The sequence below is a fragment of the Mirounga angustirostris genome, unplaced genomic scaffold, assembly GCF_029215605.1.
Source record: "Mirounga angustirostris isolate CCGP_5_RB_7025 unplaced genomic scaffold, mMirAng1.0.hap1 SCAF_7, whole genome shotgun sequence".
NCBI lineage: Eukaryota > Metazoa > Chordata > Mammalia > Carnivora > Phocidae > Mirounga > Mirounga angustirostris.
Window position 1 is genome coordinate 112467530 of NW_026991715.1, and position 63152 is coordinate 112530681.

At 53.3% G+C, this 63152-nt stretch overlaps 2 protein-coding genes and 1 pseudogene across 17 annotated transcripts; 2 read left to right on the forward strand and 1 right to left on the reverse strand.

The window, feature by feature from the left end:
- The first annotated feature begins 9290 nt into the window (after nucleotides 1-9290).
- On the forward strand, nucleotides 9291-9406 carry LOC123836126 (U4 spliceosomal RNA; annotated as a pseudogene).
- A 2085-nt stretch (nucleotides 9407-11491) lies between these two features.
- Nucleotides 11492-20152, forward strand: CD74 (CD74 molecule). Of its 2 annotated transcripts, XM_045902792.3 has the most exons (9): nucleotides 11492-11628; nucleotides 15417-15589; nucleotides 15796-15875; nucleotides 16436-16498; nucleotides 17159-17254; nucleotides 17557-17641; nucleotides 18618-18809; nucleotides 19239-19301; nucleotides 19558-20152. In XM_045902792.3, exons 1-9 carry the CDS (start codon nucleotides 11552-11554, stop codon nucleotides 19566-19568), a joined length of 840 nt encoding a protein of 279 aa, XP_045758748.1. In that variant the 5' UTR covers nucleotides 11492-11551; the 3' UTR covers nucleotides 19569-20152. The 2 variants fall into 2 exon arrangements, with proteins under 2 accessions (XP_045758748.1, XP_045758756.1); XM_045902800.3 differs by lacking the exon at nucleotides 18618-18809.
- On the reverse strand, nucleotides 11626-58716 carry TCOF1 (treacle ribosome biogenesis factor 1). 15 transcript variants are annotated; one of them, XR_010413248.1, is made up of 29 exons: nucleotides 58535-58716; nucleotides 55848-55903; nucleotides 52837-52982; nucleotides 50689-50762; nucleotides 49749-49935; nucleotides 49061-49134; nucleotides 47137-47367; nucleotides 45799-46011; nucleotides 45357-45578; nucleotides 45028-45192; nucleotides 44686-44868; nucleotides 44271-44522; nucleotides 43980-44180; nucleotides 39658-39795; nucleotides 39261-39467; nucleotides 38990-39175; nucleotides 38687-38827; nucleotides 36437-36547; nucleotides 31966-32152; nucleotides 30112-30245; nucleotides 28450-28563; nucleotides 27886-28108; nucleotides 27152-27234; nucleotides 26476-26656; nucleotides 24071-24619; nucleotides 23258-23355; nucleotides 22471-22514; nucleotides 18312-18478; nucleotides 11626-12556 (listed from the first exon to the last, which is right to left on the reverse strand). XR_010413248.1 is itself a non-coding variant. In XM_064596661.1 (28 exons), the coding sequence occupies exons 1-27, from the start codon at nucleotides 58640-58642 to the stop codon at nucleotides 22488-22490; spliced, it is 4491 nt and encodes a 1496-aa protein (XP_064452731.1). In that variant the 5' UTR covers nucleotides 58643-58716; the 3' UTR covers nucleotides 11626-12556; nucleotides 22471-22487. The 15 variants fall into 15 exon arrangements, 14 of the variants coding, with proteins under 14 accessions (XP_064452731.1, XP_064452730.1, XP_064452732.1 ...); XM_064596661.1 differs by lacking the exon at nucleotides 18312-18478; XM_064596660.1 differs by lacking the exon at nucleotides 11626-12556 and having other exon boundaries at nucleotides 17666-18478.
- Nucleotides 58717-63152: the final 4436 nt, after the last annotated feature.

A 63152-nucleotide genomic window follows, 5' to 3' on the forward strand; every position in this document is an offset into this window, starting at 1 on the left:
AGCCAAAGTCATGAACATAGCCACACAGTCTGGCTGCATACATCACTGACCTCACGTCCATGCACTCTCTAGCTCAGTGGCTCCACTCCAGCCATACTAGCCTCCTTCCCCTTCCTCAACCATGCCAAGCACATCCCCACCAAGGGACCTTTGCTCTGCCTGCTTCTTCTGCCGAGGACACTTCCTCAGACATGGGCTTGGTAAACCACCTCACCTCCTTCAAGCCTATCCTCAAATCTGGCTTTGCCAGTGAGGCCCATCCCAACACCCTATAAAGTGCTGCAACCTGTTCCCATCCACCTGCCCCAGCAATACCTTCCCGTTTTCCCAGCTTGCTCGTCTCTCTCAAACAGTATAGTTTACTTGTTTGTCTCCCTCTGGAATGTCAGTTCCATAAAGGCAGAGATAGTTCTCTGCTTTGTTCATTGATGTAGCCCAAGTACCCAGGAGAGTGCCTGGCACAAAGTAGATGTGCAATAAATGTTGAATGAATGAATGAATGAATGAAAGAAGTGAAGTAAGTAACTTGCCTGGGGCGGGTATGGCAGATATGAGGCTGGAGACCAGACCTGCTCTTCCCCACAAAGAGCCCCTTTTCTGGCTCTGTGTTCATGGCCCAAGTGTACTAGGATCCATGGAGGCCCCACCTCAGGCCATGTGCGGTGGGGACAGGGCTGGACATGAACAGCCTGCCTGCCACCTGGGGCGGCTCTTCCTCTCAGGGACTTAGGGACTAAGGAGGAGAACAGGATGGGCCTGAGGTCCTGGGAGACTCCACCTCCTGGCTCACCCAAGTGAACTGGCAGGAACTCATGCCTCTGGAGCCTGGAGTATCCAGACCAGGGGAGAGCAGGCCTTTCAACTGACCAGCTCGAAGGCTACAGTATGAGACTCCCAGGAAGGTCCTGGGTGGGAGGATACACATGCTCGAACAAACAGGCTTGCTGCTCCCTTTTGTTGAGCAGCTCCAAAATCTCTACACAGGCAGGGTCCCTGATTCAGATTTAGCAAGTTTGCAGGAAAAATCATACTGAGCTACCAAAATTTTATCGCACAGTCTCTATGTCAGGCATGTGTGTATTAACTCATTCAGTTCTCCCAGCAACCCAGTAAGGTAGGTTCTTTTGTATGCCTATTTTACAGATGAGGAAATGGAGGCAAAAGGGAGTTAAGTAATCTGTTTAAAATCACACATCTAGTAAGTGGTAGAGCCAGAATTTTTTCCTATAAAAAAAAAACACACAAAAAACAAACCAAACACCAACTTCTGGTAGTTACTGAGAAAGTCCGGCAAAGATACAACACACATTATGTGCCTATGGTGTGAAAGGGCCCACTGTCCCACAAGTGTCAATATAACAGTGATGGGAATGGAATGTCTTCTTAGCAGCCAGCTCAGTTTGTGTGTAGGATTTGTATACAATTGCCTTTTTTCCCCAACCATTTATTATGACAAATTGCAAACATGTAGAAAAGTGATCATTCCTATACCCACATCTATAATCAACTATTGTTCATTTTATCTATTATCTATCTGTATCTTTCTTCTGAACATTTGAAAATAAGTTGCAAACATCATGTCATGTCACCTCCAAGTATTTCATTCAGCCTTCAGCCCCTAAAAAGAAATATTCACGGGCGCCTGGGTGGCTTAGATGGTTAAGCGTCTGCCTTTGGCTCAGGTCATGATCCCAGGGTCCTGGGATCGAGTCCCACATCGGGCTCCCTGCTCCTTGGGAGCCTGCTTCTCTCTCTCTCTCTGTCTCTCATGAATAAAGAAATAAAATCTTAAAAAAAAAAAAAAAGAAATATTCACTTAATGGCCGAAAATTCCATTATCACACCTAAAAAAACAATAATTCCCAAATATCCTCTAATAATCTATCCAGATTCACATTTCCTCAGTTTCTCAAAAATACCGTTTGTAGCTTTTTTTTCCCAAACCAGAATCTTGTCAAGATTCACAAATTGCAGGGACGCCTGTGTGGCTCGGTCAGTGAAGTGTCTGCCTTTGGCTCAGGTCATGATCCCAGAGTTCTGGGATCGAATCCCTCATTGGACTCCTTGCTCAGTGGGGAGTCTGCTTCTTCCTCTGCCTCCCGCTCCCTCTGCTTGTGCCCCCTCTCTCTCATTCTCTCTCTCTGATAAATAAAATCTTTTTAAAAAAGATTCACAAATTGGGGCACCTGGGTGGCTCAGTTGGTTAAGCAACTGCCTTCGCCTCAGGTCATGATCCTGGAGTCCCTGGATCGAGTCCCGCATCGGGCTCCCTGCTCGGCAGGCAGTCTGCTTCTCCCTCTGACCCTTCCCCCTCTCATGTGCTTTCTCTCTCTCTCATTCTCTCTCTCTCAAATAAATAAATATTTAAAAAAAAAGATTCACAAATTATATCCGGTTATTACATTTCCTTAATCTTTTTTTAAAGATTTTTTTTTTTTTTTTGTAATTCTACACCCAACTTGGGGCTCGAACTCACAACCCTGAGATCAAGAGTCCTACGTTCCACTGACTGAGCCAGCTGGTTCCCCTGCATGTCTTTCTTTCTTTTAAGATTAGTTAGGGCGCCTGGATGGCTCAGTTGTTAAACATCTGCCTTCGGCTCGGGTCATGGTCCCAGGGTCCTGGGATCGAGCCCCGCATCAGGCTCCCTGCTCATCGGGAAGCCTGCTTCTTCCTCTCCCACTCGCCGTGCTTATGTTCCCTCTCTCACTGTGTCTCTCTCTGTCAAATAAATAAAATCTTAAAAAAAAAAAAAAGATTATTTATTTATTTATTTATTTATTTGAGAGAGAGAGCAGAGCGAGCAAGAACATGAGTATGGGGAGAGAGAGAGAGGGAGCACAATTCCAGGACGCTGAGATCATGACCTAAGCGAAGGCAGACGCTTAACCAACTGAGCCACCTAGGCACCCCACCCCTACATTTCTTTAATCTTTTAAAATATAAAACCCTCTCACACACATATCTTTTTCATGGCATTGACCCTTTGATGGTAACAGTCACTGTCTTGCAGACTGTCCCTGGAATTTTTTATTTCCTCATGGTGTCATTTAACTTGTTCTTCTACCCCTCTAATTACTGTAAACTGGAACTTAGGTCTAAAGGTAGATTCAGATTAATGATTTTTTAGAAAAGATATTTCCTGGATGATGCTGAGTATTACACCCCATTAGGAAACATAATGTCAGGTTGTCCCACTGTTGGTGATACTAAAAGTTTGGTCACTTGGTAGTGACAGCAGTAAAGTGCCGTTCCCTCTTTGCCACCAGCAGGGACCCCTGGGATGATACTGCTGTGTGTGGATATCCTGTCGCCCTGCAACATTTCATCTCATGGTTTTGGCATCCATTGGTGGCCCTTGCCTGAACCAGCTATTACACTGTTATAAAAAGGTGATTTTCTAATTCTATATTTTCTTTTATGTTAGTTTTCTTGCATTCTTATGTAAAGAAGAATTTTTCTTTATCAACTGGGATTGAATTATAGTTTCTTCCAAAGAGGCAAGGTGAATTATTCTAATTGATTCTGGAATTGTCGCATATTTGGCTGGCAGGTGCCCATTCGAGTTGGATCCTGGATCCTTCTTCTTTTTTAAAGGAGTTCCATTTTAAAGATTTTATTTATTTAGAGAGAGAGCATGAGCATCAGGGAGGGGCAGAGAGGGAGGGAGAGAGAGAATCTCAAGCAGATTCTGCATTGAGTGTGGAGCCCGACTCAGGGCTCTCTCTATCTTACGACCCTGAGATCATGACCTGAGCTGAAATCAAGAGTCAGACTGTCAACTGACTGAGCCACCCAGTTGCCCCAGATCCTGGATCCTTCTGACAAATCCCAGTAGTCTGAGCATTTCTTTGTTTTCTGGAAAAAAAGATGTCTCCAACACACCTACCTGTACTTTCTTTTCCTCTACCCTGTGATCCAGCTATTGGAACTTGGGTGTGAATACAGGAAGTCTGCCCCAGAGTTCTTTTGTTTAACTGCAGGGGCTAGTCTCAGCTCTGTGTGACCTTGCTGTGTGACCTTGGGTCAGTTCCTTTCCCCTTCTGAGCCAGACTTTCTCCATCTGAAAAATGGGGAGCTGAATCCTGCCTTAACCCTGTATCCCCCTAAGGATGGGTCACATACCAAGCCTTCCTACTTTCCATCACTTTGTCTCCTTCCCCATGCAAGGAGAGGGGTGGCACAGGACTCCTACACTGGGCAGTGGGGCCTATATGACAACTGACATACTACCCTACAATTAGAAAAGATGGAGGGAGCCCTCTCCCGCCAATCCTGGGGAAAGTCAGTCTTGGGGTATACCCTCCTGGCTGGAATTAGTCTACAGCCTCCTCTGGGCAAGGCCAGGTTGATCTTTGGGGACATCCTCAGCCTTGACCTAAAGTTGCTTCACAAGGGAAAGGGTTTGGGGGCACCTGGGTGGCTCAGTCGGTTAAGCGTCTGCCTTCGGCTCAGGTCGTGATCCCAGGGTCCTGGGATCAAGCCCGGTGATGGGCTCCCTGCTCAGTGGGGAGTCTGCTTCTCCCTCTGCCTGCCGCTCCCCCTGCTTGTGCTCTCTCTCTCTCTGTGTCAAATAAATAAATAAAACCTTTAAAAAAAAAACAAGGGAAAGGGTTTGCGCTGCCATTTTTATTTTCACAATCAGCCTAGAATCAACTGTTGCATTTTTTCTTTATTTTTAAATTTAGTTTTACTTTGTATCCAAGTTACAAATTTACATATTTAAAGAATCAAATACTCTATAAGGCTTGCTGTGAAAAATAGCATTTCCTCACCTTCCTCTTCATACTACTTTAAACTTTTTTAGCCGATTCTTTTGGTATTTAACTCTGTACCTCTGAATAGCTTCTGGTATTACTTCCTGATTTTTCAATTTTAAACATTATCTGGTTGGTTTTTCACAGTGGAAGATGAAGATTTAGCCCTCTTTCCTCCTCTGTCCCTCTCTGTCACTCCTTCTGTCCTTTCATCCTCCCTTATGCCTCTATTGTATGTTTGGTTATGTATGATCAGCATTTAATGTTCACCATATTATGACAGTGTGTACATCATTCAATTTGAGCTACACAGTATACTAGGATTACTAACATTTCCTAAATAACTTTTGTTTTCCCAAGACTTAATAGTTGTCTTGGTTTTTCATTTATTTAATATTCTTTCTTTTTTTTAATTAAATTTTTTATTTTAATTCCAGTAGAGTTAACATACAGTGTTGTATTAGTTCCAGCAGTACAATAGAGTGATTCAACAATTCTGTACATTACTCAGGGCTCATCATGATAAGTGTACTCTTCAGTCTCCATTACCTCTTTCACCCATCCCCTACCCACCTCCTCTCTCATAACCATCAGTTTGTTGTCTATAGGTAAGAGTCTGTTTCTTGGGGCGCCTGGGTGGCTCAGTTGTTAGTGTCTGCCTTTGGCCCAGGTCATGATCCCAGGGTCCTGGGATCGTGCCGCACATCCGGCTCCCTGCCCCACGGGAAGCCTGCTTCTCCCTCTCCTGCTCTCCCTGCTTGTGTTCCCTCTCTCACTGTGTCTCTGTCAAATAAATAAATAAAATCTTAAAAAAAAAAAGTCTGTTTCTTGGTTTGTCTCTCTTTTTTCTTTTCCTTTGCTCATTTTCTTTTGTTTCTTAAATTCTACATAAGAGTGAAATCATATATTTCTCTTTCTCTGACTTAGTTGCTTAGTATACTCTCTAGCTCCCTTCATGTTGTTGCAAATGGCAAGACTTCAATTTTTTATGGCTGAATAATATTCAGTTGTGTTTCATTCCATCTTCTTATCCATCATCTTTTGATGGACACTTGGGCTGCTTCAGTAGTTTGGCTGTTGTAAATAATGGTGCAATAAACATAGGGATGCATGTATCCCTTTGAATTCGTGTTTTTGCATTTTTTGGGTAAATACCTAGTAATGAGATTGCTGGATTGTAGGGTAGTTCTATTTTTAGCTTTTTGAGGAACCTCCATACAGTTTTCCAGGATGGCTGTACCAGTTCACGTTCCCACCAACGGTGCATGAGTGTTCCTCTATTTACTTAATTTTCTATGAAATTATAATTTAATCTCATATACTCCCAAAATTGCATCTCAGTACATCCAGGCATATCAGATATCTATCAAGTTTGTCATGTTGAGGAGATGTCTTTCAGAGCTCTTGGGCCTGATCCAATGTAGATATTTTGTTTTACTCCTAGAATTTCTGTGTGCCACTCTCCTGGACATCCCCATTCCCTCTCACTAATTGAATTTCAGTTTCCTGTGTCCCAGGTCTTCTCTTATTTTTAGTGAACTTCATTTTGGTAGAGCATAACTTCCTGAAGCTTTCTGAGAAAGGAAGATTTTTGAGATATTGAGTGTCTGAGAATATCTTAATGACACCCTCACATATTTGATAATTTGGCTTAGTAGGGTGGAAATCATTTTCCCATAGACTTTTGAGGGCATTGCTCCAATATCTTCTGGTGTCCAGGGTCGCTGTTAAGAAGTCCAAAGTCATTGTGATTCCTGGGTTTTTATATGTGGGTTTTTTTTTTTTTCCTTTTTGGAAATTTGGAATTTGTGGACTCTTCTTTGTCTTTATTTTTCTGAAACCTCCACCATGATGTCCCTTCGTTTGAAACTATTTTATGCCTTTTCCTTGGTACTCACTGGGCCCTTTCAGTTTGGAAATGTATGTCCTTGACTTCTGGAAATGGTACTGAGTTATTTCACTGATGGTTTCTTCCCCCTGATTTTCTCTGTTCTCTATTTCTTAAGCTCTGATATTTGGCTGTTGGGTTTCTCAGATTGGCTTTAATTCTCTTTTCTTTCTGATTTTTCTTTTTATCCTTGTGGGAAATTTATCTTTCTGAAACATTAAAAAAACTTCATCTTCCATCTACCAATTATTTAATATCTGCCCTTGTACTTTTAATCTTCAATAGCTGTATTTTTCTTCTAATAGCACCTATATCTTTATAGCATCCTATTCTTGTTTCATGGGTACAGTATCATCTTTTATGTCCCTAAGGCTATTCATGGCCATTTGTTTTCCTCCATGGTGCTTTTTTGGGGTTTGGTTATTTGTTTAGTTCATTCTCTTTTATGTTGGAGGCTTTCTTCAGATGTTCCATGATCCTTGATTGTCTAAAAAACCAAATGGAAGCCGTGATCCATGAGTAGGGCTTATCTGCTGAGGGCTTCCCTATAGCATTACCTGTTCATTGGGGAACCCCCAATGTTAGAATATTTAGATCATTCCTCCTGGTATGGTCATGTTCCCCAAAGAAGGATCTTTCCAAGTATTACTGAAGGGAGAGGCCTGCCTTCTAGCATTCTGGGAACTGGGAGGGGGAGACGGTTGGGACTCTCAGCTTTAGTACTGGCCCATGCTCTTTACTACGCCTGGGGATAAACTTCCAGTCTTCTCTCAGAGAGGGGGAGGGAGAGGAAGTGGGTATCCAACTGTTTCATAAACAGACTTCCAACCAGTCCTCTTCCTCTTAGCCCCACCTTTACTCCCACCCAGTTGCCTAACATCCCAATTCCTGAGCCTGTTCTGCCATGTAAATAGGTAGCTTCTCAGCTTTTCTAGCTGCAGGTTTAAGATTTAGCTTTCTGGAGTCTGCTACGAGATTTACCACTAGTCTATACGCTCTCCAGCTTCCAAAATTCTGCTGCTGTTTTCTCTTCTGTCCTCTTTGTCCTTAGAGTTTACATTAAAAAAAAAAAAAAAAAAAAGTCATTTGTGAGAGGAAGCAAAGCTATATATGTGTTCTAGCCATCCTTACCAAGAAATCTTTTTTTAAGTTGAGGTATAATTCACATACCACAATATTCAAGCTTTTAAAATTGTACAACTCAGTGGTTTTCCATATATCCATAAAGTTGTGTAACCATCAACACTATCTAATTCCAGAATATTTTCATCACCCCAAAAGGAAACCCTGTACCCGTTAACAATCATCTTCTATACCCCCCTCCTGCCCCCTCCCCACCCAGCCCCTGGCAGCCACTAATCTACCTTCTGTCTCTATGGATTTGCCTATTCTAGACATTTCGCAGAAATAGAATCATACAATATGTAGCCTTTTATGTCTGGTTTATTTCCTTTCGCATAATGTTTTCCAAATTCAAACATTTTGTGGCATGAATCAGTACTTCATTGTTTTTTAAAAACAACAATTCTGTTGAGATTTTAACTCCTCTTTATGGCTAAATAATATTCTATTGTGTGGATATGCCATGTTTTATTCACTCACTCATCAGTTGATGGCTATTTGGGTTGTTTTCACTTTTGGACTACTAGGAATAATGGCGCTATGAATATTGGTGTACAATTTTTTGTGGGGGGGGTATGTTTTCATTTCTCTTGTGTAGAGATCTAGGAGCAGAATTACTGGGTCACATGATAACTCTGTTTAATTTTTTGAGGAATTATCAAATTGTTTTTCAAAGTAGCTGTACCATTTTATTTTATTTTATTTTATTTTTTTAAAGATTTTATTTATTTATTTGACAGAGACAGAGACAGCGAGAGCAGGAACACAAGCAGGGGGAGTGGGAGAGGGAGAAGCAGGCTTCCTGCTGAGCCGGGAGCCCGATGTGGGACTTGATCCCAGGACCCTGGGATCATGACCTGAGCCGAAGGCAGTCGCTTAACCAACTGAGCCACCCAGGCGCCCTCCATTTTATTTTTTTAAAGTAAACTCTGTCCCCAACGTGGTGCTCGAACTCACAACCCTGAGATCAAGAGTCACATGCTCTATGGACTGAGCCAGCCAGGCGCTCCAGCTGCACCATTTTACGTTCCCACCAGCAATAATGACAGTTCCACTTTTTCCACATCTTGACAACACTTGTTATCGTCTGTCTTTTTGTTGGTAGCCGTCAGAGTGGGTGTGAAGTGGCACCTTACGGTGGCTTTGATTTTGCATTTCCCCAATGACTAGTGATGGGGAGCATCTTTTCATGTGCTTATTGACCATTTGCACATCTTTGGAGAAAAATCTACTGAAATCCTTTGCCCAGTTGGAATCAGGTTGTCTTGTGACTATTGAGTTCTAATATCTCTTCATATATTCTGGACATTAGATCCTTATCAGATATATAATATGTAAATATTTTCTCCTATTTTATGGGCTGACTTTTCACTTTCTTAATAGTGACCTTTGAAATACACACACTATTTTTCTTTGTCACTTGTCTTTTAAGAAATGTTTTTCAAAAGTCTTATTTTAAAAATAGCTTTATTGAGATATAATTGACACATAATAAACTTTACGAATTTAAAGGGCACAATTTAAGCTTTGCGCAGTGGCAGTATCGTAGCCAATGAGGTTTATCCGAGGCGTGATTATTGCTAATTGAAAACTTTTCCCTAAAGGGCACAATTTGGCAAGCTTTGACAAATGCATACATCATGAAAATAGCTCTACAATCAAGATAATGCCCCCCACAGTTTCTTTGTATCCCTTTGTCATCCCTCCTTTTTGTCCCTTCTTGTACTGCCCCCCACCCCCATCCTCAGGTAACTACTCATCTCTTCTCTATCACTGTAAATTAGTTTGCATTTCCTAGAATTTTATCTAAATGGAATCATACAGTATATACTCTTTTTTTTTTAAAGATTATTTATTTATTTATTCATGAGAGATAGAGAGAGAGAGAGGCAGAGGCAGAGGGAGAAGCAGGCTCCCCGCGGAGCAGGGAGCCCCATGCGGGACTCGATCCCAGGACCCTTAACCGACTGAGGCAGACGCTTAACCGACTGAGCCACCCAGGCATCCCAGTATATACTCTTTTGTTCTGGCTTCTTTCATATAGCGTAATTATTTTGAGATTCATCCAGGTTGGTGTGAGTATCAACAGTTCATTCCTTTATATTGCTGAGTAGTATTCCATTGTATGAATGAACCACAGTTTGTTTATCTAGTCACCTGTTGATGGACATTTGGGTTGTTTCCAGTTTGGGGCTATTAGGAACATTTGTGCTCAAGTTTGTATGGATACATAATTTCATTTGTCTTGATTATCCAGAAAATATCTGGTAAATATTTGAGTAACAGTTTCATTTCTTGAGCATCTCCTATGGTACCAGGCTCTGTGCTACATGCTTACTTAATCTTACGTCGCTGCAAGTTTAGTGTTATTGTCCTTCCTTTCCAAAGAAGAAAACCAATTCAGAAAGGTCAGGGGGCTGGCTCAGGTCATGGGGCTAGGGTCTTTCTGACTTGGGATTTGAACTCGGGTCTGGTGCATCGAAGGCCATGTCTGCTTTTTCCCCTCCCCTCAAAATACATATACTATCTCCCTTGATTCTTGAAATCGAAGACTCATTGAATCTTCAAACCACAAAGTTTTTATTTTTATTTATTTATTTATTTTTAAAGATTTTATTTACTCATTCATGAGAGACAGAGAGAGAGAGAGGCAGAGGCAGAGGGAGAAGCAGACTCCCCTTGGAGCAGGGAGCCCAATGCGGGACTCAATCCCAGGACCCTGGGATCACCACCCAAACCAAAGGCAGATGCCCAACTGACTGAGCCACCCAGGTGCCGAGACCACAAAGTTTTTAAATTTAAAACTACTAAAATTACCAAAAAAAAATTAATGTAAATTTTGAAATACGCAGAAGACATAAAGATTAATAAAACAAATATGGTAGGTAAGCTACAAAATAGTAAGAAATAAAACCTTGCCAACATAGTTAAATCTCCCTTGGGTACCCTTTCCAGGCCCTCTGCAGAGACCCCCACTGTCCTGAATTTGAACCACATGGTTTGGACATCAGCATAACACAAGAGCAGTGATTAAAACCATGGATTCCCCACTTCTTGGATGCATGATCCTGCGCGAGCACATGGCCTCTCAAAGCCTCAGTGTCCCTACCTATAAAAGGAAATAATAAAATAAAACAGGCCTCAAAGGGTCACTCTAGAGATTCAATGAAACAAAGCATGTAAAACAATTAGCACGGTGCCTGGCACAAAGGAAGGCTTAGTAAGTGGCAGCAAATGTTAGTACCAGAGCCTTAGAACTGTGGACTCAGGCTCATAAAATGTTCAAGTTAGAAGGGAGCATGGGGAACCCTGAGCGGATCATTCCCCACCCCAGCCCCCACCTTCTACACCCACTTTTCAGTGGGGAAGCAGGGGAGACAAAGGTATTTGCTGTTTCAAAGTGATTTTCCATCTAGGGAGTGAATGTTTGCCTGTTTCTTGCAATATCCAAAGTGCCTTATGATTCCAAAGGTCTGCCCAGAAACAAGTGATGACGGCCCTGAGTAGCCAATTGGAAGTATGCTGGCCTTTCTACCTGCCTGGGGAGCCCCCGCCTCCCCATCCTGTCCTGTTAAAGGCAGCTTTGCCCAAGTGGGGTTATTTCCAGCTTTGTGGTTTTCACTTCCACTTTTACCAGGTGGGCGGAGTGGCCTCCGGTGGACAAATCAGATTCCTCCTCAGCTCCAGCTTCAAGAGGTAAGCCAGGGGCTCAGGGTTCCAGACACCCAGGCGGCGGCAGCAGCAGCAGAAGCAGCAAGTGTGGGGAAGACCAGAGGCCAGAACCATGGAAGACCAGCGCGACCTCATCTCCAACCATGAGCAGCTGCCCATGCTCGGCCAGCGCCCCAGCGCCCCAGAGAGGTATGTGTGAGCTGCAGGAGAGAGCACACAAGTCCTGGACCACACAGACGTGCCTGGGTGCCCTGGGAAGAGCACTAGACAGGGAGCCACGGGAGGGATGGCTTCAGGCCCTGCCTCTGGGTGATTTTGAGCAAGTCTCTGGCCTGCTCTGGGCTTCTGTCTTCCCTCCTTTAAAATGAGGGAGCTCCGGGGGCGCCTGGGTGGCTCAGTTGGTTGAGCGACTGCCTTCAGCTCAGGTCATGATCCTGGAGTCCCGGGATCGAGTCCCGCATCGGGCTCCCTGCTCGGCAGGGAGTCTGCTTCTCCCTCTGACCCTCCCCCCTCTCATGTGCTCTCTCTCTCTCAAGTAAATAAATAAAATCTTAAAAAAAACAAAAACAAAAACAAAAAACCTTTAAAATGAGGGAGCTTCTCCAGGGCAGGGGTCTTAAATTTCTTTGCATGATACACTTCCGTCCTCAAAATCATAAGAGAGCCCTGGATTCTCCCCCTAGACTTTCACATAATACCAGGGGATTCCCAGACCCCCTGAAGCTAGACTGTGAATCCTAGGTTAGAAACCTTGGACTAGATTTGGAAAATGTTATGGATCCTAGATGGAGAAACAGAGTTTCTCAGAGAGGATGGTAGAAACTGCTCATCACAGTGGACTTTCTCTCTAATTACCACGGATAGGTGTATGTGTTTGTATTAGGGAAGTGTGAGTAGATGGACGCATCCACCATTACAGGAGGGATTGAGAGATGCCGGGAGGAGTCAGGAAAAGGCAAGGGTGGGGGCTCTGGCTAAATTTTTAGAAGGGATTGAAGGTTGATGTGGCATGCCCTGCCTGTGTCCCTCTCCCTTGCAGCAAGGGGCCAGCACAGCCATCCAGGAGGACCCCAGGACCCCTTTCCCAGGCCCAGGATTGTCTCATCCAGGTGTTTCCCTGGAAAAAAAAGACAAGAAAAGAAACAGGGTTAGAATGCGGCTACCCCATGGCCCCACTCTTCCCAATCTTCAAAAAGTAATTTGCAAATTGGGGCGATTGGCTGGCTCAGTCAGTAGAGCATGAGACTCTTGATCTCAGGGTTGTGGGTTTGAGCCCCATGTTGGTTGTAGAGATGACTTAAAAAAAAAAAAAAAGTAATTTGCAAATTATAGGGACTCAGAGCAGTGATGTCAGCTGTTGCCAGGCAGAAAGAGGTTTGGGAGAGACACTCAGAGATGTCATGAGGAACTGCATTCTGCAGAACCAGATACAGACCATCAGAGCATTCCTGTGAAAACCCTAAGGAATCCCAGGGCTAGGAGGGCTGACTCTCCTGTGAGGGCTAGATTCTGGTCCAGGTTCTGCTGCTGTCACATGTGACTTGGACAAATTGCTACTTCTCTCTGGGTCTCAGTAATAATAAAAACAATGAAGACACTAGTCGTGATAATAGTTCCCATTCACTGACTACCTGTCACCAGTCCTCAGCCAGGGTTAGTAATTCCTATGATTAGTTATGTGCTAAACCCAACCCTAACTCTCACAGTAGCCCTATAAGTCCGGTATTTTTATCATCCCCGTTTTTACATAAGAGAAAATTGAGGCTTTGTTAGTTAGCAGCTTACTGAAGTTATCACAGCTAGTGAGTATTGGAGTGAGCTAGTGAGAATTTGAATCCAGGACTAGCCTGACTTCGAAATATGAGCCCACTCTACCATCTGGCCTCCTTCTAGAGGCAGGATTTGCAGAGAGGGCAGGGAGGGCCACGCAGTGAGTCGCAGACCTAGCGCGAGCTCAGTGTACAGAGAGGGTGCCCCCTCCTCAAATCCTTGCCTGACTCTCCTTTTAGTTCAGGGACTGCTTCTAAAACTGGGCCTGGTCCTGTGTGCTCAGTCCATTCCAGCCTTGAGCCTGTTTCTCAGACCCCTTTGTGAACACTTCTGCTTCACAACATTTGTATCATGGTTCCTGCTAGTTCTGGTTGGCTCTTGACTTCAGCCAATTATTATTATTATTTTTCATTCAAGAAGGAGGCCATGGAAAGGAGGAAATGAAGAGAGAGAGGTGGCAAGAGTTGGCAGTCATCCAGAACCAGGGGACCCGCATTCAAGGGGCAGGAGGAGGAAGGAAACCAGATGCTAAAGTTAACTATTAACTCCCTTGAGAATAGTACTCAGTGCTAACTGTGTACCTAGGTGTGGAGCCAAGAGCTTTACCCTCATGATCTTATTTTATAAAACAACCCTTTGAGTAGCTGTTCCTACTTCAAGTTACTCGGAGGGGTTGACTTACCCCAGCTCCCTGACCTAAGGGGGTGGCAGAGCCAGGATTCCACTCCAGGTCTCATCTCCAATACGACTGTAGATTCTTAGGCCTTATGAGAAACTGAGGTTCAGAGAAGGTATAGTGGAAGGTAGAACTGGGACCTGATTGGGGTTGCAGAGGGGTGAGCATGTAGATAATGAGCTGGAGAGCTTGAACCCAGGCAAGACCCAGGCTTGGGTGGATGTTCACAGAAGCCAGGCCACCCCTGTTCCTGGAGAAGGCCAAGAAGTGGTACTTGTTCTCTCCTCCTGTCTGGTCTCCTTTTCCCCATGTGGGGTTTTTGCTTTCTCCTAACAGAACAACAACCTTTTGACCCGGACCTTGGCCCAGAACATGCAGAGGACTGGCAAGCAGAGAGCCAATGAGAATGAGCTATATGTGTGATGTCATGAGTTACTAGGCAGAAGGGTCTCCTAGAGTTTCCTAAACTGTCCTTGTTTGGTTCCTGGAGTAAGCAGAGTGTAGTCTCATGCTGACAGTTTCTAGTGGGGTTCTGGTAGCCCTACCGCTGGGGTGAGGTGGGAGAAAACAGGCCAGGAACTCTCAGGGTCCTGGGGCAGGATCCTTACCTTCCCTAAGCTGTGACATATTCATGTGCCCCCAAAACCATATCCAAGGCCAACCATTCCAAGAACTACCTGAGGTCTGGCCACCCCTCCCTGTGCAGCCAACTCGTTTAGAGAATGTGAGACATTCTCCCAGTCACACAGGCTCAGGCACCATACTCCTACTGAAATCCCCCCCGGGTGGGTAGTGCCATCTGAAATACTTGCGTGGTCACAGTCAGATCTTGCTTCAAAGAAGAAAACCACCAAATCCTAGAGTTGCTGAGGTGAGAGGCACCCACATGACAGGCCCGGAGAATGGCAGAGACTTGCTCAAAGACACGGAGAGTGTGGGGTGAGGATGTGTCCCCAGAGGGAGTGGTGCCCGACTCTGCTCCAGTCTGACATCATCCACTGCCCCCAGCCTGCTCCTAAAATGTCAAGGCCTCACTTCTCGTTTTCAGGTGGGCCACATGCTCTGCTGTGCAGGGCCCACTTCCTTCCCGTTTCTCTGATTTCACTGCAAGGGTTGGGGAGGTAGGGAGGTGAAACCTGTTCCCCTTGAGGGCAGTCCTGATGCTCAGGAGACCCCGCTGGCAGAAAGAACCCGGGGAGACCCTCCATGTCAAGCCCTTGGAGCAGAGGTGGGACGAGGCCCAGGAAGGACAAGGCACTCGTCTCTGGCTCTTCCCCACTCACCCTAGGTCCAGGGGCAGCGCTAGGATTTCTGCTCAGGAGGACTGTAGGAGAAGCAGTGGTTAGAGTTGTGGGGCTGGGGGAACGTCTTTGAGCTGTGTGTCCATAGGCACTTGTATGTGTGTGTGTTCGGGGTAGCTGAGGGGGTGGAGGAGCTGACGGAAACGGGGGACATCCCCCTGCTCTCAGTCAGCCCTTGGGGCAGCCGCGTCTGTGGACCCTCCTCTGACCTTCCTCCTGCCCCCCAACAGCAAGTGCAGCCGAGGAGCTATGTACACAGGCTTTTCTGTCCTGGTGGCTCTGCTCCTGGCTGGCCAGGCCACCACCGCCTACTTCCTGTACCAGCAGCAGGGCCGGCTGGACAAGCTGACGGTCACCTCCCAGAACCTGCAGCTGGAGAACCTGCGCATGAAGCTCCCCAAGTGTGCGTGCCCCACCTCCATTCCGACCTCCCCCACCCCACCATCCTTCCCTCGAGACCCCATCCCTGCACCCAGCTGGGCCCATTCTCTTCTCCCTCGGGTCTGGGATTCCAGCCCCTCCTCACTGGGTTGATCTTGGTCCCCAGTCCAGATGCTCTCTTCCCTGGGCACTGGGGCCACACTCATACTGTACCTCCTGTTCCCACAGCTCCCAAGCCTTTGAACAAGATGAGGGTTGCCACCCCCATGATGATGCAGGCGCTGCCCATGCCAGGCCTGCTCCAGGGGGTAAGGACAACCCGAGGGTGGTGGAACAGGGAGGTGTCATCTAGCCTGGATGGAGGGCAGGTGCTGAAGGCCAGGGGAGGATGGCTGAGCCAGGAAAAGCCCAGCCGGGGGCGGGGGGGGAGCTGTTGGGGGAGGACAGGGCCTGCCTTAGGAAGAAGAGGGCTCCCAGGGGTGGGGGAGGAAAGAGCCTCTTGGGGCCATCCCTGGGATGTTTACAAAATGCTTCTCGTTTACCAGAGCATCTCACGGCCCCCTCCCTTCTCAAATCCCTTGATGTCCTATATGGGTAATGTTTCTGTCCTGAAACAATCTGCTGTCCACAAAGCCCTGGGCAGGAAAGCTTATGCAGATTTGACCACTAAGGACGTTGACGCAGTAAGGGCAAGTGACTGGCTTGAGCTCTCCTACTTGGGCTCCTACTCCGAGGTGGCGGAGATGGGCCTGTTCCTGTTGAGCAGCTGAACTCCGGACTCCTACCCAGACCCGGAGCTGCTGGCTCTGTTGCAGGGCCCCTCCTCTGTGGGTTGGTACCGGTAACCCCCATTTCTTTCCTTCCACAGCCCATGCAGAACGCCACCAAGTACGGCAACATGACACAGGACCACGTGATGCACATGCTTCTGGTGAGTTGGGACCCCATGGGTGGCCCTGCCTGCCCACCCATGGTTCCCGCGACACCGCACTCCAAGGCCTGCACGATTCCGGCCTCACCAGATTAGCGAAAGAATGCCAACGTGGCCCTTAGCTGTCATATGTCGTCTAGCCCTGCCGTCCGCTTGAGTGTTTGAGATGGAGAACCTGAGGCCCAAAGCCCGGAAGTGGCTTGCTCAAGATGCCCATTTTCCCTTCCCGAGTTTCTGTGCAAGGCTCTGGGCTCACACTGGGAAGCAGTCAGACTCTGCTTCCAACCCCACAGGGGTCCCAGGCTGATGTGGGAGTTAGACAAGTGACCAGGTGATAAGGGACACGCAGAGGAAAGCAGCAGAGGACCCAGCGGGGGGGTGGGGGGTGGTGCAGGGGTGTTGATGAGGGGCGATCTGGAGGATGAGTAGGAGTCTGCAAGGAATAGAAGACTGGGGGTTATGGGTAGAACCGGGCCTGGAACCTGGGTCTCTGAACTCTCAGCCCTAGGATCACATAGCCGTGCAACTGCAAGGCCCTTGCTGCCTCCCCACTCCTTGGCCCCATTATGGCAGAGGTGCAGGGGAACGCAGCTTGCACATTTCACCTTGCCTGCCAGAGAGCTCTTTTTACACCTTCCTTCCTGCCTTGCTACCCCACAGGAGACTGACCCCCTGAAGGTGTACCCGAAGCTCAAGGGGAACTTCCCAGAGAACCTGAAACACCTTAAGACCACCATGGGGCCGCTGGACTGGAAGGTCAGTGGCTTGCCCTGTGCTGCCCCCTCTCATCCCCAACGCCTGGGACCGGCTGGCTCGGGGAAGCTATCCCCAGGGAGCTGGGGGGTGGTGCACCAGCGCCTACAGAGCCACAGACATGAAGGCTCCGAGCTGAGGAACCACCTCGACCAAACCCTATGGGTCTCTAAGAGGGAACTTGGCTGCAGCTGGACTCTGGGGTGTTGGGTCCCTCTTGGACCCTCCATGTCTGTTCCCAGGGGCAAAGTCAGGCAGGGCTGGAGGGGGCTGTGGGGCCTGACCCCTTGCCTCTATCCCATTAGGTCTTCGAGAGCTGGATCTATCAGTGGCTCCTGTTTGAAATGAGCAAGAACTCCCTGGAGAATAAGCCCGAGGTTCCACTAAGAGGTATGGGGAGCAGGAGCCTTGGGATGCCAGGGCTTCTGGAAGCTCCCTCAGGGCTCTCTGGGAGCCGCAGTGGGACTCCCCCAGTCTTTCTCTCACTCCTGTCGCTCCCACCTGTTCCTTCTGGGCTTGGCTGCTCCCCCTCAGCACTCCCTTTAGAGGCTGACCTCCCTCGTGGAGGCTGGCACTGCACACGTGGGACCTGGAGATAAGGACCCGACACATCCCAGGTGTCATCAGTGACCACTCAACCCCACGCAGGTTCTAGTGAGGGGGCTGGGCAGGGCTCATGACTCCACCTGCCGAGGGACCTCCCCGAGCTCACACAGCCAGTACACGCCAGATGAGAGGACCTTGGGGTTTTTCCGTCTTGGGGACAACGTATGATAGGATTTTCAGCCCTAAAGCCTCAAAGAGGGCCATGTCTTCCTCCTGGCACTAATTTGCCACACAACTTTGGGAAGTGTCTTCCCTCTAGGCTTCAGTTTGGGGAGTGGAAGATCAGGGGCCCAGCCCGTCCCACCAGAGGCCTCCAATTTTCCCAACATGGATTCATAGAAGGCACCTTCGATGCCATGGTGACCAACTGTCAGCTGATGTTTGAATCCCTCTACCACATCCTCAAAGCCCCATTTGTACCTGGATAACTCCAGTAACAGAGGCTCAGACTTACCAGGATGCCCATTGCTTTTCCCTAGAAATAAGAATCACAGGTGCAATTCCAAACTTTAATAGGCATTGAGTGTCCGAAGAAACCGAGTTCTGGGATAAGTCAGCCTCGTGGCTATTCACTTCCACTTCGATCTCACACCTTGTTGGTCCAGGCCTTAGTTTCCCCACCTGTGCCGGGGTAGAGCGAGCACAGCCCGGTGGGCAGAAGGCATTAGGCCCACGGCGGCGGCATGCGGACGTCTGGTTCTGCTGCGGTGCCGGCCCAGGGCTTGCTCGCTCACTGTCTCCACCGTGCCTGTCGCTTCAGTACCGACCAAGTGCCAGGAGGAGGTCAGCCGCATCCCCGCCGTCCACCCTGGCACGTTCAGGCCCCAGTGTGATGAGAACGGCCACTATAAGCCGCTCCAGTGCTATGGGAGCACCGGCTATTGCTGGTGCGTCTTCCCCAACGGCACCGAGGTCCCCCACACCAGGAGCCGCGGGCACCGTCACTGCAGTGGTAAGCAGTGCCTACTGGGCCAGGGAGCGTCAAAGCGGCAGCAGGACCCAGAAGGCCCTGGCACACGGGGGGCAGCCCCTCAGCAGCCCCTTCGTCCACCTACGCATGCAGTCGTCTGTCCGCCGGTCCTCTCTCTCCTTACGTCCACTCATCTGCTCACTCATCTGTCCTTCCCTCCTCCATCTGCGGCGCTCACGCCGCTAGGCACCGCCCACGGTGCATCCAGGAGCCCTACAGGCCCACCCATCTCGTGTCATGGCTCCCTCCCTTGGCCTGCCCCGAGCACACCTTAGTGCTGCCATCCAGCCAGTCCTGCCTCCACCAGGCACGAGGCCGGGGCCAGGCTGGGACGAACGACCCCAGCCTCTCGCCAATGGGTGTGGGAGGCTGGACTGCCCAGTGACACATGGCCTTGCTATTCCCTTGCAGAGCCACTGGACATGGAAGACCTGTCATCCGGGCTGGGCCTGACCAAGCAGGACCTGGGCCACGGTAAGGGCCCCTGTAGGGGTCATCTGGGCCCCAGCAGCTTATCCCCTGAGGGGCCAAATCCCTCTCGGGCCCTCCGGTACAGCATGACCCCGGGCCATTCTCCAACCTCCCCGAGACACTCATTTCACAACCGAGGACCGCTACTAGGGGCTGTGGGGGTGGAGAGTCCTCAACTGCCCTGAGATCCCAGGGTGCTGGGAAGGGGCAGGGCCAACAGGTGACCCCCACCCTAACCTGCTGCTTCTCTTCTCCGTAGCGGGCGTATGAGACAAGCAGACGCAGATGCCGGCACGCAGCCTGCCCCGCATGGCCTCTACCTCCTTGCTCCCCTCCACCCTCAGCCCTAGCCCCCCTCCTTCCCTTACACACAGTCTCCCACTGTCTCCCACTCTGCGCCTCCTTCCACAACACCCTGGCACCTGGCTCTCCATCAGCCTTAGACACAAGTCACGTCAGAGAACACAGATGTAACGATGCAGGAGGGTCCTGCTGCCTGACCCCTCATCCATCAGCAGGAACGCATGGCCCAAGGAGGTAGACCAGGAGCTAGGCTGACCCCCATTTCAGCCTCCAACATGGAGCCCCAAGATCCAGGCCCACAGACAAGATGGAAGGTGCAGGGAGAGGGGACAGTGCTCCCCCACACCCAACATGTTAGCTGTTCCTGCCCTTTTGGCCTTGCCTTTCTAGCCTACCTAGCTGCGGGGAGGAGCCACGCTTCCCCTCCCCAGCAGCACTCCCCCAGAAGAACCAGCCTCTCCACAACCCCCTCCCCCTTCCCTCCATGCGGCCAAGCTTGTCACTGGCCCTCAGGGCCGCAGCTCTGTGAAAATAAAAGGTAGTAAGTAGAACGCTTCTGGCTCCTGACTGTTGTTGGGATCTGGCTCGGGGACCCCAAGGAGGTACCTGAGACCTTGAATCCAGTGGCGTGGGTGGAAGGGCACAGCCCAGCGAGCCCAGCCCCAGATGCCCGTGGGGCCCGGCCGGGCTGCGGAAGTGCACTCGTGGGACGCAGGCATGCCAGCTTGCCGTGGGGACACACAGGCGTACTCTACTTCCAGAAAGAAATAGGCTCTTGCCCAGAATCGTTTAAGTACAAGTTCGTCCCGTCCTCATTTCTCTACTAAGAACAGCGTGAGTGTGAGGACGGACAGCAGTGGTGTAGGCCCCGGTGTCGGGACTGCCAGGAAGGGGGCAGCTGTGGGGAGCCAGGGGCTCACGCCCTATGTAGACCCGTTCGAGACCAACACGCTTAGCAGGAGAGAGAAGCTAATACGGGGCAGGGCCCCGAGTGAAGGGTGCAGCGGATGCCAACCCGGGTCTCCGAGACCTCCAGCCCAGCGCTCTCCTTTTCCACATGGCCTCTTACTCTCGCTGGCAGGAGGCTCAGGGCCCTGGAGAGAAAGCTCGGCGTCCTCTGGGGCTCCACGCAGCTCCGGGCAATGGCATGGCTGCCCTCGCCGCTTGCTGTAGATACGGCACCCAGACAGATCTCTGGAGTTCATATATTTCTTGTCTTCATCATCCTAGAACCTTCGTTATCTGGACACGAAGGCAACTCAATCCTAACTGGTTTCCCTGCTCCTACTCTGCCCGCGGTTACCTATTCTCTACCAGGCACATCAAGAGGGCCTGACTCCAGCTCACACCCCACCTTCAAAAGCTGGCTTGGAAAGTCATCCCCCACCTGCCCTCTTCCACTTTCTGCCTCTGGATGTTTGCCTGGCCCTAACCAACCAGCTGTGACGATGCACGAGGTCCCCCTTAGCGGAGATGCCACTTCCTCCGGGAAGCCTTCCCCACGCTGACTCAGCACCTGGGGCATTTCGCAGAGTCTTGTTCTCTGGCAACCTGTCCGTTCCACTCACCACAGCGTCCCAGAGCTTGATATGTAGCCAAGAACAAATCCTGAGCAGGATTTGGTCACCTCCAAGCATCAGCCAGGCTGTCCCTTCCAAGAATAAGTCAATTGCAAAACATTTGTCCCCGATGCGCTGGGAACTTGAACCTTTCCTTCAAGCCTTTTATTTTCTGAGTTGATACAAAAAACCACAAACAAAACAGGGAAAAACTGACAGAGAACAAAGCCTCAGCATCAGCCAGAGACCAGAGACGTGGAAGGAGCTGCAGGCTGGGCCTTGCTAGGTCTGCAGGGCCAAGAGATGGAAAGTCCCGAGGCCCCTGGGCCTGCTGGGTTTGAAGGGGGAGGGGCAGGTCACTTAAAAAAATATATATATACTGTACACATCTATCTGAAGCATTCTGTGTCAGGACAGAAGTCAGACGCGGAGTCGGTGAGTGCAAGTCACTTCTCCTCCTCCTCGGACCAGCCTGTGCAGGGCTCACTAGCTCGGCCAGCACGGGCTCTGCGGCGGGCTGGCTTCTTCTGGGGAGGGAGGGAAGTTAAAGATTGAATCCCAACCCATGGTGGCCAGAGGGCAGAGGCATGGGGCTGGTCACCACTTGGCTAGGAAATCCCTGGGTGAAGGAAACATATCCAGATATAAGATGTCCCGACCTTTTTCTCCAAAGAGAAGAAAATAAAATCAAAACCCGGTGTCTCTGATGCAGGGGAGGAGCTTTAACCACAGCGGGTGCTTCAGTGCGGACCGTGTCCCAGAATGGGACTGAGCGCTTTAGTGCTCCACACTTCACTTAATCCTCAACGCCAGCCAGGTAGGCTGTGTCCACCCCCCCCCATTTCCAGGGGGCTGGTGGCTGCTGGGGTCCCATCAGCCGCTTCACCACCACCCGGAAAGCACAGCTCCGTCAGAGTGGCTTATCCTGAGGAAACATCATCTTCCCCATGAGGAATGCCCTCAAATGACAAGATCACAAGGAAGAGGAAGTGGACAGTGGCGGGAAGAGACCAAGCCGTACTTGACCTCGAGCCTCATCCTCCTCTACAAAGAGGCACTATCCCAGTGCCCGCACCCAGGGAGTGCTGTGTTGGTCCCGGCCATCATTATTCTAGATCCTTCTGATTCTGCAGCTCTGATTTCTGGCATCGCCTCACTGGCCCCACTGACCTTGAGGGACAGAACCACTTTCTCCAGCCCCCACTCCTTCCCCCTGCTTGGCCCCTGCGACCAGGCCAGATGCTAGAGTTACCCTCCTACCCTCACCAGGGAGGGGAGGTCAGCAGGGATCCCCCGGCCAGGAAGCATACCTGTCGCCGTGTGCCCCTCAGACAGTCTGCTCTGCTGTCTTCTTCTGTGAGGAGAGAAGGAGGAGAAGCTCCTGTACCTGAAGCAGCCCCGCCCCCCCTGCACCCCCCCCCGCCCCCGAGCGGACGTGATAACCGGTTCTCTCCTGAGGACTTGCAGCTCCCCCTCCCGGAACAGATATTGGGTATACAGGGATCCCCAAGGGCAGGGCTGGGGCCCTATTTGCCCAGGAAGGAGCCCGGGACACTGAAGCCAGCAGATGCTCAGCTGAACACAGCTGAGGCCCCACTGGCCATGGTGAGAACTGCACCGTGTAAGGTGCAGAGGCCCCCCTACTCCGGTGATCAGCCTCTGGAACCCATAAAGCAGAGGGGTGTGTTTCTGTGATGGGGATACCCTGCCAGCTGGGGTACATACATCCCAGGGAATGTACCCTCTCACCTCAGTCTTCCTGGCTAGCCTCCCTGCCCCCCACCTCAGGGCTCTCCTTCCTTCACCCATCCCAAGAACATCCTTCACCTCACAAAGACGGGGCCACTCCCACGGCTTCACACACACAGGCCATGTCCCTCCCTCAGGGTGGCCCGTGCCTTCCACCCATCTTCGCCAGCTTGTCACAATTCATGAGGCCCCAACCTCTGGACCCTGAGAATGGATCGGGGGCAGGGAGCAGGTCTGGCCTGCCCTACCCGCACTCTGACACACACAGGATGGGGCTGATCACATTCACCCTGGGGACTGGGTTTGGGTCCTTTTTCTGGCTGGAGACCCCTCAGGAACTCACGCTACCTTTTTCTTCTTTTTTTTCTGGAATGGTGAATCAGGGTCTTTGGTTGAGGCCTTTTTTACTTTCTTCTTCTTTTCCTTTTTTTCCTTGTCTTTTTTTTCTAAGGAAAGAAAGTAAAGCCTCTAAATAACAGAAGCATGGTGGGGGCGGGGGGGTCAATGTCAAGAGATAGGGCTGGTCTCAAGGGATCCTAGAACCACTCCTCCCAATGCCAGGTCCCCAGTTCTCCCCACACTCCGGGGACCCATCAAAACACAGGCCCAGGCCTCTGTGACCACCTGCCCTGGCCCAAGAGCCCATCCACGGACCATCTGGACTACTATTTCTAACTCACTTTTTAAAACTTCCACACATTTTAAAAAGTGACATTCTACCTGTAAACGGAAACATCACCTAAGGGACAGACAGGGCTGGACGAAAGGAGGTTCTGCGGCACGCAGAGTCTATCGCAGAGCTTGGGAAGGGCCAGCCGCCATGAGCTCTGAGGGGAAGCTTCTATCTAGGTGCCTGGGCTGCAGAAGCAGGACGCTGAAGCGCGCGTGACAACTGGCCGCCCGCCGGGAGCGAGCACCGCTGGCCCGTGAGTAGGCCGCACCCTGCACCCTGCAGCTGCATCTCCCCGGCTCCCTGGCAGGTCAGCCCAGAGCTCCGGGACCCAGCTCCGGCTCTGCCACCCCCACCCCGGCCCCAGACCAACCAGTTCGCAGCCTGTCCCTTCTGTGCCCGCCGGCGGCCCGCCCCCACGGCATGCTGACTGGAGGCTCTCCGCATGGGCCCCAAAGCCTGTTCCAGGCTGCAGCCGGCCAGCCACTTACTCTTGTCGGATTTCTTCTTCTCCTTCTTGCTCTTTGGGTTGCCTTGGTCTCCACCCTCAACCTTCAGTGTCCCTGGCTCCCCTTCTGGCTTCTCCTTGGCCCCCTGGGAGCCAGGAGACGCTTTCTCCTTCTTCTCCTTGAGGTCACCACTCACTCCGTCTCTCTTGGCTTTCCCCTTGGGAGTCCTGAGGGCCTTTTCTGGCGAGCCGGCACCCTCCCCACCTCCCCCAGCCACCAGCTGCTGCTTCTTCTTGCTCTTGGGGGCTCTGGCGGCCGTCTGGTCCCCCGACAGCTTCCGCTTGCGGCCCACCCGGCCCTTCCTGCTGCTCTCCTTGGCAGCATCCGCGGCCTTCTTCCGCTCCTGCTCCAGCAGCTCCGTCAGGACCTTCACCACCGAGGCCTGGACTCCGGCCTCGTTCAGGGGCCAGGGCTCGCTCAGGAGGCGCCGGCTGAGGTCGCTCTGCAATGCCAGTATGGAGGCCTGGGGACTCTCGGCCTCCTTCCTGGGCTTCTGGGGCTTCTGAGGCGTGGGATTAGCCTCCCTTCTGCCTGTGGAGAGAGAACACGGGGTCACGGGTCGGGAGAGTTAGGAAACAGGCTCACCCTGCACGTGCAGGGTGCGGCCCACTCACGTATAAGCCAAGGGGGCGTCTAGGGACACAGCTGACCTCCTCGGACAAGGTACAGACAGGGAAAGGGCGGCCTAGCGGTCACTCTGCCCCACTGCCTGGCTCACACCTTTCCAGCAGTTTCTAACTTAGCTCTTTCGTCTCCTTGCACTCCAGTCAGGTTGGAGATGGAAAAGGACTCCAGAATCTTAAGGATGGGGAGTGAACTCTACCAACAAAATGAAAGGTCAGACAGGAGGGAGACGGTATTGTCCAGTCAGAGGTCCAGAGCTGGGAGGCAAGGGACTTGGATTCCAGGTTTGACTACCACCAGCATGCTGTGGGACTGTGCTCCTCCCTTGGCCTCAGTCTCCCCATTGGTAAAATAAGGGCTCAGATGAACGGTGAGGCCTCTATTCTAAGTCACGGACTCATGATAAGAGCTGGTCAGGGGACAAGGCAGCCTAGCGGGTGACAGGCCTGGTGTATACGCACATGGTGGCTGATGAAGCAGGTTTGCTGCCTGCCAGAGTGACTTCTGGTGCAGCCTTTGTTTAGAATTTTCCACGCCTCTGCTCTCCTTTGATAATTGTGTGCTGACTACATGTGTGAAAAAACCCATCCACAGCCCCCTCTAAAATGTCTCCCCGTCGCCCCCGCCCCTCACAAAGAACACTGGGGCAGACAGTGAGCAACGACCCTTCTGCTGACCCAGCAGCGGTGAGCTGCAGCTAAAGCCAAGGCTGGGGTATCGGGGGGCGGGGGGGGGGCAACATTAGCAGTATCCCGCTGCTGCCCCTGACTTCCCGGGTGACTCGGCAGGTTTGCACTCATTCTGGGCCTCACACACACAACCGTGCCTACACGCTGGCTCTGAGAGGCGCCCTGTGGCCCGACCCAGCTCCCCGTCATGGGGCTGGGGCCTGTTGCCCGCAGCATGCGGTGGGCCCAGGGTGGGAGCTCAGGGGAGGCGCAGACGGCAGGCTGAGCAGGGGTCGTGGGGGACGGCGTCCCAGGACAGACGGAGGCCCAATTCAGTTGTTTGGTGCTTCTTGGCAACGGCAGGGGTTGGCTGGAGGGGGAAGCTGAGGAGGTTTGCGCTGGCAACCTCCTTCCCTGCAGCCCACGTCTCTGCTTCCTGTCTACAAACACCCTAGGACACCACAGCTGGGGAATGCCTAGAGCTGTCCCAGGCGTGCCCATCAGAGCTATCTGTCCCTCAGCACAGGCAATGCCCCAGGCTGGGTGACCTCGGCAACTCCGGTCTGCCCTCCAAACACCGCGTGACAACTGTCTGTGTGTGCCACGCCCTGACACTCACTGGATGGATCTACTCTGCCCTCTGTGGTTAAGACCCAGAGGCCCAGTGTGGCTAGGGTCCTGTCTGAGGCTTTACAAGTCAGCCCATCACCTGGGGTCTCTGCCACGTGCTAGAGACTTCTCCAAAAATGGCTCCTGCCTTCCATCTGAGCTGCCTCAGTTCCCACACCCCACACCATGTGTCCATTTGTTCGGAAGCAGAGGCAACGGGGACAGTTAGAGAAAGCCAAGGCCGCTTGAAGGCACGGATCACCCGACCAGATGCACCAGCATCCCACAGAGCTGGAAAACCCAACTTCCAGGCTGTCCCAGGTCGTAAGAGCCAGACACCCAGATGTGGGGCACCAGGCCTTGCTTGGAGAGGCCCTTGTGACAGACAGGACCATACTGGTAGGACTGTTCGTGAGGGAGGCAAAGAAAGGGCCCACTGCCTTGTCCCTCCGTGTCCCCGTGTCTCTCCTGTGGCCCTTGACTCACTTGTTTTAGGGGATACGGTGCCTGCTACATGTTGGGGCTCCACTTCCTGCTTGCCGTCTGGGGCATCTTTGGTGGCAGAAGCAGAGGACGCCGAGGGGTTGAGGTCTGGCCCAGCAGTGGCCTTTGAAGCCTGGGAATTGGCCAGAGTCGGCCCAGGGGTCACATAACCTGAGAGGAGAGACTGAAGAAACCCAGTGTGAACGTGGCTGGAACCTGCTCCACCCGTGAGTGCAGGGCCTACTCTGAGGAAGCCGTCCCAGGAGCCCCTAAGGTCGGGCCAGCCCTCTCGGGCCTGGCGTGGGGCACATGAGCCCTTCATACGGACCTCCTGCACTGTTTTAATTAATCAGATTTCCCTCAGCCACATTTAAAAAGACAATCTCTCACTACTAACGCGAATGGAAAATCACTAGCACTTGCCGTGTACAGAAGATAACCTTAGAAAAATCCCATCTGTTCCAAAATGTCTTTTTTTTCTGGGACTCATCTAAAATCAAGGCAAGCCTTTCCTATAGGCTCTAGGAGTCCACTACTCATGGCTCTATGCTGAAACAGAGCCTCAGGGGGAGAGACGGGGCCCCGCCGTGGTGGATGGCCTCGGCCTAACACTGCAGCACGTGGCCTCTAGCGCCCGCCTGAAGGCCCCCAAGGGGCCAGTCCCCTCCCTCACCATTACCTGAGAGGGTGCCACCACCTCGTCCTCACTGGACTCCGCTGTGGTCTCCTCCACCAAGGTCTCCGTCGTGGAGGGGGCCGGACCTACCGGGGGGGGGGGGGCAGAGGCCAGCTGTCGGGAGGCCCTGGGATGGCCTGAGCCTTCCGCTGGTCCCTCGCCCTCCTGCCCAAGGTTTTACCTGCTCCTACGACTCCCTCCCAGCTCAATGGCTATTCGCAGCCTTCTAAGCAAGACATCTCAATGCCAAAACCTTCCATTCTAATTCCTGAGGCCCGACTTCTGCTTCCCTGCTTTTCTTTCTTTAAAGGTTTTTATTTATTTATCAGAGAGCGCACACCCGCACAAGCAGAGGGAGTGGCAGGAAGAGGGAGAAGCAGGTTCCCTGCTGAGCAAGGAGCCCGATGAGGTCCTGGAATCACGACCTGAGCCGAAGGCAGATAGATGCTTAACCGCCTGAGCCACCCAGGTGCCTCATTCTGTGCGGGAAGCATGACCCCGGGACTTTGGGGGGTCAGTTATGGGAGCCTGAGAGTAAAAAGCTGGCAGTGGTCAAACAGCAGAGCTAGAAGATCTTTCGTATCATTTGGACCAACCTCCTCGTGGGGTTGTACAGATGGGAAACTGAGGCCCAGCATGGGGTGACTGGGCCCAGGCTGCAGAACAGGTGGAGATACAGAGCCGAGGCCGCCACTCCCCCGCTCGGGGCCCACCTAGCCTTCTCCTGGGACCCTCACCTAGCCTGGGGGCCGAGGGAGCCATCGGGGTCCCGGCAGCACCCTCCTCGCTCCCTGAAGAGCTGCAGCTGCTGTCGTCCCCGTCACTGGAGGTGTCAGAGGCCTTGGCTTTGGCGCGTCCGGCAGGAGGGGCTGTGGCCCGCTGGACCGCAGGAACCTCAGGCTTTCTGAGCTTGTTGGTCCCCTTGGCCTGCACAGGGAGTGTTCCCAGAGCACTGTCAACCTAATTTGGTTTAAAAAAAAAAAGAGAGCGAGAGAACAGAAAAAAAAATGAAGGGAAATAAACTTGGTGCCTACCGAACACCCCAGTTACCTCAGGGCTAGGCGCCTGTTAGCTGCTCTGCACCAGGCCTCACTCAGCCCTCCCACAAACGCTGAGCCGGGCAGCGGAGGCTGGGGGCGGGTGGTGTGGGTTATAGACGTGTGCATGCAACAGTCACAGGGCGGTAAATGCTGGCGCTGGGACCTGGGCCCCTCCCTGGCCCCTCCCTTCTATGGTCTGTCATTTTTGCTCACACTGTCCCCTCCAGGGTGGGGCCGCCCCCCCCAGGCTCCCCTGCTCACCCCACTGGAAGACGGGGTCCTGGCAGCAGGAGGCTGGGCCTCACTGGCTTTCTGGGCAAGGACCTTCAGGGCGGCCTGGGTCAGAGGGAGGCGAGCAGGGCTCCTCTTTGTCACCTGTGGACAGCCACAGGCAGCCCTGAGACTCGCAGGTCCTCGGGATGCCATCTGTGCCAGGCCCTGCTCAGATCCCGGCTGGGGTCGGAGGGGACCTGTATCTGCACAAGGAGCCACGGGGCTGGAGGAGGGGACTGAGGGACAGTCAAGGGGGTAATACCACCCTCAGGGGCAGAAAACAGGGCCAGGCTGTAGGTTGTCAGCTGATCCTACTGTTCTCAGTGGAGCCAAAGACAGCTTTTAGCCCAGGGGAGGGAATCAGCTCGGCTCCCACCTGAGGCCCCCCCCAACTCAATCTGAGCTTGCACTTGGGAAAAGCCTCTAGTCTGGTGTCTGCAAAAACCTCCTCAAAGGTCTCCCTGGTGCCACTCCTGCTTCCCACACCTGCCACTAGTCAGGGAGACAGAACTGGAAAGGAGCCGGGCGGGGCTCCCCCTGCAAACCTGGGCAGCCCTCACCACGGCCTGTCGGGCCTGGCTCCTCTTGCCTTGCTGCTTCCCCCAGCTCTCCCACCCAAGTGCTTCCCCAGATGGTCCCAGCCCGGGTTCCCCTGGCTGGAGTCCTCCCTGGCTCGCCCTGGCTTGCCTGCTTCTCTAGCCTCGATGGGGAGGCTGCCCTTTCCTGCCCATCCTTCCTAAAGCAGCTCACCTCATTATTCTCTAGTTTAGACTCAGTTCCTTTCAAAGTACCCACCAACTGGTGAGTACTTGTTGGCTTCCTTGTTTCATGGCCCACGAGCCCCTCCCTGCCGTCTGCCTGGTGCGGACAGATGCTCGGCACCATCTGCTGGCCGAACGGAGGCGGGCTGCCGGGCGCAGTGACCACAGCACAGCTGGCCGGCACCCGTGCTCCCAGGAAGCTTCTCTTGGGCTGTAGCTCGTGGGGAGCCCCTCTGGGCTAGGGGCGCCCAGCTCCCTCCTGCCCTCTTAGAAGAGAGAGGTGGGGTGCAATGGGATGGGAAAACTAGCCCACGTGGCCCAGGAGCGGGGTGGGGAGTGAGGAGACCTGGGTTCTGGCCCTGCCTAATCCTGGACAGGCCTCAACGGTCTTGAGGGACAGCGCTCAGCTCTGTCGTTCGCACAAGGAGCTGCTAACTCTACCCTGCTCAGGCTGTAGATTTAGGCAAAGACCCAACAGAAATGCACTGAAAATGGTGAAGGCCAGGAAGTCACCATTATCCACACTAAGAGAGACAAGGTTTGTTCACAGCATTTCCAAACCGGGACGGAAAAGGCAAACAAACCAAAAGCGCAACCACGTTGGAACGGCTGCCGAGGGGCTCGCGGAGCCACAGCGTGGCTCTGCCTGGGGGCCACGCTCCCAGACTACTCTTCCTCACAGCTCAGAGGTATCTGGGAGCCTGGTCGGGGCTGCAGCCAAGCCAGGGAAGGCGCTTGGCTGCGAGGGGGCGGCTCCTTGGGGGGGGAGGGCGGTGTGTGGAGGAGAGCGACGGCAGCCCCACCCAGCAGCATGTGTGGGGGTGGGGAGGGCGGGGGGGGGGTCCCCTCGCCCCTGCCGGCCTGCACGGCCCTCCCTTGCCTGCTGTACCTGAGCGACGGGCGCCTCCTGTTTCTTGCCTTCTGACACCCGACCGGACGCCTCCCTGCTGCCGGCCCCAACAGTGCTGGCCCTGACAGCTGGCCTTGGGTGCACCGTGAGCACGGCTGCTTTGGTTCTACTGGCTGAAATGGAGCAGGATGGGGTGCAAGTCAGGGCACACATGCAGCAATCCCCAATTATCAGCCCTTCCTGGGGACAGGGCCCAGTGCTCACGGCATTTGCAGCAGAAGCCTGTTTAATGTCCTCCCCGAGGGCGCCTGGGTGGCTCAGTCGTTAAGCGTCTGCCTTCGGCTCAGGTCGTGATCCCAGGGTCCTGGGATTGAGCCCCGCATCGGGCTCCCTGCTCCGTGGGGAGTCTGCTTCTCCCTCTGTCCCCGAATCCCTGGCTCATGCTCTCTCTCTCACAAAAATAAATAAAATTAAAAAACCAAACGCCATCCCTGAGCCTCACAGGCAGGAGCCGTCATTAGCTCTGTGTCACGAGCTCAGGGGAACCACAGGACTGCTGTGACCCCAGGCTTTCTCCCTGGCCCCTCCCCACACTTCAGTCCTCGATGCTGCCGTCCCTCAGCTGGCCAGGCCACCACTTTGAGCACTGGTGGGGAGCACGGCTACCAAATGGGACTCTGTGCATTTAGAAGAGTCTTTTTTTTTTTTTTTTTAAAGATTTTATTTATTTACTTGGCAGAACAGAGAGAGAGAGCACAAGTAGGGGAGCGGCCGGCAGGCAGAGGGAGAAGCAGACTCCCTGCTGAGCAGGGAGCCCAATGTGGGGCTCGATCCCAGAACCCCGGGATCATGACCTGAGCCGAAGGCAGACGCTTTAATCGACTGAGCCACCCAGGGGTCCCTAGAAGAGTCTTCGTAAGAATGTCATGGTCATTTGCAAAGGCTCAGTCCCGTGCACTCACTGTAGCACTGTTCGTGATAACCCCAAAGCCCCCACACAAAGCCCGTCGCTTCCTCCAGCCTGGCACCGCCCACATAAACTATGCTAAGCCCTCCCAAAGGACAGCTCTGTGACCAGCAGGACTCACACGGTAAATACGTAATGTCACAGTTCGTCAAGTAAAAATTACAGAGCACGTGTGCACACTATGACCTCACTAAAAACACAGATACAGCTGCAGTTCCTGTAGTTTCGGTAAAATTAACAGTTCTAAAACGTCAGTAATTATTCCAGACAGCGTGATTACGGTGACATTTCTTCTTCTGTGCTATTCTGTATTTAATGAGCCCACCAAAATCAGGTCTTATTATTACCCTCACAGAATGTCACAACAACATTAGCCATTTTCCTGATGGCAACGGGAGTACCAGATTCTCAGAAGTCAAAAGAAACCCCAGATAGGGTCCTGTCTCCCACGGATAGAAGGAATCCTTGCCTACGATGTCTGGTTAGGGATTACCTAACCCTCTGTACATGCCACCAGGACCACGAGGCTCACTACCACCTCACAGCCCTCTCCCCGTTCAGGCAGGCAGTTGTTACAAAGCTCTCCCTTAGATTACGTAGGAACCTGCTGTCTGCAGCTTCTAGCCGCTGGCGTGGGTTCCACCCCCTGGAGCTGGCACAGAGAAGTGCCGGCAAATGCTGGCTCCGGAGATGGAGACCAGAGGTAGTTGCTTATCGGGACGAACCAATGCCAGGGGCAGAGACCTGGCTCCAAGCCCCTCCGGACCAACAACCGTGTGCTGGGTGACTCAGCCAGCAGCCTCTCCCCTTGGGCCGCAGTGAGCTGTGTGTGCTGCGTGCGCTGCGTGCGAGCCCGGCGGCCCCTGCCAGGCGAGCCTGGCGGTTGCGGCACGGGACTCAGCCCTGCGTAGCGGGCCCGTGCTCACCAGGAGTGGAGCACTGCGTGGCGGGTATCACATCCTCATCCTCACTCTCAGAGGAGGAGCTCCTGGCTGTGCTCGCCGAGGCCCGGGCCTTCCTCGGGGTGTTTGCCGCCGGGGTTTGTGTGGCGGTAGCAGCCGGGCCAGCTGGACTACGATTAGGGTCGACAAAAATCAGAGGGGGTTTAATCACCTTGAAAAACAAAAACAAAACATACCCCCCCAGTGATTAAAGGTTTGGCCAGGCAAAGGGGAGGTTGGGTGGGGGTCCAGAGCGCGCAGGGCAGCCGGGCAGGCAGAGGCCATTCCGGCCACCCACAGCACTCTCAGTGCGCCACCCGCCCATGCACCTGCTAAGACCCACACAGCACCTCACAGCCCCCAGGAGCCCCTGAGGTCAGCGGTCCTGGCTCCACTGTACAGCTGGGAAAACTAGAAGTGCAGAGAGGGGAGAAGAGTTGCCCAAGGCTGCAAAGCTTACTGACTGTACAGCCAGGGCCAGAAGAGCCAATTCAGCCTGCTTTCCTCTGGCTGACTTCAGGGCCGGACAGACGCCGGCCGAGCCGGGTGCTCCAAGCAGCAGGCCCCTCAGCTGCCCGGCTGTCCCCCACGATTCTTCTGGGGAGCTGTGCATAACCGAGCTGCCCCCACCCCAGCCACGCTGGTGCAGCCTCCTGAGCTGTGGCCCAGGGCACAACGACCTGACTTCACGCTGACCCCATGTCTTCAACAAACAAACCGCACGGGGGAAAAGCCAAGGTGAAGACTCAAGGGACCCAATGCAGTGTGTGCCCTGTGTGAACTCTTATCCGAACACACCAGATGTAGACTATCGTTCATGAGACAATCTGGGAAGTGGGGATGCCGAGTGCGCAGGCCAGTTTCTTAGGAGTGATACTGTATGGTGGCCATCCTCTCATCAGAGAGAGGAAGCCAGGGGTGCTGGGGAAGGAGTGGAGGGCTTGCATGAAGCGAGCCTGGTCACAAGTGCAGACCCGCTGAGGCTGGGGAAGGCACGCGGGGGTTCTGCATGCTGTTCTATCTTTGGGCAGGCTTTGCAGCTTCCAGTGAGGCAGTAAAAGAGAGAGAAAGTGGCCGCTCCCTGGGATCCTGCGGACCAGGCCGGGGTGGCAGCTCTGGTGGACATGTCCACCGTACACAAGGGCACCCTCACACACATGGAGCCTGCACCTTCCATCCCCCGAGGTCAGACTCGGTCTAAGTTCCACACCCTCCCTTGCCCGGGGGGAAACACAAGACAGCAGGAGGAAGCTGCCCAAGGCCAAGGTCTGGGACCCCGTCTCGCCCATCACCCCACCCCGCCCACCTCCGGGGCCCAGGGGGGCCCAGGGCAGCCCAGGGCGCGGTGGGAGAGGCATCCTGAAAAGTCAAGCAGAGAGGTGCCCGCCCGAGGGTGGGAGTTCTGCTGGGCTGGGGCCCTTCCCACCCTTGCCAAACAGCCTCCCCCGCGGCTGCTCTGATCTGCCACTTCCAGAGCCTGCCTTCCCACATGATGAAAGAGAGAAGGATGGGAAGTGGGAGAAGGCTTACAGTTGAGGGAGGGGGGGGGGATCTATATATATGTGAGAAGACAGAAGAACAGATTGTCGGGGACGAAGAGAGGCACCGAACCCACCGAGGAAAACAATAGCGTCTGGGATGTTAAAAGCAGCTCAGCAGCAAAAGCCTCCTCCTCCCTGTTCCACCTGCCCACACGGCCTCGGCCTCGGCCCCGGGGGCGGTGCAGGGGGCCTGGCACTGGAGGGCAGGGACACGAGGGGCCCAGGGCTGGGCCCTGGACACGACAACAGTGCAGCAGCAGCATCGGATCGTTCAAAAGGTGGGCCGTGCGACCCAGGGATATGGGGAAAGCCGCCTCTGACCCCACTTCTGACAGACCTCACCATCTGGTGAGGCCCCTGAGCTTCGAGGGCCTGTTTCCTACCTGTTGAAAAGGCTATTAGTAATCCCAGCCTGGGCTCGCTCACCAGAGGGGCTCTGATGCGCCTTGAAAACCGCAAAGCACAGCACACACAGAGGTGACAAAGACTCACGGGAAGCTGATGCAGCCTGGACACTTGGCTGGGCCTCCCTGTCGGCACCAGGCCACGAGGGCCCAGAGGGAAGCGGGGACGCCCTTCCTACTGCAGAACCAAACCTGGGGGCCCGCTGTCACAGCTGGGCTCACCAACTCTGCCCTCATTCCAGTCTGGGGCTGAGTGGGGGTGGGGGGCTGGCCAGCCCAGGCTGTTAACTCTGCGGTAAGGGATAGAGCTGAGAAGGCACCCAAAAGCCCCTTGCAGAACTGCCCAGGGCCTAGTTAACAGGTCCTGGGCCAGTCCCACCCAAAAGGGCTGGGAAATCCCCCTCCAGGCTGGGCCTGCAGCCTCGTGGTTCACCAGCCCCCAAGGAATGTCACCCCACGGGTTGAGAAGGCAAGTGGCCTCACCCAGGGTGACTAGCAAACTGTACCAGAGCTGGACTGGAAGTCTGCTCTCCAGGGACCAGACAGGAGCTCCTTCCAGGATCAACCATGCTAGGGTTTCGACTTAACACCCTAATTTAGCTCCTTACGGATCTTCTTCTCTGACTCTACCTGAAACGTTGAGGGCAGGGCTTAGGTCTTTTTAATACAGCACCAACCCCAGCACAGACCCTGGCCTAGGGTTAATAATGCCAGCAACAGGGCGGAGCCACAGACCCCCCCCCCCCCCCCACGAAGTCCATCTCAGAGAAAGAGGCTGGGGTCCATCCTTGTAGGTGGGGAGACTGAGGCACAGCGAGGGAGCCTGGGAATGGAGCCACGATCGCCCCTGCCCCCCAGCCTGAGGCTCTGCCCACCATTCTGGCATTGATCCCTTTTCTCCATTGATAGGCTAATAATAAAAACAGAGTGAAACTTGTCAGTAAAGAAGTACTTGACAAATGCATAATAGTGATAATGATCATAATTAGTGAGCTGGGGATGAAGGAGCTCAAAATCCCCCAGCAGGGAGGAGAGGCTGCAGCTTCCTCAGGCTGCGCCGTCTTCCCTGAATCCTCTTAGGGAAATGCACAAAATGCCAACTTTTTTCCTGCTTCTTTTTTAATAGGGACTCCAGAATCTTCAGGACTAATGTACCAATTAAATGGTTCAACTTAAGCATGATGTTCATTTTAATTGTGTTAGTCCGCCCCCACAACGCAGGGCGAGGCGGCCCCCTCCCTCCCAGCTGTCCTGATCCTGCTCAGACAAGGCGGCGGCCTCCTAAGGGCGCCTGGACCGCCAGAGGGCAAGGCCCGGGCCGCCCTCCACTTTCCCTGGAGAGAGAACAGTGCAGGCAGTGCCAGCCCGTGGGCACCGTATGCACAGCCTGGGTTCAAATGCCAGGTCTGTCCCCTTGTTTCTGGCCATGGGACGCCGGGGCAGGTCACTCAACTTCTCTGAGCCTCACTGATTCCTCCTTCAAATGGGAATAAAAGAAGGACCTACCCTCAGAGGGCTGTTGTGGGGACTGAGCAGGCTAACGAGGTATGGGGTTTGGCACACGGAAAGTGACCGATAACGTTAGGTGTAGCTGTTCATCAAGACTTTACGGAGCAGAGAACGGCAGTGAGCACCCCACCCCGTCACCGAGGGTGGCACGCAGCGTCTGACCTCACTGGTGGGCCAATCAGCATGTGGTACGGTAGGTATACGAGGGAGGTGGTTAAGCAGAGGGTCTGGTAATTATAGGACTCCAGGGACCCTGAGGGGACCTGGCAGAGGCGTCCACGCACCTGGGGCTACAGGACAAAGGGCACTGCTCTCTGCTGGAAAGGCAGAGGCCTGGACTCAGCAAGCTGGGGAGATAAGGTGGGCCTGGTCCCAACCTTAGGGGGAGTCTGGGGAGGCCGCGGGTGCAGCAGAGCATGTGAATGCGTGCCATGGGCGCCAGAGTGAGGTCCCGGACATGCCTGCTGGATTCTGACAAGCCCCACAGAGAAGGCTCCCGGTCCCAGACAGCAAGCGGGGATGTATCGGGAGCCAGGGGACCAGCATCCGGCCCTGCCTTGTCTTCTTATGGGTCATGAGAATTTGGGGAATGGACTTCAACTCACTGGGCTTTGATTCCTGATGCATCCAATGGGCCACAGCACGTGCCCTCCCGCAGGAACAGGCACTCCCATCAGGCAGCGCGTTGTGCAGGGATGCAGGAAGGAGGACTGCTACCCTGCTTGCTTCCAGGGCAGATACCTGGGCCTCAGGGTGGTCAGGGTGTGCCCGGGGTCACAGAACTGGCAGCTGGGAGAACCAGCACTGACCCTCCACCGTTTGGCTCTGAAGACTGGATGCTCAGTGATGCCCCGTTGCCTACCTCCCAGGGTTACCGTGAAGATGAATGGCTCAACCAGGAGACCGTGAAGTGCTGTTTAAATGGCAAAGGTCTGCCCTCGCAACCCCTCAGGGGCCCGCTGCCCTGAGTCTGCAGTGTCCCAAAGAGAAGGAAAGGCCTACCTGGCTGGCCGGCAGCTCCTCGTCGCTGCTCTCCGAGGAGCCCTCTGTGTTCTTCTCTGGGGGTGCTGGGGCCAGGGGCTTGCTTCTGGCAGCTTTGGAGTTACCCTCCTTCTGAGGGGACAAGCACATGGGTAGGAGGCAGGGGGTGTTAGCTGAAGGGGAACACGACTGAGAGACTGGGGCAGGGAAACCACGGCCAGCGAGCAAGCATGCCCTTGTATGCTGGCTGTCCACGGGAGGCAGCACGGCCCCTTACTACCCGCATGGGAGGACAGCTGCTGGCTCAGCATGCCCCCGGCCACCGGAAACACAGCCTTCCCCTCTGCTAATGCTCCCTCCAGAGCCCACTCTGAACTTGAAAGGGAAGTAGGAGTCAGACCCCACTAAAACCTGAGGGCTGCAGTGCTGGTGGCCCGGCGTCCAGATGAGAGGAGACAGCAGCTTGGGACAAGGCTGCAGGGGTGAGCCAGTGGTAGTGGTCCCACCGTGCTCACATCTGGCTGCAACACCCCCAGGTAAGAGCAGGAGCCAGCCAGAAGTGTCCCAAGGCTGCCACCCCTCCTGCCGGACCAGGCATAAATGAGGGGGGCTGGCTGGGCAGGAGCTGCGGTCGGGGAGCCAGAGGAGGAGAGCACGGAGTAGCAGGCACTGGTGGTGACCAGCTCAGGGGAGCCCAGGGCAGGGGCAGAGTCCCCCCCCCCTTCACTACTCAGTCCGGCCAAGCAAAGTGGCAGAGCCGCCTATGCTGCCCGAGTCCAATTTCTCAAGAGCAGCTAGGAGATCCTGATTTGTGTCATTTCCTACACCACAACAGCTGTGCCCCCGACTCTGCTCTGCTAGCGCCCCCCCCCCCACCCGCTCACCAGGCTCTGGGGACGGCGGCCCCCTCTCCTAGCCAATCACAGAACCACAGGCCCCTTATCAGGGAGCGGCCTTTTTTTTGGCGGGGGAAGCACATGTCTTAGATGTGGACAAGGAGGTGAGGGGAAGGGAGGTCTGCTGGGGGACTTCCTAGCTCTTCCGGAGACGCTGCAGCCCTGCCATGGCAGGGAGCAGAAGATGGAAGAAATCTGGGTCACCCATGACGCAGAGCTGAAGGAACCACCTGGAGCAGCTTTACCCCAAAGCTTTGTGCACCATGATGGGACCAATCTCCTTTAAGCTCTTGGAATTAGGTTTTCTCCCGCAGATTGGGATGTCCTGATCCAGGAACCCACTTAAAACTTAAAAAACAAAAACAAACCAAAATACTGCTATGTCTAAACATGGCTGGGACCCTTGTGTCTTAGTCTGGCATTAGGCCCCCATACATGTGACTGGTGACAAGCAACTAGAAGTGACTATTGCCTACAGGGTGGCTGGCCTTTGTGGAACCCACGTGACTTCACATTCCCTCCCCTTCGCAACCCCCCGCCCGCCCCGGAGGGCCTAGCTCCGCTTGTCTGGTGAACCCCTGGTCTTCCTTTAAGCTCTGCTCAATCATCTCTTCTGGCCTCTAGAGACGTGTTCTCCCAGCTCCATCAGACAGAGCACTACCAGAATATTCTCCAATAATCCACTACTTCACCTTGCCCTACTGACTACAGGCCCCATGAGATGAGAGCAGGGCCAACATCTTTCATCCCTTTATCTCCATCCGCGAGATGGAGCGCTCGTAGTTGGTCTGTGCACTGAAGGCAGAGGTCAGTGCTAGGAGCACTTAACAAACTTCTTGGTGCTTGTTTTACTCCTGAAGAAAACAGAAACCTAAGAGGGGATGAAGCTCGGCCTGGCACAGGGACTTCCAGCTTCCCTTAAGAAACAAACATGTGGCCACATGCGGTCATAATCAGCTGCTGGGGCTGACAGGGACCATCTTTCTAGCTGGGACCAGAACTCTCCAGTTTGCCCTAGCTGCCACCACCTTCTACTGCCTCTCCTGACACCAAGGCTCAACGGTGGCTACGAGGCCATCACACACGGGAGCCCTCTATGTCCTGGAGTCTGGCTCCCTGAACTTCTGCAGGCCGAAGCCACTCCTGCTGCCTTCCACACACAGACAGAAGGGAAATCGTCCACGTAGAAGTCGGTCCCTCATCCCCTCCCTCTCCCCACTCCCTAGGCTTCACCCAGCTGAGCTCTCCCTGGGGTCCCAGGCCCAGATGAGGGAGGGGACTTCCTCTAGCTCCCCAGCACCTCCTGGTACCTGTATCGCAGCCCAAGCCTCCTCAAGACTCCCTGTGACATCCTGAGATCCTTGGCCTCACTTACCTTGGCAGGAGTTGCTGGTCTAGCCTTCTGTGGGGCTGGTGTGTCCACTCGTGCTGTGGAGGCCTCGGCAGAAACAGGAGTGCCCGGGACACCTTTCATCAGGGAGGCCTTGGCTGGGGGGAGCTTTACAGCAGGTTTCACCTAAAGAGACACAGAGGACAGCGGCTGGGGTAAGGGTCCAGGAGTCATGGCTTTCATCTGGTCTTCCTTCCTCACCTGGCCCTGAACCCAAGTCCTGCGCGAGGAGTGGGCGGCGACGGCTCAGAGGCCTAGTGTCGTAGCGGCTTCCTCATTAGGCCTCACCTGGGCCGGCGCCTCCTCCTCGCTGTCCGACTCCTCCTCACTGCTGCTCTCCGAGGCCTCCTCCGGCTTCCCAGCCCGGGTGGCTGTGGCTTCTGTCTTCTCGGGAGGGGCTGCTGCAGCCCCTTTCCTGGAGAACCCCTTGCCGGGGGCTGAGGCAGTTCTGACCTGGGGGGTCTTCCCTGAGGGCTTCACCGGGAGTGAGAGCAACAGAATTAGGGGAGAGAGCCACAGGGACCACAAGAGCTGCTCTCCACTCTCCCCGGGGCCTCACCTGAGTGGGGGCCTCCCCGTCACTGTCCGACTCCTCCTCGCTGCTCTCCGAGTCCTCCGGTGGGCTCTTGACTGGCCCCGGCTGGGCCTGCGCTGCAGTGGCCACGGCCTTCCCCGCAGTGGCCACGGCCTTCCCCACAGCTGGCACGGCCCCCCGGCCCCTCACCGAGACGGCACTGCTCTGGGGGGCTCTCGCTGGCGGCTTTACCTGAATGTGAGAAGGTAGCAGCATTAGGGAAGGAAGCAGACAGCACGGTTCCATTTAGGTTAAGCCCACCCACGGTGTGACTGTGCGGAAGTCTCTCCTGCCTGTGCAGGGCCCTGGCTAGGCTGAACCAGCTGCGTGCTCCTCCCGAGCTCCACCCCCCTCCGGCTCCTGGGCTTCTGGTCCCACTTGCCTTGGCCGGGGACTCCTGCTTGGCTGGAGCAACGGCAGTGACCACTTTTCCCGGAGCTGATGCTGCCCCTTTGGCTGAAGCTGCTCTGGTGGGAGCTGGGCTGGCTTTGCTCTGAGGAATTTTCACTGAGGCCTTCACCTGGAAGGAGAAACAGGAATTATGGAAGGGAGAAGGTGAGATGCAGCAGAGTGGTTAGCCAAGAACGCCGGTTCTGGAGTCAGCTGCCTGAGTGTGGATTCTTGCTCGTCCATTTAATAGCTGTGTGAACCTGGGCAATTCACTGACCTCTGTGGCCTCAGTTTCCTTCTCTGTAAAATGGGGCTAACAACAAGGCTCACCCACAGGGTTATCACGAGGATTAAATGGGAAAGTCACAGTGTTTAGCATGGTGCCTGGCACATAAACTCATTTATTGTGAGCACTTTTCTTAGTGTTAGCTAAGCAGGAGCCTACCCAAGGCAGAGGTATTTTCCAGGCTCCCTTTTCAGCTAGGCAGCCATGAGTTTAACTTCTGGCTAACAGAATGGAAGTCAAGTATACAATTCAACTTTCTTACACAGGTAGAAAACATGGGTCTTCTTCCTCCCAGCTGGAAGAAATGCTGAGGTAACAGCTGGAGCTCTAGCAGCCATCTTAGCGTATGAGGCAGGAGCCAGGTACTCAGGATGGCAGAATAAGACAGAAAACCATGGCTGTTTGAGGTTTTCTTCAGTTTAATCTAATCTTAACTGATATCCAAAGGATCCCCCAAGCCCTCTCGGGGTATCCAAGCAAACACAGACCTAGATAGATGAGGGCAACAAAGAGTAAAATCTTTGACAGTGAGATTGCTGACAGGAGTGTGAAAGCAAACCGGGCTAATGTGAAGTAGAATGAGGAATCTGGCAGTGTCTCTAGGCCCCTGCCTCATTCAGAGATGCCATCTGATCAGTGACTTCCCCCATCCACACGAGACCAAGTGAAACTAAGAATCAGCATGTCAAGAAAGAAAGCCCTCTAAAGCACAGACTGTGTCTGGCTAAGGTCAAGGTGCTCATCAGCATAGAAAAGTCATCCAGAGGGGAGCAATGTCTTTTACATTCACTTAAGAAAACAGAAGACACCAGCACTAAGTTGACCTCACAAGTCTCAATACAGTATAAAATGTAACTGACTCAAGAAACAAAAAAACCTGAACAGACCAATAATAATTTTCAAAATTGATTTAGTAATTAAAAATCTTCTTCCACACACAAAAAATCCAGGCCCAGGTGTCTTTTTTTGGTGAATTCTATTAAGGAAGAAATAATACCAATCCAACATAAACTCTCAGAAAACAAAGGAGAGAATACTACCAAACCCATTTCAGGAGGCCAGTATCACCCGGATACCAAACCCAGGCCAAGACGTTACACAAAAACTACAGACTAATACTCCTGGTGGATATAGACACAAAGACCTTAGCAAACCAAATCCAGCAACAAAGAAAAGGGAGCATGACCAAGTGGGATTTATTGCAAGAATGAAAGGTTGATTTAATACCTGAAAATCAACTAAGTGCAATATAGTGCATTAACAGAACAGGAAAAAAACAGTAAGATCACTTCAACCGAAAAACGCATTTGACAAAAATTCAACTCCAACTCATAATAAAAACTCAACAACCTAAGAACAGAAAAGAACTTCCTTGGGGTACCCGGCTGGCTCAGTCAGTGGAGCATGTGACTCCTGAACCTATGGTTGTGAGTTCAAGACCCACATTGGGTGTAGAGCTTACTTAAAAATAAAATCTTAACAAAAATAAAAACTTCCTCATACTGATAAAGGGCATCTTTTAAAAACTTAGAGCTAAAATCATACTAAACAGTGAAAGACTGAACACTATACCCTAAATGAGAAAACAAGGCAAGGGTGTCTGTTCTCACCACTGCTACTCAACATTGTACTGGAGGACCTAGCCAGGGCTGTAAAGCAAGAAAAAGAAATAAACGCCATCTAGATTGAAGAGGAAAAAGTAAAACTGTCCTTATTCACAGACAACATGGTTTGTATATAGAAAATCCCAAGGAATCTACAAAAGCCAGGAAAACAGGTAAGCAAATGTAATATCGTAAGATGTAAGGTCAACAGGGACGCCTGGGTGGCTCAGCTGGTTAAGTGCCTGCCTTCAGCTCAGGTCATGATCCCAGGGTCCTGGGATTGAGTCCCGCATTGGACTCCCTGCTCAGTGGGGAGCCTGCTTCTCCCTCTGCCTGCCTCCCCACTGCTTGTGGTCTCTGACAAATAAATAAAATCTTAAAAAAAAAAAAAAAAAAAAAAAGTACGGTCAACATACAACACAAGGTCAGGCCCGAAAGGCACCGTACCACTTATTCAGCCAATCGTGACACGCTGACTGACCATCTCTCCCATCCCTCTCACACAAGGGCTCTCTTCCTATGGCATTGCAATGGAGAATCACCTCCTTCTCAGGCTCCGGCACATCTGGTTTTCCAGAACCAGTCCTGTCTTTGTTCCTTTGTTTTGAACCTCAGCTCTCACATGGATGGTTTCCTTTGAGCTGGCTGGGGTCTCTGAGCAGACCAGAGACTATCTGACTCACTTGACCCCAGCAATACTGAGCCGTGTGGGACCCACTGAGTGTGTGCAGACAGCATTTTGAGAGTGAAGCCATACAAGGATTCTCTTATTTCTTCCTCACCAGAACCTCGCAACAGAGGCTTAATTATCCTTATCCTTCAGACAAGACTCCTATCAGAGCCGCCTGTCTCGGTGGAGGCAATTCAGACCTCTTGAAGCTGGGCAAGGCCCCATCTTCTGACAGGGCATCAGGCTATAAAGCTGCTCCCCTAGAGAGGGATTAGCTGCTTTACTTTGCACCTTGGAAGAATGTAAGACCCCAGAGCATAATCATGTCTGTGGTTGGAAAAGTTTGGGCCAAGATATAGCAGAAGGATGTGTGAAAGTCAAGGCTTTTGAGGCAGACACACTGGGGCCCCGGGCCCAGCTCGGACCCTCATTGGCTGGCTGGGCTGAAGCAGGTCAGCAAACAACTCTTCTAAGCTCTAATTTCCTCCTCCAGAAAGCAAAGCAAATGAACACCCGTCTAATGGTACTGGTGGGAGGCTCAGATGGGAAGACAAATACTTAAGCCATAAAGCACAATGAAACTTTTCAGGCCAAAGTCTGGGGTGTGTCTATAGCTTACAAACGGGATAGGAGCTGCTGGGCTGGGACTCCAGCAGGGCCCACACGCAGGTCAAAACCTCACTAGGGGAATCACAGGAACCTGGGTCCCACAACGCAACAGGGAGAGGGGAAAAAAAAAATCCATAGAAAATGTGTGCTTTGGTATAGGGAAAAAAAAGAAATGACTAATTTCTGAGTGGTTATTGGGTGGGTCGGGGGAGAGTGACGATTACAAATAATAAAATGGTGAGTGAGCACAGGGCATGAGCAATCTTCACTTTTTGCAACTTAACTCTTCCAAACGGGGAGGGGACTCCTGATTCTGTTCCCCATTGGCCTGGCCCACCCTCAGGGCGGCAGATGAGCAAGCCTGCAGCGCACAGGCCCCTTGCTGGGCGTGGTAGGTGAGAGCTCGTTACATTCTCAATCCTGTGAAGGTTGATTTCCAATTTATAGAAGAGTAAAACAAAGGCCCTGGATGGAGTCCGTCACTTGCTAGGACACAGAGCTGGGACTTGAATCCAGGCGGTTTGGCTCCAAACCCCTGCCGTCTGCCCCTGCCACACCACCTCCCTCAGTGATCCCACCAAAATGCTCTGCTTGGGGCAGTTCACTCAGGCCAGGCGCTCTCCCACCCTCTGGGCCTTCACACAGGCCAGCTTCTTTGCCTGCAACACTCCACTTCCCCTGGCCGGCTCTCTCAGCCCAGTTCCTGATGCCACTCCCTCCAGGAAACCCCTACACGCTCTCACCAGCCATGCTGTTAGCCCAGCTACGCGCTCTTCTCAGCCTTAGCACACACCATGCTGGAACAACCTGGGCACACATCCATGCCCGCATCTAGACTAGGAACTCCCTGAGGGAGACCGGACAGCGCCTGGCAGATGGGGTGCTCAACAGAGCTTGTGGAAGGCATAAGGAATCCCAATGGGAGCTCAAAAGGCCACGGGGGAGATCTTGCCATCTCTGACAGGTGGAGGAGACAGAGTGAAAAGTGGGGAAGGAGGCTGAGTTGAGGCTGCCCTTGAGGTTTCTGCACACCCGGGGGCGGGGGAGGGGGGAGGGGAGGGCAAGAGCAGCCCAGAAAAGCCTCTCCTCAGCCCTGCCCCAGGCTCTGGTGTGGCTGGGATGGGCTGGGCCTTCCTCGGCCTCACCTGGGCTAGAGCTTCAGCCGTCTCCTCACTGTCAGAGTCCTCCTCACTGCTCTCGGAGGAGTCTTCCTGAGCCTCAGCTTTGACCAGGGCCACTGCAGGCCCTGCCTTCCCAGGGGGTGCTGGGGCAGTCCCTTGGCCTGAGGGCCCCTTGGTGGGTGTGGAAGCAGCTTTCAGGGTGACACCTTTCCCTACAGGCTTTGCCTGGAATGACAGGGAAGAGAAGCAGGTCGCAGGTGCCCCAGGGGCCACGTGAGCACTGGCCCTGAGTCAGCTGAATAAACTTGGCCTCACCTGTCCCACGACTGGGGTAGGAGCGGGGTCCTCCTCACTCTCGGACTCCTCGCTGCTTGAAGAGTCCTCTGGCCTCTGGGTGCCCCTGGCCATAGCTGGGGATGAGGTGCAGGCTGGAGAAGTTGCTGCTCCCGCCTTCCAAGGGGCTGGTGTGCCCACTCGAACCGGGGGGACCTTGGCAGGTGCTGGGGTAATGGGAGTGCCCTTCCTTGGGGAGGCCTTGGTGAGGGGTGTTCTCACAGCCGGTTTTGCCTGAGAGGAAGCAGAAGTTAGAAGCTAGAGAAGGAGCCTGAATTCAGAGCCCCCATCTGCTCTGGGGTGGAGCCCTGCTGCCATCCTTCCCCTCTGCTCCCTGGGGAGCTGACTGGTGAGGGTGGTGAGGTCAGGCTGCAGAGCAGCCCCTCCTGGGCCCTACCTGGGCTGGAGCCACGGCTGCAGGCGCCTCCTCTTCACTGTCTGACTCCTCCTCACTGCTCTCTGAGTCATCCTTGGACCCCTCGGCCTTGCCCTGGGTGGCCACAGGCCCTGCCTTCCGAGGGGGCCCCTTAGCAGGACCTGAGGCAGCTCTGACCTGGAGGATTTTCCCGGAGGACTTTGCCTGCAGTGAGACACACAGGATCAGGGGAGGGAGTGGAGAGCATGGCTGTGTGCAGAGAGACAAACCGAGAGGGCAAGCAAAGTCAGTGTGTGTGTGTGGGGAGGGGGGGTGCTCCCGACACTGATGGGGAGAGAAGAGTCTTACAGGCAGGGGCCTCACCTGGGCCGGCGCCTCCCCCTCGTTGTCTGATTCCTCCTCGCTGCTGCTCTCAGAGCCCTCCTCCTGCTTCCCTACTGGGGTGGCTGCTGGCCCCACCTTCTGAGGGGGCCCCTTGACAGGACCCGAGGCAGCTCTGATCTGGGAGTTTTGCCCCACAGGCTTTGCCTGGGAGTAACAAAAGACAGGATCAGGGCAGGGGCCCACAGGGGACTGCGTGTGAGGGGAGACAGGCGGGGAGGAATGCAAATGCAGGGTGCAGGGCCCCAGGTATGGAGGGGGAAGAGAAGCCGACAGATGGGCTCTCCAAGCAGGGGCACCTGCAGCCTCACCTGAGCAGGGCTCTTGGCTGGGGGCACAGCTGCTGGGGCCTCCTCCTGGCTGTCAGACTCCTCAGTGCTCCTCTCTGGGTCTTCTTCCCCCTTCCCCTTCCCCACCTGGGAGGCTGCAGGCCCTGCCTTGCCAGGCGGCACTGGAGGAGCCCCTTTCCTAGGGGACTCCTTGGCAGAAGCTGAGGCAGCTTTGACCTGGGGGGTCTTCCCTGAAGGCTTCACCTGAAGGGAGACAAATGGAATCAGGGAAGGGAGCCCAGAGAGTGGACATGAGGAGGAGACACAAGAGACCGGACAGGGCAAAAGACATCACACATACCCCAGGGGAGAAGGGGTGGGGCTCTGAGCATGTCTAGGGCTCTTGCAGAGGGCAGAACAAGTCCGCAGAAGGCCTTCAGGGGAGGGGCGAGGGCTGCACGGACTCTCCCTCCCCAGGCCTCACCTGAAGTGGCATCTTGGCAGCTGGCGCCTCCTCCTCGCTGTCGGACTCCTCCTCACTGCTGCTCTCCGAGTCCTCCTCTGGCTTCCCTGCCTTGGCCTGGGCAGCTGCAGGCCCTGCCTTCCCAGGAGGTGCTGGGGTGGGCCCTGTCCCAGGGGTCCCCTTGACAGGACCCGAGGCAGCTCTGACCTGGACAATTTTCTCTGAGGCCTTCACCTAGTAAAAGAGAAAGGGTGGTTTGTTCCTCTCCTCACCCTCTGGTAGTACCTTCAGGACAAAGCGGAGGCCTTAGTTGGGGCTCACAAGACGCCCCCGCTTCTCTCCTCACGCTCTACCTTGACTGGTGCTCAGGCCTGGCCTGTCAGCTTCTCTCTCTCACTCCTGGGGCCTTCACAGCCCTGCCCGTCTCCCTAGGTCACCACTGCCTCCTCCTCTGGGTCTGAGACAGACGCCAGTTCCTTTGGCAGTCCTCCCTGAGGCCCCTGCACTGCTCCCAAAGTTGCCCGTACACAGGGGTCAGGGCCTCCCTCGGCCAGGCTCCCCCGCTGGGAGAGCTCTGTGAGCACAGGCACCAAGTCTGGCTTGGCCCACTTCCGCGCCCTCTGTGTGGCAGGTCCTCGATGTCTCTGTAAGGCCTTCCCTGAGGACTCTATGTCAATTGCGATTCCTACAGCCCAGCCCACCTGACCTTCCTCTTTAACACCCAGCAAAGTGAACCTTACTTACTGCCTCTCCCCTGATCATCCAGACCTGGGCCTAACCTGGCCAGCTCAGGGCTGCGGGGCCTTTTCCCACCACTATCTGATGCTTTCCTCCTCCCGGCTCTCCGGCCCCCCCAGCCCCACTGCTTTCCCTTCAGATGTGCCCAGAGCCCTGGCCACTTGCCCAGGGGAGGGGATCCCAGCAGATGGAAGTTAACAGGATTCCTGTTAGCTAACAAACCATAATTTGGCCCGAGAAGCCAGACAACCAGGCAATTAAAACTTAAGTCCCTTCACAATAGGGCCAGCTGGCCACATCCCATTCACTAGACAAGGAAGCTGAGGTAAAGGGGTGTTACTGACAGAGTGGGGTGCAGGACCATCCTGTAGGAAGCAGCCCTTCTAGGCTGCTGGTTGGGCAGAAAGGGCAATTTCCACAGGTGGCTGACGCAAGCCCAACTGTCCTTGCCCTTCAATTTTCACACCTCCACCTCCTGCTCCCCAAACCCTAAGGTGAGTCTTATCTGGCAGAGGAGGTGCTCATCATGTAGCCATTCGGCCAGCCTCTGCTGGCCATGGAAGACTCCCTGGCTGCTGGGGGATGCGGGACGCTGAGGGGTAGTCCGCCCCCAGGACTCACCTGGTGGGGTGGTTCCGCAGGGGCCCCCTCCTCACTCTCAGACTCCTCTTCACTGCTCTCTGAGTCCTCTTCCGGCTCCTTGGCCTTGCTGGCTGGGGTCAGAGCACCGCCTCTGACTTGGGGTGTCACATCCCCTGCCTTCCCAGAGGTTGGGGCTGCCCCTCTCCCGAGAGAGTCCTTGGCAGGGGCTGGTGAGGCTTTGACCTGGGGCGGTTTTACTGAAGGTTTCATCTGGAACAAGAAAATGCGATTAGGGAAAAACTAATCATCTTTGCCTCTGAGGGGTAGGAGAGGCTTTATGGTTTATAAAGTCCTTTCCTTGTATCATCTGATTCTCAAATCCCCGAGACAGATGCTATCTTTACACTCATTTTCCAGAAAAGGACAAGAAGTTCAGGGAGGTTAAGTCATTCAAGACCATATGAAGGGCAAAGTCATGACTAGAACCCATGTCTGTGTGGCCTTGGGGGCAGAACCCTCAAACACTATACTCCTCTGCCACCTGGAGGCTCACCCTGTCCGCCCCTTCGACTACAGTATCTGATCGTGGTGGCCATCCCAAGGGCCAGGAGGCCAGGATTAGAACTCCAGTCTCACCACTGGCTTGTTCGGGCACATTCCTCTCCTCTATGGGCTCTTTCTTAGACTTCTAAAACTCTGACATTTCCAAGGCAGGCAGTGCCCTACCTCCACCTCCGTCATCAGATTTCACCTGACCCTGGGTTCCCGGGACAGCCATCTCCTCAATCACAAACTCCTCACTACTGTTAGGGCCCTGTGCTGGCCTCTGGCCCACTGAAGCTGTGTGTCTGACTGCTGGCTTTCCGGGGCGCCCTGATGGCTGTAGCCAGGTGAGGATGGGATGTGGGGAGTGGCCCTCGGCCAGGCCTGGGGTAGACAGGAGGTTACTGGGTGAGGCAGGAAGCAAGGGAGAAGTACTCTGGGCACCAGATCAACCCTCCCGCCCCGACTCCTGCTGGTTCTCCCTCCACAGGCCCTTTCTAGTAGGCGCCCTGGCGCCTGCCACCAGCCTCACTCCGCCAGCTTCAACGGTCTTGCTACTTTCCCTCTGCCCTGTCCTCCAACCCAGGCTACGACCAGCAACCTTTCTCCAACATAAATCAGGCCACCTTACCTCCATGCCGAAAACTTTGAGATGGCTTCTCACAGAGCCTAGAGTACAACCCAAACTCCTGCTGGCCCTCATGGTCTGGCAGCAGAATGGGGCCCCTGCCTACCTCTGACCCTTTTTCTGTAACTTGCACCTCGTCTACGGCGCCACATCCTTGTTGCTACCCCTCAGGGCTCTCTACATTTCCCCTAGCAACCTTCAGCACTGCAGTCAAACTTCTGAGGACCCCTCCACGTCCCCACGGCAGCAGGAATCATGCACTCCTGCCTACCACTATATTCCCAAGGCCCAGGTGCCCCATAAAGAAAGACTCCCTGGTCACAGCTCAGAGAAGAGCTAAGGCCACAGACTAACACCTGACCATCTGACCATCTCTGACCACGTGCCCAGAGCCCCTCACCCATCTCACCTGACCACACCACGGGACGGCCACCCTCCTGCCCCTGGGCCTTGGCTCGTGCAGCTCTTCCTGCTTAAACACTTTCCCCCACATCCCTTCCTGGGGAGTCCCCTGTGTGTCGAGGCCCTGCTCCAGTGCCACCTCTCCCAGGAAGGCTCCCCTTGTCCTACAGACAGGTTGGCATCTCTCCCCGCCAACCCGAAACCTCTCTCATGCCCAAGGTGCGATGAGCAGCACCTGGCTCCCCTCCCCAGGCCTCGGCCTTTCCAGCTCCCAGTCCCCCTGAAACACTGGCTGAACTGACTTGGCCCCACTGGTGTGCGAAGCCCCGGCCAGGCTCTGGGAGGGCTAGAGGTTTGCAGAGGGCACCTCCTGAGGATGGTGGCCATTACCTCCACGTAGGTCTCATCGCTCGAGCTGGAGGTCTCCTCGCTGGAGCTGTCGGCCTGGTTGGCTGATGCCATTCCTGAGGGAGGAAGAGGGAGAGGACTGAGGGCCTGCCCTTCCAGACTCCCCTCCCCTCGCCAGCACTCTGCCACGCCAGCCAATGAGAGGCAGGTGCCCTGGGCTCACTTCTCGTGTGCGGAGCTTCTGCACCACCTATCCCGAAACCCCACAGCTGAGGTGCATGCCACTCGTATCCCTGCGCTGCCACACTCCTTTGGCCCTGGGAAGCGTTAGACTAGGTCCTAACACACACAAGCCAGCGTCTGATGGCTCAGAGATCTCCTTCCATCATCATCACACTGAGGCAGGCAGGCAAACGCCTATTTGACATGAGAAACTGAGGCAAACCCAGGCCTCTCACTTTAGCCTCAGCCTTTCCAGTGGGCCCCAGACCCACCTGAGAGCAATAAACCAGAAAATGTTCCCCCACCACCCAGGCTGCTCCAGCTCCCTTGGCAAAGCCTGACGTGTCCCTGCAGCAGACCCTCCCTCATCGAGGTGCAGAGCCCTTACTGCCATGGAGATAAACCTCTAAATTCCAGAATGTCCCAGAGCTGGATAGAGCAGTGCCCGGGGCCTGCCTCCCCAGCCCAAACTCAGGGGGCTTCGCGTCTAGAGGTCAGCACTGCTCACCAGGCTTGGCCGTGGTTCCGAGGGCCGGGACACTGCCCTCCTCCTCAGTTTCTGAGACCAGGATGGTATTTGCTGAGGGCCCTGCTGACTTCCTGGGGGACCTCCCAGACAGAAGGTGGGCCACTGCCTTTCCAGAGGCCGGATGTGGTGTGGAGTTCACCATCTGGCTGGCTTTCTTGGTCTTTGCCTACAAAGGACAGTGGTGACAGACATGCCGGGTGTGGCCTGGTGAATGACAAGCACAGACCCCTTCCTAGCCGTGAGAGTTTGGGCAAATTCCCTCCCTCGGTCTGTTTCTTCATCTTTAAGGTGGGGCCGACAGCGGTACCTGCCCTCACAGAGGCATGGAGAAAGCCCAATTACAGTTCCTGGGACACAGGAGTTACTTGCTAAGTGGTAACGAGCGGTCAGCTGTGGTTCCTAGCACTTTTTCGCATTGCTGCCAGCGGGCCAGGCAGCTCGGGGACGCAGCTCAGCGTCCTTGTGTGTCCGATGCTGCATTATGGACTACCAGCACATGGTATTCCTCTCTAAGTGGTTTCAGTCTAGAAAATGAGCTTCGCGCTTTCAGAACCATAGGTGTCTTATTCACTGTGGTGGCCCCACTGCCTCCCACTGTGGCTGGAAAGTAACTGGATGGGTCACAAGTTGTTAGCTGAACAGGAGAATGCGGGGATGATGGGCGGAAAGAAGCTGTTACAGGTGCATACTGTGCCCAGGGGCCCAGAGCAGTGGGCACTGTTCCCACCTTACAGAAAAGGAAACTGAGGCCCAGAGAGGTGAAGGGACGTGCTAGGATCACACAGCTGGTGACAAAGGCTGACATTTGAATCCAAGTCAGTCCGTTACCCACAACCCTATCCTCCTCTGACGCAGGGGACTGTCCCCTGTAGGGCACTTCACTCCCATAGGCCACAGCTTGGAAGGTGGACCTACTCACCTTGGCTTTTTCTTTTGCGCTTGATGGCAAAACTGGCCCCGCCACTGAGGAGTTGGTAGACGCTAGTCTTGGGGCTGCAAGACAGAAACACCCGCGGGATGAGCCAGATGAGCTTTTTCTCATTAAGAACAGCCAACAGGTCTTGGCTCACCTGACAGTTCAACTGGTATGGCTGTCTGGTGCTGGCGCGAGGACCTGAGGCTGAGCCCAGACTTGTGGAAAAGAGCTCCGCGGTGCAGGAGCCCCAGCCAGAAGGAGCAAGAGGGCAGGGAGACGTGAAAGCCACCGGTCCGAGTCCCCCAGGGAGTCCCGACTCCCTGCTGGCATGAGAAACTGGTGGTCCCAGAGAAAAGGGCTGGCTCACAGGCATGCTGCATACCTTGGTGGCCCGGCCCAACTTCAGGGTGGGCCAGCCTGACAGGTGACCACACTACAGCCCGAGAGTCACGCAGCAGGATGGGGGCAATGGTCAGCCAGCCTGCCCCCAGGGCCACAGAGAAAGCTGCTTGGGATTTCAACGGTTTCTAGCGGAAAGGCAGCTGAACCATGGGCCCGGGAACTGGTCAGATGTTGAGACTCACAGATTCCTGGTGCTCTTACACCAGGAGACTGTCTCCCCAGATCTCAGACAGGACAAGATTTCTAGGGTGTGCTGTGAATTAGAGAGGACACTCTGGAGATGAAAGCATTGGTCTAATTCCCTTCCTGGCATTTAACTCCATCTCCCTCTCTTTTTAATTTTAGATACGTTTGTAAGTGGAGAGGAAGTACAGCGAACCACACAGCCCCAACCATTAGCAACTTGTGGCCAATGTGATGTCACCCAGCCTTTCTGGTATCAAGTATGATTCTGAAGAGAATGCCAGACATTGTACCACACTGCCCACAAATATTTCCATATGCTTCTCTCAACGGGGACTCAATTATGATTCTGTTATCACCGGAAAAATTCATAAAGTATCACTAAATAAAAATCCATTAATATAAAAAAAAAAATCCATTAATATCAAATATCAGTCACTATGAAACTGACCAATTTTTGTGTTACAAAGTATGTAGATATGGATGTGTGCACGTATGGACGGCTGTCTGTAGGACTAGATGCAAAGGGGAGAGCTGTAAAGCTACCCACCAGGATACATTTAGGGGGGAAAACGGAACCAGGATAGGAGAACAGAAAACCTCTCATTTTTCTTCCACATGCTTCTGTATGGTTCAAAGTGAACTTGTTTTGCAACTGTAATTTTAAAAGATTAAGAAAGATATAAGATATATATTCAATATGATCTTGAATATTTTTGAAAACAGGCTCAGGAAAAATAAATGGAAGAATAATTTGCCAAATGGTAGGTGGCAAGAGTATGGGTAATTTTTTTCCTGCCTTTTTAACCAGTCATTTTCATATATCCTATAATGAACAGTCCACAGTGAATCCCAGATTTCTTTGACAATTGGAAAATATACCTAAAATTAAGGAATTAGCTTCTACGTAAGCAAAACCCAATTACCTTGCAGCGAAAAACGACGATTCCTCTGTGGAGTTATAGCTGTATTGGTTAAAGCATGAACTGTCCTGAGGACTTGGGGAGAAGGGGCTGGGCAGGCCTCACGGGGTCACCCCTGCGAGAGCTCTGAAAGCAGAGCGCCCAGGACAGCCTCCCCAAGCCACCTCGTATTCTTCCAGAACAACAGAAAGCACAGCCCCTCTCCCACAGCCCACAGGCCACAGAGAAGGGGTGCCCACCAGCTGCCCTCTGAGATCTTTCCAGCAGTTCTTCTACAAGTGTGGGCTTCTTTCCATCTTTATCAGAATCCCTGGGGGCTTGTACCAACGTAGCCACTGTACCCCAAATCAGGCTGTAAGGGCCCAGCTCAGTTTTTGCTCACCACTGGATTCCCAGTCCCCGGCACACAATGTTTGGCACGAGAAAGGCCACAACTAAATATTGCAAGAGGTACGTGAGATGCTTCCAATTTTCTCTCTAAAAGGTCCTGGTCTTCCCAGGACTCACTGGAGGAGAAGCTGGAGGGGGGCTCTCCCCCAGAACAACCCAATATCCAAAAGCCTACTCCCCAAAGCTGCAGGGCCCTGGGCTGAGCCCCTACAAACACACCGATGGAAGCTCCCCCAGCGTGCAGGACTCTTACTGGCTTTGGTGGCTTCAGCTTCTGCCTCGTCCTCTTCCTCCTCTTCTGAGCTCTCAGAGCTGCTGATGGGGTCTGACACTCGGGTCTTCTTAGCCTGCAGCGCCGCATCCTCCTCTGCCTTCCGCTTCTGACCAACCTCTGAGGTTCTGCAGGACAAGGGTGACTGGCTATACCAACCAGGTGACAAGGACACCTCCAGGAGATTTGAAAAGAAAGACATGCCCCCCGCGCACCCCCTAAGGAAATGTGCATAGAGAGTTTGAGAACATGGTGTAATACACTTGTATTCTGCATCTTCACACATTTCGTAAACTATTAGTCTTCAAAATAGTCAGGAAGGGTCAATAACATTATATAACAATGGCCAACAATCACTGAGTGGGATGAGCCAGCACCTGTAGGCCGTTCATAGAACCATCCAGGCTCCCCCTCCTCCAGAACTTGCAGCACCTGCACTACCCTCTTTCTGGAAGACCCTGCTCAGGTCCTTCCTGTGCTTCAGGACTCAGCGCCAATACAGACTCCTCAAAGGCTCTGCCTGATCGTGCTCCACCCCCGCCAGTCTCTGCCCTGCCATCCTGTTTCATTTTCTTCAGAGCACTTTTCTCTCTTCTGCTATTCTACTTACTTCCTGCCTGACTCCCCAACTACGTAGTCAAACCCCAGGGGGTGGGGGGGGGCTGGCAGGAACCTCTGCTGGCTCACTAAGTATCTTCAGCATGTAGCTTACATCTCAAAAAATGAACAACTAAGTGACTTGCTTAGGGTCAGAGAGCAGGAGGTTTGGAAGTCTGCGGCACGGGCAGGACAAGAACCCATATGGCTGAGTCCCTGGAATGTGCAAGGACCATCTCCTCTGACCTCACCCTCCCACCCCGACAGAGTCACTGTCTATGCCCCGTGTTCTCCAGCTGGGCTAGACGTGCTCTGCCAGTTTGTGGTCCCTTGTTCCTAGGAAGGCCACTTGTTGGGACTCCCCTGAGGTTTCATTTATTACACTTCTCAATTCATTCTGCCCCTTTCACCCCAACAGAATCTAAGTTTCACAAGGGCGGGGATTTTTCTCTGGTCGGTTCCAGATATATCAAGAACAGTTCTGGCTCATAGTAGCTGCTGCTCTATAAATATGGGGGGGGGGGTGCCTCCGATGGCCAGGTTTAGCCCCTTATTTATTATTACTATACTTTACAGATGAAGACACAGACTCAAGGAAGCCAAGTTTGCCCAAGGTCATACAGCTCGTTGTGGGGTTTGAACTTTGCTGAGAACCATTAGACTAGGCTGCCTCTGGTGGGTGTGAGGTCCTCGTTGCATTCAGTACCCCTCACCCACAGAAGGGACCAGTGACAAGGAAGGGGCTCACTGAAGCAGCTCTCTAGGGAAGGAAGTGCCAGACCCCTGGGCATGCTGAAGCGGGTGAGGGAGAGGAAGTGCAGGGTGCAGGGTGTGCACTGCACTCTAACCCTACCTTACAGCAGAGGAAAGCTGAGAACTGAGAGCTGACAGGGCCTTCACAGACCTTAGCTCTCCACTGGAAGCTGGGATCTCTTCCACACCATTCTTGCCTTTGCTTACACACCTCCGATGACAGGAAACAGTAGCCTACCTCATTTTGGGTAGCTCTGATGACCAAGCGCTTATATTCAGAAGCTGAAGACTGTCTCCCTATTGCAGTACATCTGGGTCCCACTTTAGTCTCTCAGAGCCCCAGAGAACGGCCCACTCCCTTTGTCCTCAGAGATGTGCAGACATATCACCTGCCCCTTTGCCATCTCTTGTCCAACCTGGACAGTTCAGTAGTTTCTAATCACTCTTCATGGGACATGACTGCAGGTCCTTCACTCCCGTGGATGACTGTGGTCAGGCCAGTTCACGGAGAGAATGATTATCCCCTCCCTCCCTCTCACACCATTCCTCTGTTGATATGCCCTTGGATTATCCCCCCTTTCCTGTTTCTGCATGTTTCACAGACATTTCACACTCAACATGTCCTCCCCTTCCCTCCATCTCTCCCCCCAAACTGGACTTGCTTCTTGCTTCTTGCTCAGGCCCACCTTCCATGCAAGGGCACAAGCCAGGCACCTGGGAGTCAAGGAGCCCACCCCTCCAGACCATCCACAGCTCCCAGTCTCATCCCCTAATATTCCTGGAATTGACTATCTGATGCTCTACCCCCTCTGTTATTCCTGTCTCAAGCCCCATCGGCTCTTGCCTGGATGATGGTGTCCACAGCCCCAACCAGCCATGCCATCCTGCAGAGTGATCTCACCACTCTCTACTGCACCCTTTCATGGCTCCCACTGCCCTTGGGACAAAGACACAACTTCTCACCATGGACGATGAGGCCTTGCATGGGGTGGACCCTGCGAGCCGTCCAGCCTCCTCTGGCCTGTGGCTGCAGCTACGGCCTCAGCACCACAGTTCCTTCTGCCAGGCCCACTCTACCTGCCTCTCCAGACCTATTGCCTAGTTCTCTCCCCCACTCCCTGCAGCCCTTATACCAAAGGTCACCACAGGGAAACCCCTCCTAAACCCCCAAATGAGGCCCAGCTAACCCGTTTATGGGGTTTTGGCACCAGGTCCTTTTTCATAATTGTTACTACCATTTTAATTTTACACTTATTTGTTTCATTCTTTGAGGCATGCTTACCTCCCTGACTCCAATGTCAGCTCCGGGAAAGAAGGAACCATGTCTGTCTCACTCATGACAGTTATCTCCATGCTTAGAATAGGACCTGGCATTTAGCGGGTAGGTACTCAATAAATGTTTGTTGACTGAATGAGTAACAAGCTGCTGAGCTTTCAAGTGGTCCTTGAAAGCACTGATCTCAGCTTTCAGCGTTCTGTCTCACTATCAGACACCCATACCTGTGACCTGGCTTCTCGGGGGCAATGCCGGTGTCCACAGTGGGCTATGCAGACAGATCGCAGATCAGATTAGAATCCTAGCTTATTTCAAGCTGATGGGTTGGGGTGTCCCTACTCCACTCTTTCAGCCCCATCAGACTTACTGTTGCCAGTGAGTATAGATGTCCATAAGGGTTACAGGCTGAGTCAGGAAACTTTTCTGCAGAGAAGTAAAGAGAAAGCAGCAATTAACCCCCCAGCACAATATGGATCCTCCTTGGGCCCAACTCTCCAAGACCTCACAGGAGACTTTTTGCTCTGGAAAATATGTCTGCTTGGCCCTGTCAGTACCACTCAAACCTTCCAGAGACAAGCAGAGCAAGTACTTGCAGCTAAAAACTTTCTTTTTAATTTTTTTTTTTTAAAGATTTTATTTATTTGCGAGAGAGAATGAGAGACAGAGAGCATGAGAGGGAGGAGGGTCAGAGGGAGAAGCAGACTCCCCGCTGAGCAGGGAGCCCGATGTGGGACTCGATCCCGGGACTCCAGGATCATGACCTGAGCCGAAGGCAGTCACTTAACCAACTGAGCCACCCAGGCGCCCCGCAGCTAAAAACTTTTAAGACAACATGTTAGTGAGAGGTACCTTTGAGATACTGGAGTTAGAATGTTCCAGGCTAGCATTTATCCAGCAGCCCCCAACCTCCCTTGCACTCTCCATGCTTAGAGGCCACAAGACAGAGTTTTTTCCACCCCTGACCTTCCAAAGTCTTTGAAAGGCCAGGTGGGTCAATCTTCTCAGGGCAGTACGAACCACAGCCCAGACACCCAAGGCGTCCAGGTGGCATGACCGCGGTCCATTCATTCGCTGGGAAGAGACTAGAACCAAATGGGCCGGTCCCTTGATAGAAGCAGAGGGAACTGGGTGGAATCCAGCCCTTTGGAGCCAAGGCCAGATGGCCCACTCTGTAAATGTCAAGAACCCAGGGTGTCAAGTGCCCCAGGGAGATCAAGTTAGCAATGTGAGGTGAGGGCAGAATCAGGGATCCGGGCAGAATGGCCAAGAGGCTGCATGTGGAGTCAGGCACAGCTCCTCTGTTAACTGGCTGAGCTAATCTCTTCACCTCTTCAAACTTCAGGCTCTTCTTTATAACACAGGGATAAGAGCAGCACCCACCTAGCAGGATGCTATCAGGCCTGAACAAGATACTCTAGTCAGTGCCCAGCACATGAGCTGATAACACAGACTCCAATTGTCGGTTTCACTCTGCTCTGCCCCAGGCACACTTGCTTCCTCACTGGCCCTCAAAAGTGCTGCTTTTCTTTCTGCCTGGAATGCTCTCTCCTGCTAACTACATAGCTCATTCCCTTACTTCCTTAAGGTCTCTGCCTTCTCAGAGGTGAAATGTCAGGTGAAATGTCACCTTCTCAGTGGGGCTTCCTGATCACCCTATTTATAACTGAACCCTGATATTCTTTATCCTCCTTGCCTGCCTTACTTTTATAGCTAACACCTATGATCACCTAACACACTACATCATTAACCTTTTCTTTTTTTTTTTAAATATTTGTCATCTGTCTGCTCCTGCTACACTGTATGCTCCATGAGGCCAAAATACTTTGGCCTAGACAAATGCCCCAGTGAAGATGGGTACTGTCTCTTACCCCACTTACCCGTTAAGTGACCTAAATGGAGTAAGAAGGCAATCAAGGTCCAGAGAGGGTTGAGAAAAACTAGGATAATGTCTTAGGGCCCATCACCCTTCAGGGAGATCCTGGGAGCAAGCATCAGGACCAGAGCCTACACCACAGCCAAAGGGGTGACTAATCAGGTCAATATCCACTTTACCAGCTTTAAACCCTCCAGTGGCTTACCACTGCTCTTCAAATAAAGCCCAAACTAACTACAGTAGGGCTCTAGCTAGCTCCCTACCTACTGTCACCCTGTACTCCACGCTTCAGCCACAGTGGACTTCCCAGAGGCCAGTACAAATGCAACAAGTTCCCTCCCACCACAGAGCATTTGCACCTCTGCCTGGAATATCCACTTTCCTTCTCTCAGGTCTCAAATCAACATCCACTTCGCGGGGAAAGCAGTCCTGGATATCCCTGACATGGGCAATTTGCCATTCTGTCTTATCACCCTATGTCTCTCATTCTTGGCACCTAATGTGTTAGGTGTACAGTTACTTTTGTGATTCTTTGCTTTATGTCCACTTCCCCTACTAGATTTAGAATGTAAACCCTAGGAGGGCTGGGGGACCGTGCTCAACATTCTATCACCAGCACCCTGAGCGCCAGAGTTGAGTGCTGAAAAAAATGAATGAAGTAAGCAATGACTCCACCACAAGCTCGCAATCCAAAGCTGTCTGACCCACTAGGGGAGGGATGAGGGCCGGAGCTTCACCTCAAGTAAGGGGCCACAAGCCCCTTCCCTCGGCGCTCTTTCGCCTCCTCACGCTTCCCGGGGTCTGGTCGCAATTCACCCCTCAGACTCTCAGCAACCCTCTCGCCCTCCGCGGCCGCGCTGAGCCACGTGGCCCGAGACTTCGGAAAGTTTAAACCGCCACTACCAGGAAGGGGGTGGAGGTAAGGAGCGCGGAAATTACAAAGCCCTGCGCGTCGGATCTCACATCCCGGCCCGCCCACTGCACAGCTGGGGAAACTGAGGCCCAGAAGGACAGGGAGCCGCAGGGGGCAGAGGCTGCGGCTCCTTCACTACGCCTGGCCGCCTCCCGGGGCACCGCAGGGTCCGGCTCCGGGCGCCCGCCAGGCCGCTAAGGGAGGGGGCGCAGGTAGTCGCTCTCCAAATCTTGCACGCGGCCCTAGTACACGGCTCGCGCACGCTTACCTGGCCACTCTGCTCCTTCACTTCCCGCGCCGCGCGCACATAGCCCGCCTTTAACAGATGCTGGTAGATCAAGGGAAGCAACTCCCGGCGCTTCCTGGCCTCGGCCATGCCGGCGAAACCCGGCCCGTCCGCTCACCTGCACGCCCCCCTCAGTCCCCGCCCGCCACTTCCCTCGTGCCCTTAGACCTAGCGCGCCCCACTTCCGGCTCCTCTTTCGCCCCGCGCCGCGCGGTGCGCCGGGAAATGTAGTCTTATTTCCTGGAGTGGCCGGCCCCGCCCCGGCGGGTGAAAGGGGCGGAGGCTTGGAGGATAACGAGGCCTCCCATTGGCGGGGGAGGGCGTGGTCAGGCCTAGACACGCCTCCTGGCCTTGAGCTGAATGACTCCCTCTTAAATCCTCTAGACTTGCTCACTGCAGGCATTTGTGTTCCGTGTTCGCTGTGACGTCTGCGATAGGGTTTTACTCATCTCTGAACATCTTAATCTGCATCTCTCTCTGGTCCCGAACTTCCAGTTACCCACTCATTTATTCACTTCACAGAGTTTTTAGGACCCATGACTATTCGTCATTATTCATTCATTGCCTAAATCGTTTTTGAGCACCATACTTTAGGCTAGTGCTCACCTAGAATGGAGGGATAAAAAGATGGATAAGAAATGGTGGCTGCCCTCAAAGCTCAAGGGAGATTCGGTAACCAAGCAACTATGGTTCAATGCCTTGAGTGCATTGTCAGGGACAGGCACAGCCTATGGGAGCCAGGAGGAGGGGCACCTAACCCCAAAGAGACTTCTAATTTGAGGCTTAAAGTTGGAGCAGGAATTTCTAGGTGCAGAAGAGAGGACTGGCATTCCAGGCAGAGGGCACTGCCTGTATACAGACAGGAGAAACCATCCTGGTATAGGCTGGGAAGCCAAAACATAGAACCCGGTCTGTGCTGGTGGGCTGTAGTTGTGGGGAAGAGGGAATGAGCAAGGACACAGGAGGATGGAGAAGTAAACAGGCCTTACAGCACCCTCTCCTGCTGAGCAGAGCTTGCACTTTGTTCCAAAGGTGATAGATAATCTCTGACTGGTTTTATGTAGGAGGGTGACCCGGGTTTGTGTTTTTAAGAGATTTCTATCACCAAAATGTGGAGGATGGATTTGTGGAGAACAAAACTAGATGTGAAGCTGTTGTACTTGTTGAGGGGAGGTTGGCAGGGAGGGGATGAGGTAGGCTGGGGAATATTTGAATCAGCTCTTTTTAACTTCATGGACCCATTGAGAAACTGAAGATAGGATGAACCACCTAGACTTTGCTGTAGAAAATTTTGAATGTGTACAGACACATAACGTTTTCAAACCAATTTTAGGATGTGGATAAGCACATAACTGAACCTCCTAGAGTTAGGAACTACTGCTCCAGGAAGCAATAGGGATAGGACCAGGTGACTGAATACAGTGAGTGAGGAAGGAGGAGAGGACTCTGCATTCAGCCATTTAGTAAAATATTTATTGAGTACCTACTATTGGGATGAAGTAGTCTCCACCCCAACAGAGCTTGAAGTCTAAAGGGGGAGACACAGGCTAAACAGTCATATGAACACTTTGTTACAAACAGTGAGTCCATGCAGAGAGGAAAAGAATAGAGTTTTCTTATGGAACAGTAAACACTGTGCGGGAGTCACACAGCTGGGGCTCAAATTCTGGCTTTGCTTCTTGTTAACTAGGGAACCTTGCGTCAGTTACATAACTTCTCTGTGCCTCAGCTTCTTCATCTGTAAAATAGAGATAATTGTAAAATCTACCTCATAGGGTTGTCATGAGGAGTAACTGAGTTCTAAGCAGAAATGCTAAGAAGAGCTTCTAACAACAGAGTTGTGCCTAGATGTATGTTAGCCATTGTTGTGAAAGCATTTAACAGGAAGGAGGGATCTATCCTTTCTTGGGGGTTAGGGAAGGATTTGTTGAGAAAGTGATATTTGTGAGGAAATCTGAATGATGTGTAGGTGATGATGGGGGGGGGGATTCCTGGGCAGAGGGAAGAACCTGTGCAAAGGGCCTGAGGCAGAAGGTGCAGCTGAGACAAGAGGTGAGAAAAGGCCTTGGTAGGAAGGCTTAGGGGGAGAGCAGGGGGATTGGGGGAATGTGGAAGGTGGGCACAGGCAGATTCCACATTAAGGAATCTTTCTTTTCATCTTAAGCATGATAGGAAGCCACTGACAGTGTAGGCCCAAGAAGGACAGGATGATTTTTCATTTTAATGGGACCTGTGTGAATGCCTGTGGAGAGTGGAGTAGGGTGTGTGTGCGTCCATGCCAGAAGACAAGTTAGGGTTTGGAGGGCAGGCAGGCATCCAGGGAGAATATAATGGGGCAATGTTGGTAGCAGCGGAGGTGGAGAGTGGTGGAAGATTCCAGAGTTGTAAGGAAGTAAAATTGTCATAGAGATGTGTTGGAATGGAGGGCAAGGCAGAGGGAGCGTCAGGATGGACTGTGAGGTTTTGTGCAGCGTGGCAAGCAGCGACTCTCCCTGAGAAAGGGAAGCCTGCAGAGGACAGGGATGGGGGCAGAGTGGGGAGGGGAGGGTGACGAGGGGGCCATGAAAAGCTAAGTTCCACTTTAGGCAGGTGGAGCTTGAAATGCCTTTGAGACATGGAGTGCAGGTGTCGGGTAGGCACTTGGGGGCCTGGGCTTGGACCCACCCGAAGATGGGAAGTTGTCAGAAGAGAGATGATGATTGAGGCTGTGGCTGAGGGCCGGGTTGACCAGGAAGCAGAACGCAGAGGAAAGAAGGTGGCCCAGGAGGGAGCCCTGAGGCATACCCACAGGGTAGGACTGCGCAGAGGAGGATGTGCCTGGCAAGGCTGAGAAGGAGCAAACAGAGAGGTAAGAGAAAACCCAGGAGGGTGGGTGTAGGGAAGGAAGGCAAGGGATGAGTTTCAGGGAAGTGGGGCGAGCCCATGGGGAAGGCTCTAAGAAGTCAGATGGGATGAGGATGGGCCCATGAGCTTTGGTTTAATGATGGCTGTGGTGACTGTTGACGGTTTTAGGGAGCGCTTCTTCTGTGGAGTGATGGAGAAGGTCAGGTGGCAGTGGTCTGATGAGTGAAGGGGGCGATGAAGGAGGCAGTGGGTCTTTGGAGAAGTTTCTGTGCAAAGGCGAGGAGAGAGACAGTGTGACAGGGTCGGTGTGTGTGCTGGGGGAAGTGTGTTATAAGGTGCAAGAGAGCTGGGTTTGTTTAAAGGCAGATCAAGGGAGAGAGCTTAATTAGGGGTATAGGGAACAGGGGAGATAATCAGCAAGTGATGTGGATAAGGAGCATATGCAAGAGGGAATGGGATCAGGCATGTGGGTGGAGGGGTTGGTCTCAGAGAGGAGGAGGGATGACTTCTCTAGAACCAAAAGAAGGAACAAAGAGAGGATGGGTGCAGATGTAGATGTAGGTTTGTAGTGGGATGTTAAGGGAGATTTCATCTTGAGCTTCTATTTTTTCTGCAAAGTGGGAGGCAAGGTCCTCTGCTGAGAGCGAGGAAGAGGTGGTGAAGAGTCTGGAGGAAGGAGGAGAATGAGCATTCAGACTTGGGAAGCAAACTTGCCCACAAAATCCCCAATTGCCTGATAGTGTCACCAACGCAGTTGAGGATGGTGATGGTTAATTTACGCGCGTCCTGTCCCGTCCCACTAAGAGGTTTCCCCCTTCGTAGCTCACCTACCCAGGTGCAGGCCGGGGGCAAGTACTTAGTGGGGTTTATCTAGAGGCCTTGGGTTTTGCCAGATGGGTGAGGAAAAGAGGCACAGGGGTCTAAAGTGTTGGCAAGAGAGGTGCTCAGTCTCTGGGCTCTGGGATCTAGAATGGGCAGGGAGGGAAGTGGAGACAGATGGAGTCAATTTTCAGGGAGAGAGTGGAAGCCTCTGGGGAATGGGCCACCATGAGGTTGATAACCAGCAGCTGGAGCTGAAAGACAGTTGGCAAGTCCAGTTGATGGCAATGCCCAAGTTCCTGACTGGGGGGCTGGATGGGCCACTGACTGAGATAAGTCAATAGGCTGATGAGCATACAAATCTTTGGGTAAATCAAAGCTTGTTTTCACCCCTCCAAGAACTTATTTTCACCCCCATGGGGTATTATCACCCTCACTGAGAATGAATTTTCATAGGATATAAATTTCCCGAGGGCAGATTTGGGGTTGTCTTGTTGGCTGTGTTATCTCCAACACCAGTCAACAAATATTGGCAAATGCAAGGGTGATTATAGCCTGTCTCCTGAGGAAGAAAGGAGGGCAGAGCAGGCAGGGCACACGTTGTGAGTACAAGCCTGGAAGCAGAAATGTGGAAGCTTCTAGAAGTCAATGGAAAGGGTACTGGGTCATGAGTCTTTGGCTGACCTTGGGAAAAAGGAAGAACTGATATTAAATTAAAAAACAAAAACAAAACCAGGATGGTCTAATACCTTCTGTCTGGCAACAGGTTGTTTGTTTTTGTTTTGTTCCTAATAGAATTCATTTTAAGCACTTATACTTTGTCCTTGGCTCCTGGGAGGCTGCCTCTTATGTGGACAATTTTTTTTATTTCCTTGATTTTCTAAGTCATACCCTTCACTGAATTGCCTCAGGCCCCAAGCACAAAATTAAAACATTA

Excerpts from the sequence above, each read along its gene's own strand:
- CD74 (XM_045902792.3), top strand. The coding sequence starts at position 11,552 with ATGGAAGACCAGCGCGACCTCATCTCCAACCATGAGCAGCTGCCCATG. Across the intron at positions 15,590-15,795 it reads GCGCATGAAGCTCCCCAAGT|CTCCCAAGCCTTTGAACAAG; the intron begins GTGCGTGCCCCA and ends CTGTTCCCACAG. Across the intron at positions 17,642-18,617 it reads GCCCGAGGTTCCACTAAGAG|TACCGACCAAGTGCCAGGAG; the intron begins GTATGGGGAGCA and ends CTGTCGCTTCAG.
- TCOF1 (XM_064596661.1), bottom strand. The coding sequence starts at position 58,642 with ATGGCCGAGGCCAGGAAGCGCCGGGAGTTGCTTCCCTTGATCTACCAG. Across the intron at positions 55,904-58,534 it reads TGAAGGAGCAGAGTGGCCAG|AAAAGTTTCCTGACTCAGCC; the intron begins GTAAGCGTGCGC and ends ACTTCTCTGCAG. Across the intron at positions 38,828-38,989 it reads AGGAGGAGGCGCCGGCCCAG|GTGAAACCTGCTGTAAAGCT; the intron begins GTGAGGCCTAAT and ends GTGTCTCTTTAG.